Here is a 72089-nt window from a genome sequence, read left to right as displayed (position 1 = left end):
CCAGGTTTTACTTACACTCTATCACTCTACGACTCTTACTTGTGTATCACTCTCTATTTGTGCCACGTTCCTTTACTTTTTCAACGTACCACTTACCAGACGACATTCAGGTAAATTTATATGCGGCGATATTCACGTACATGAACTTCCCTTTTTGTTCTTTTTCTTGGTGGCCGGTTTACGGTACTACACGTTACCCATGGATCGGGCGATCGCTGTCAGACGTCACGATAATACGACTTCTTTTTTTTTTTACTTTTATTAACAAATAAAAAAAAAATTGAAAATACTTTCAAACATAAAGTAAACTGATTCATGTAAGTAAAAAAAAGTAGCATTTATTGCCTTTGCTAATAATTATTAATTGCTTATTTGTTTTGTTTTTCAACTTCTTTTCGACTAATCATTCTTAAATCTCACTATAAAATCGATTTTTCCAAGTACATATATATAACAAATAAATGTTATCAAAGCCAAGATAAGTTACTTTTCTGCCAAACTGGATATATTTTTCGTGTTTTTATTCAATGTAACATATTTAATCACCTCGAAAACTGATGGCGTCTCACACCCTCTTTAACACCGTAAGTATAGAAAAAGGTGTTATAAATACAAAATGAGCGAGTTCTTAACAGTATTTTTATTAGGTTTTTTATTTATAACATCTTTTCCCAAACTTACCGTGTTAAAGACAGAATCAGAGTTTTCGAGCTGAATAAACATGTTACATTGAATATAAACACGCAAAAATATATCAAGTTAGGTAGAAGAGTAACTTATCTTGCCTTTGATAACATTTATTTGTTATATATTTGTTTTTTGACAACTTTTTCGAATCTATGTGTACAGTAATACAAACCCATACTGAGAAAACACGGAACATTATGGAGTTTTTTTGGGGGGGAGAATTAGCGATTTTGGACAATTTCAGACGATTACTTAACAATCTAGCGATTATTTCTTTTTCGTTATAAACTTTTTTTTTATTTCTTTGTTTTATAAATATTTTGTGAGGTTTGTATTACTCTACACATAGATTCGAAACAGTTGTCCAAGTAGAAATATATAACAAATAACAAATAAATGTTATCAAAGGCAAGATAAGTTACTTTTCTACTAAACTGGATATATTTTTCGTGTTTTTATTCAATGTAACATGTTTATTCAGCTCGAAAACCATACAGTGTTCACCGATGTATTGGAACATTCAATGTGGCGTCTGATTCTCTCTTTAACACGGTAATGGGGAAAAGATGTTATAAATAAAAAACCGGATAAAACACTGTTAAAAAATCGCTCAATATATGTTACCGTGACATAGGTTGACATATATTCGGCGGGTTTTTAATAGTATTTTATATAGTTTTTTATTTATAACACCTTTTTCCATACTTACGGTGTTAAAGAGGGTGTGAGACGCCATCTTGAATTTTCGAATACATCGATAAACACTGTATGGTTTTCGAGCTGAATAAATATGTTACATTGAATAAAAACACGAAAAATATATATATCCAGTTTGGCAGAAAAGTAAATTATCTTGGCTTTGATAACATTTATTTGTTATATATTTGTTTTTTTTTTGGACAACTTTTTATAATCTATGTGTACAGTAATACATACACCCATTTTGTGTTTTAGATACATAAAGTACAATTGTTGAATGTTACTGTTTTGCTTATATTCGTTGGGGGGGACAATTAAAAAATTAAGAAAGATTAAAATGAAGCGAAATTTAAGTTTCCGTTCCATTTTTACAACAACCGTAAAACAGTGCATACTCAGCAAGTTTTATCGTAATTTATAAGCATATTGAAACACTAAATCAACATTTTATTTATTTTATTGCATAATTAATGATGGAAGTATTTTTCGGTTTATTTTCTTAACATCTGTTAAAAAAAATAAATAATTTGTACATTCTCTTGAAAAAAAGAATCAAACTTTTCTCTACTTTCACATGTGTTCCATTTTAACAAACTGAGCCACAGCAACGCGTGGCCGGGTACAGCTAGTATATATATATATTTAAATGCAGAGAAAAGGAGGAAAAATCCAAAAGAATTATCGAAAGGAAGATAACCTGGCTGAAGAATCTACCAGAAAAAAGAAGAAAAAACGAATAAGTACCGAACATGACCAGTAAAACCTACCAAAAACCGAATCATACCCGATTTCAACAGCTGGAGAGATTTCGAAACAAAGGTACGAAACGAGACACACATCACTCTCAAACATACCCACACAACAGACCCAAACACACACAACTAAGCGACCGGAACATATTCATACCATACACCCATCCCCACAAACAAACTCAACCAAAACTCCTATCTAGAACACCACACATCCACACAAGAACACAGGCACCATACAAACACAAATACTACTACCAAAATGCTACAAAAAACAACATATCACCAACCGACAACCCACTACCACATGACAATACTAAAAGATACAACAATACGAAAATAGTTACTACCAACCACGTCACCCAACTCAGTCAAGAACCCACTATCTCTTACCCCACCCCACCCACACAAACCACCAAAGAATCACCCTACTTAACAACCCCCACCGAAACAACCCCATGGAACAAAACCACCCTTATAGATATCACCCAACACAAAACAATCCTTACAACATCAACCCCCAGTACCACACAGTACAAAACTGACCCCAAAAATACCCCACACACAAACACAACCAAGGTACCATCATAACCCATACATCCCTACAAAATGACACAACCAACCTCCCAACCGGATCAACGAAACTAACGACACTCACAACCATTTATTAGGAATCCCTCACAAAATTACAACACCAGACTAGACAACAAAAAACCCAAAGTCATCAACCTATCTACAGAGACACTTACAAAGGACGAAATTGAAGTACTAAAACTAGGCATCAAATTTTGCCCAACTCCCAAAAATAACATAGCAGACTTAAAGAAAGACCTTAAAGAATTTGAACGCAAATTTAGACTCATAGATATACTTAATGACAGTGATAACACAACATACGACTCTCTAGTGAAAAACAAATCAACATACTTCCCTTACAAACATAACAACACAAAAGAACAACATACATTCTATGAAAGGCTCTGGAACCTCAACCCTCAACAAAAAGAAACCCCCACCAGCAATCTAACACGAAAACAAAATCCGACGCAATAAAAACTTAGTTATAAATGAAGCAGACAAAGGTAGTGCAGTGGTTATAATGAATAAGAACTTCTATAAAACAAAAATTTTAGAATCACTAGGGAACGAAAATTATTACAAACCAATTAGCTCTAACATAGACGACACAACCATATCTAAAATAACAAAACTCTGCACAACATACAATAGTACATTAACTAAAAAAGAAAAAGACTTCCTTACAAACTTCACAACAAAAACAAACATCTTCTATGGGCTACCCAAAATACACAAATCTAACCAGGTAAGACATGCCATCAACATACAAAAGTCGGAGTACATAAGCACCCCAAACCCCAACGACCTCACATTCAGACCATCATGTCCGACAAGCAGACTTAGCAACTTAATAGATATACTATTACAGCCCTTCACCAATCTAGTCAGAAGTTTTGTAAAAGATGACACACACTTCCTTAGCTCCCTACCACAAACAGTAGACGATGGGACTATACTAGCCACATTCGATGTTAGCAGCCTATATAGCAATATCCCACACAACCTAGGAAAAGAAGCTATCGCATATTGGATTGACAAACATACACAGTTTTTACACCACAGATTCAATAAACAATTCATGATTGATAGCATCGACATAATCCTCAATAACAACTCCTTCCAATTCAATAAAGAAAACTTACATCCATATACTAGGCACGGCAATGGGTACTAAAATGGCACCGACATATGCCACCCTTACACTCGCCTTCCTAGAAGAGACTCTTTATGAAAGGATAGAGCAAAAGTACGGGCACAATATAAAAACACTCTTCATAAAATCTTGGATAAGATACCTAGACGACTGCTTTATCCTTTGGAGAACCACATTGGGGGATATCAAAGAACTCCACACTTTGCTACAAAAATTAATTTACATTAGAACAAAGCCCCACAGAACTACCTTTCCTAGACATCCTAGTAACAATCAAAACCGACAACATAATCACAGACATCTACCACAAGCCTACAGACACTCAACAATACCTCCACTTCAAAAGCCACCATCCTAAAAACTCTCTAAAATCAATACCCTACTCCCTAGCACGTAGAGTCTGCACCATAGTAACAGGCCACCACCCCCGTTCGACTATACTGAATAAACTACAAATAACACTGCGGAAAAGAGGATATCCACTACCACTAATACAGAAAGGTATTGAACTGGCTGAAAAAATTCCAATAGACCAACTAAGAATCCCAAAAGAACACAACAAAGAGCAAATTTTAGCATACGTCTCTACACACAACACAAACAACCCAGAACTATTCACACAGATAACAAAAAACCTTATCCTCCTCAATCAGAACGACAAATTAAACAACATACTTAAAACAACAAAAATAATAAAAAGCAAACGCCAACCCAAAAACTTAAAACACACCCTAACTTCTCAAAACTCGTTCCACATTCTACAAAAGGGGTTACAAAATGCAACAAACCGCTATGTGGAGTATGTGACATTATAATAGAAGGAAACACATGCACATTCAAAAACCCAGCACAAACAGTCAAAATAAAAAAAAGGATCTAAATTGCACCTCCATAAATGTAGTATATGCACTAAGATGAACAGCATGCAAGAAATCCTACATAGGCGCCACCAAAAATTTCAGCAATAGAGTGGCCTTACATAAGAGCAACATCAAAATTGCAGATAATAGACACCTCTATGTTTAAAAACACGTAAACACATGCAGTGGAAACAGCTTCAAAATGATGGCAATCTTCCAAACAGACAATTATTTTTATTTACTTACACAGGAAAAAAACTTCATCACAAGATTCACTCCTGAACTGAACAGAGCCTACTATCAACACACAAAACACATGAAATGCAAGGCACACTCACGTGCATATTCATACACATATACACACCCACACATAAATCAGAACCGACACATTAAAACACACATGCGCGCATACAGCAACACAGACATAACACCCCTATCTCTAATACAACACACTGAACAATACCAACCCTACTTAACCTCGAAACCAACAACACTAGGAAAAACCTAGAACCATAGTATAATATCTGTTCCAGTCCGTGGAGGAGAAATCCCTCATGACTGAGACAACTATCATCCCTTCTATCATCCCCTCCCATATCTATACCCCTCCAATTGGCCCCTCCCCTCTGGGGAACAAGATCTTCCCCACACTAGGAACCGATCCTGGGTCTGGCCATACCCACATGGGGAGACAAATAAATAGAAACATTAAAAAAATCCCCTATACATGTTTTTAAATACACCCCTCTATCAAAACAAACATAATATAAAGAATACCCGAAAAGACTGAAACGAAAAATCACAATACTAAAATCCAAGAATCCAAAAAAAAATTTTTTTTTAATAAATAAATATCAAATTAGAATGAAAGCACCCCTACCCTTATTTCAGAAGAGCTGGTTCCCCCCCCCTCACACATACACATTATTAATGACCTTGGATCACAGTCACCTTCCTAGGGAAGTAAATAACCTCATAATACTATAAAACAGTACACACATCCTCAAACCAATAAAAGAAAACACACACACACACACGCACACACACGCACACTACCCTAAAGGAAAAGAAAAAACACAAGCAGAAAGAGAGAGTGAGAGAGAGAAACACAACACAGGAGTGACCACAGCCCAATAAAAGAGCAATAAAAAATGAACATTCCAATGAATAGTAGACACTTACACGCTTCAACTCCTTGGAGACACTTCAAATGAACTACGAAAATGCTATTTTTACATCTCCAACAGATTTGAAAATAATTTCTGACGAGGACGCTTCACAGAACGTCTGAAACGCGGTTAAAACGATTTCAATGATTTAAAAACATTATTACAATGATCTAAACATAATTCTCAATGTAAAACCAAGACACGAAATAATAAAATAATGTTAAAAAATACACGTTGTTGGTGACTACCCCCTTATTTAAATATACATCTTTCTTTCGTTGGAATTTCTTAACCCATTTTATATATATATATATATATATATATATATATATATATATATATATATATATATATACTAGCAGTTCAGTCCAGCGTTGCTCGGACCCTATGTTAATAACTTTATATATATATTAATTAATAAGTTAATACATATATATGCCTATGTATGTATAAATATATATATATATATATATTAAGTGTTTGTACTCATGTACAGGTAACCTACATTTAAAATTTCTAGTGTTTAGTCCAAAAATTGGCAGAGAATTTTGGTAAAGTTTTCAAGGCTCAAATCATTGAATTTTGACCCCTTGACAGCCAAATTTCTGGCCAAAACCGATTAAAAAAATTTCTCAAATCTCAATAACACTTTTTTTCAAATTTCGAGTCTGTAGATAAAGATTGGCAGAGTAGTTTGCTAGGGAAATGTACACACACGAACAAACAATATTACTTTTATAGTTATAATACATTGATGAATGTACTACTAATCTCAAACCCAAAATTATTTGCTACTAATTTACTATTATTCTGAAATCCTACCTTATTTACTATTAATTCACTAATAATTTCAACCCAAAATTAATCGCTATTAATTGACTATTGCTCTTAAATCCAAACCTATTTACTATTAATTCACTAATTATCTACAAACCCAAAATTATTTGCTACTAATTTACTATTTTCTCAAATCCGAACATTTTACTATTAATTCACTATTAATCTCAAACCCAAAATTATTTGTTATCAAGTTACTATTGTTCTCAACTGCACACTTATTTACTATTAATTCCCGATTAATCTCAAACCCAAAAATAATTTGCTATTTATTTATAGTTCTTAAGTCCATACTTATTTACTAATAATTCATTATTAATCTCAAACTAAAAATTATTTGCTAATAATTTACAATTACCCTTAACTCAAAACCAATTTACTATTAATTCACAAACCCCAAATTATTTGCTGCTTATTTACTATTGTTTTTAACTATTTACTATTGTTTTTAACTCCAAACTTATTTACACGTAATTCACTATTAATCTCAGACCCAAAATTATTTGCTATGAATTTACTATTACTCTGAACACTAAGCTTATTTACAACTTGCATTTCTGCCGTGCTTTGCTAGGGCCCATTGTACTGTTCATAACTTGCCCTACGTGTGAATACACTTTATGTAAGATTTTAAATGTTTAGACAAAAAATTGTCTGAGTAATTTCGTAAGGACCGCAAATCAATTTTTTAAAACTTTGACCCCAATTTTGATCACTTAACATTTATTATTTTGGCCTCAAATCAAAATAAAAAGTTTTATCCGTATCCAGGTATCCTACATCTAAAATTCCAAGTGTTTAGACCCAAAATTGGCGGAACGATTTGGTAGAATCTTCAAATGGCAACTCTTTCAACTTTGACCTTTTGGCAGCAAAATTTTCACCCCCCCAAACTGATTAAAATGCTTGCCGCATATCTGAATATTTATTTTGTATAAATTTCACGTGTTTAGATACAAAATTGGCTGAGTAGTTTGCTAGACATAAAAATGTGAAATTATTTGAACTTTGACCCCTTGGCAGCTCAAATTTTCGACCCAAACCGATTAAAAACTTGCCCTATCTCTGAATAACCTTTATGTAAAATTTCAAATGTTTAGACCAGAAGTTGTCTGAGTAATTTGGTAAAGACCGTAGAGATCAATTTTTTTTAACTTTGACCCCTATTATGATCCCTTAATATTTATTGTTTTGGGCTCAAATCAAGTTAATAAGTTAGATTCATATCGAAGTAACCTATACCTAAAATTTCAATTGTTTATACTCAAAATTGGCGGGGGAAATTGATAGAGCTCTCAAAGGTCAAATCGTTGAATGTTGACCACTTTGCAACCAAATTTCTGGCCGAAAATGGATTACAAAGATTTTCCCAAATCTCCATATCCTGTATATCAAATTTAACTGTCCATACCCTGTATATCAAATTTCGAGAATTTAGACTGAAAATTGACAGTTATTGTGTCGCGAAATGTACACAGACAGACAGACACTTTCACTTTATAGATATATAGATTATTATTATTATTATTATTATTATTATTATTATTATTATTATTACTATTTGATGTGTTTGTCTGTACTTTCTTATCAAAGTACATCTTATGTTATCTCTTTTCAATATTGTCCCTAATTTATGTAATTACCATTTGTCTCTATGTCAAAAAGGAGACGTTAGCGTAGGTTTTAGTGGATTAGCTTGTTCACCTAGTCGTTTTTGTTTTTGCTATCTTTAGTGACGAGTTTTCTACATTAATTGATTTTCTTCTTCATCATTTAGTTTCTTTGACCGAAAAGTCTACATTTATTGCTTTCCTAGCTTTTGTCTAGCTTTAACATAATACCTATAAATCGTGTTGTTTTGTGCAGCTCTTAAGAGATTCCATTTTTGAATATAAGTCTCCAATATATAAACTATATCGAGTGTTTTCGTATGGCTCATCTATGATCAGTTTAAAAATCAGTCAGCCTCATTTCTTTTCTTACCAATTTTGTTCCCAAGTTGGCCGTATTTTACATTTTTCATTGTAACAATTTCTCTTGGTAAAAATATCTTGCAATCAACACAGTTTTTTCTATACTTATTCATATTCTCCCTCTCCTTTTTACGCAAACTTAGTCAGCATCATTTTTATAGAGTGATAGATTATGTATGCCACTATTCTCCCAGTTGCCTGGTTAAGGAGTTTGAATTCTTTTTGGTCCAGCCTCTAAAGTCGATAGCTGCGCATCTATTTATCGTTTCTGCTGTATAGTTCGGTTATAAACAATTTAATACTATATATAAGTGATTTTTCCGAAATTTTTCTTTAATTTCTTTGAATTTGTAGGGCCTGCTTCCAAATTCACTAATATTTGGCAATAACATCATCTTTTTATTAGTTCCATGATATCAAGTTATCTCGAATTGTGTCTCTTCTTATTTATTTTTTTTGCACGATTTACATATTCCAATCGAATGTCTGAAAATTCCGGTTGCCTTAAAATTTTTCTATTTAACCGATCAGTTGTAGTGTCATAATCTTGTGTACCTTTTATAGTTTCATTTTCTTTAATTTTTGCTGGGTATGCAGGGTGGCTCACTTAAAAGTAGACCACTCTCTCTCATCTTTCTCTAATCAATGTAGTCGGCCCAATTTGTTTTTTAATCAATTGTGAACACTGGCGTTTATCTACACATCTTCGAACAGTTTAACGACCAATTGACACCACAAGATGAAATGCAATTCTTTTTCCGACAAGATAGCGCTACATGCCACACGTTTCATAGATCATTAACATGTTCACGAAGGAAAGAACAATAAGCAAAGGGTTATAGCCACCACGTTTACCGGACGTATCATCATGTGATTTTTTTTATCTTTAGGGGGTTTTAAAACAAAAACTTTATGAAAATAATACTCACAATCTAGATTAACTAGAAGAGAACTGTCAACGCTATCAGGAGAATCACCAGTGAAGATCTACAGGCAGCAACTGCAAACGTTATTAAACGTGCCCGGATATGCATATATTTCAACAGGGAGCACGTCCAACATCTTCTATAACATTATAAGTAATTTAAACAATGAAAGAGTCTTCTTCCTCTTTACTATATTTTCTGGGCTCCTTTTAAGTGGGACACCCAGTACAGATGCAGTGATATGCCTGAGTTTTTTTTTTATCTCGATCCGATAATTTCTTCCTTATACAATATTTTATGGTTTTATTCGCCGAAACCAAATTTATATCCATCCAAATGTCTTCGGTAATATTGCTGCATCATTTTTATTTTGGTATACAATAGAAGCTTCAGATAAGTTACTTTGATTTTAATTCACTCGGATGTCGTATGGTAGAAGCTGCACTAACCTATTTCTATAATATATTTTATTTCTGTCAGCAGGACATAATGATTATCACTATTTATACAAATTGTAATACAGTAAAACTCCTTTAATTTGAATGTCCTCTAAAGTTGGACTTCCTCTCATTTGGATTTCTTCTAAACCTGGAATTTCTATAAACTCGAACTGTCTTGTCATTGAAATTGTATTAGCATATTTGATGCGTAGTTGCAGTAAAACTGTTTACATGGTTTAGTCAGATATTGCGCAGAAATGTTAATATTGGTACTATGTAATTAATGTAGATTAGCTATTAATGATTAATTTACACTGACTGTAATTTTTTTTTTCAGATTGCTATATTTAAAATAGTGTAAAACAACACACCACAATGGCTTGCAACTCTAAAATCAGAGAAAACAAGTGACACTGACTTTACTCGAAAAACGTAAAATTATAGAAAAATTAGATGCTGGAGTTGAAAATAGCGTTTTATTGAGAGATTATAAGATTGAAAGAAGTACACTGTTTTACATCAAAAAGAAAAAAGAGGAAATATTGAAGGCTGCTACTTTTTCTCCAAATAAAAGACATGTCAAAAGAAGGACTCTTCGCAGACCAAAGCAAGTTGAATTCGATCGAATATTGCATGAGTGGTTTGTAGCAAAACGGAATGAAGGTGTAGCAATATCTGGGCCAATGTTAATTGCTAAAGCTAAATCTCTTAAGGAAGAGTTGAATATGGCAGAAGATATGAAATTCAGTGAAGGCTGGCTTATGATCTTTAAGAGTAGACATGGTATAAGACAATTAACAATGTTAGGCGAAAAACGGTCTGCTGATACACACGTAGCATCAAATTATTGTGACAAATTCCAGACGATAATTGCCGATTAAGGTTTAACACAAGAGGATGATTACAATGCTGATGAAAGTGGCGTAAATTGGAAATGCTTACCTACAAAAACATTAGCTGGATCTGAGGAGCAGAAAATAAAAGGATTCAAGTTAAATAAAGAAGGACTAACAGTGACTGTATTTTACATAAGTGTATGATGTCTGAAGATGATAACTTAGGTAATAAATACCTAACAAGTAAGAGTAGATTTAATTTATTTTCAATGTTTTTGTTCCTGATAATAATATTTAACAATTCTTACTTGCAATATATCGTAAACTTCACTTAATATATACTTGAAGTATCATATAGCAATGAATTTCATTTACTATTTCTTAATTCTACGAAAATTAAAGTTAACTGCAGCACATTTTTTATCACGAAACTTGAACAGCATCCTCTAATTTGGACGAAGCGGCTATTAAAATTATAGGAGTTATACTACACAAAAATTGTTGACAAAGTTTATTAATACATGATATATATGTTTTATTGATTACAAATAAACAACCATTACGAAAACAAAAATAAAGAGCGACGATAATGAAGAGATATTTTTTTTTTGTTTTTGGTTGCTGGATTAGTGTGTGAGATTATTAGTAACTGAGAGCCCAGTTATGTTTAGAATGTTATAAATGAAAAAAATTATCATTACTAGTAGTCAGTTTAATGTTTGCTTGCGTGTTCAGCAGTTTCTGTGTTCAGTAGTTAATTATTGAATGTACTCCATGCAACGATTATTAGTGACCAGTTTCAGTGCATTATAAACTGAAAAAAACTAAAAACTGGTGGACCGGAAGCTGATGTATTTTTGTTGTTATTTTTTTAATATTTTATTGCGCGTGAAATATTGTTATCCGTTGTACAATACTCAGAAGCGAATATTTCCACACATTTGATTGGCTGAAAAAATGTTAATAAATATTTTATATAATCGGGAGGTAATATGTTTAAATATCGTATGCGGATTTTGTTTCTATGAATATTGTTATTGTAAAATTCGATCATCTTCAAAAACAACAAAAACAACTTTTGACGTTTCTGAATTTTTGAGATGAAGATTGGTTATTCGCATTATTTGGATTCCTTGGACTACTGTTCTCATCTTGAGCGTGATTTTCACAACATTCTTGTCGATATAACCTCCTACCTTCTTTAGGTGTATATTCTCAAACTCGGGACCTGTGGCGCAGTTGTTAGAGTACTTAAAAAATCAATTGTAACAAATCAAAAAGAAATATAAAGACATATATATTCAACGAATATATAAATATATGTGTGTATGTGTGTGTGTGTGCATTTGTGTGTGAAAATAGACTAGAAAAGTGGCTGTTGCACATGACTTATGGACGAACCACAATTGGTTGAGATGTGACACAAAAGTCTTGGAATGAAAATCGTGGGCGACTATTTTAGTCTATGTCATCAGCAATATGTTCAACATTTTGATCTTTTTTTTTCTTGACGAGAGATGCAATTCAATGGCCACCATTTACGTTCTTTATGTGAAAGTAAGAATCGAAAATCAATATATTCCATTTTTGTGCGAAGGAAACTAAGGTTTTTATGGAAATTTAAAATCAGGTTTCTAATTCAAAGTGATAGGGTTAAGCGATTTGGAACAAAATACAATGATACGCTTGTGTTTGCCGTGTCTCAGATATTCCCCATGAAAATTATGTTCAAACGTCGCGAAAAGACGAAAAAGTTTTGCCTTGGTAAATATGTGGCGGGATATTCTACTCGGCATTGGAAATCTTGATTTCCTATATTAAACATAACAAACATGGCGGTTTTGCCAGAGAGAACATACGCTTATTTCGGGAAAAGAAAGTGACCGTTGTTGATCTGATAGTCAAATAGAATAATGTAAGAAAGACAGACAGTTTGAGGAAGACGATGCTTGAAAGACAAAAGAAGAAAAGAACAAACAGATTGAAATTGTCAAAACGCACGCAGCCTAAAAGTAAATTTATTCTATTTTTTATCGGAATTTTAAACTTAAAACCATTAGTTATGTCGCTACTCCCCACAAAAGATATTTAACCTAAAATTGTAAAATATTTTATGTTAAACCTTTGTGAATATTGAATTTTTATATGTGACCGTATATGTGCTTCAATAATCACGTATGCAATTGCCAATTTTTTTTGTAGGAAAGAGTAGGCTTAATTTTATCAAGAACTGATAATAATCAAAATTAAACCAAAATTTAGATATGGATATTTAATTTTATTAAGAAAAGAAGTATAGGGTAAATCTTTATATTAACTGGTAATAATAAATAGGAAAAACTATTAGTTGGAAAGCGAATAAAATAACAATAGTTTGAGTTTATGTTAGAAAATTGTTCTCGTTTTCTGTTGTATTAATTTGGTGGTTTCTATTTTTAGTCGCGTGCAAGCGACTCTATAAGTCACTTCGTCGGTCCGTCGATCGGTCGGTCGGTCGGTCTGTCGGTCTGTCGGTAACACTTTTGTGCTTGGCCTTTTTGGTTAAGATAAAAGGTATGTTATTAATAGATGCTGTTCTTACCTTTTTAAGTTTTTCTTGGCCTTTTGGCCAAGATCAAAGTGTAATATCTGTCCGGCAGATACTGCAAGCAAAGATCATATGTGGGAGTAACTCCACATATCAGACTTTGGTAAATGTAGGGGCAACCCTTCATACCAACAGTTACTATCCAGCTCCCATTTTCCCACCCATCGGGAGCTGGTCCCCCCATCCCCCCCTTCCCTCTCTCTCCACATTAAAAAACGGCCTTGTGCCTAATTTGCTCAGGGTTGAAGCAAATAAATACATACTACAAGCAAAGATCATGTGGGAGCAATCCCACATATAAGACCTTGGTCAATGTAGGGGCAACCCTTCATAGAAATTGTCACTATCCAGCTCCCCTACTCCCTGGGGAGTTGGTCCCCATTTCCCCTTCACTTCTCACATTAAAAGTCGGTCTTTTGCTCAGTGGGGGAGCAAATAAATACCTGGTCAATGTAGGGGCAACCCTTCATACCAATTGTCCCTATCCAGCTCCCATTTCCCACCCATCGGGAACTGGTCCCCATTTCCCTCCCCGTTCCCTCTCTCTCCACATTAAAAAACGGCATTGTGCCTAATTTGTTCAGTGGGGAAGCAAATAAATACCAACCCTTCATACCAATTGTCAGTATCCAGCTCCCCTACTCCCCGGGGAGTTGGTCCCCATTTCCCATTCACTCCTCACATTAAAAATCAGCCGCCTAATTTGCTCGGTGGGGGAGCAAATATATACTCTTTTCTTGACCTTTTGGCCAAGATCAAAGTGTAGCATCTGTTCTTACTACATGCTGTACTTATGTTTGTAACTTTTCCTTGGCCACATAGCTTATATAATGTTTCAAATTTCAAATTCCCTAAATCAAATAATTTTTGTGATATAAAGTAGGGGATCACTTTTCTATATTAATTCACCCCCTAACAACTAGTCAGTCTCAAAGCCATTCAAGTAATTCTCCAGATCATTTAAGTTGTTTTTGAAGGATTCCAGTAAATTTTAAGGATTCAAGTCATTCTTAAGGTCATTCAATTCATCGTTAGTTCATTAAAGTCATTCTAAGTCATTTACTTTTTATTTATTTAAGTCATTTCAGCCCATTTTTCGGTCATTTTAGTTTATCTTTAAGAATCTCATTCATTCATTACATGAGAGCACGCGACTGATGGTTATCGGCCTTGTTAATATAATTGTATCTAATTTATTGGTAATCCAAGAGTAGGTTTGATGCTTTTTATTTTTTAATTTTTTTGCTTTTCTGGAGCATTCTACATCGTACGTTTTTACTCACATTCACTCCCCTAACAAGGCATGTCGCTACTATTTAGGACACTGCCTAGGAAAGATTAACAAGATGTTAGTTTACGTTACATTTAAACTTCTACATATCAGTAACGACAGGGAAGCAGTTAGCAGGAAGAGAATTCCAAAGTATACCTGTTTGAGGGAAGAATCAGAATAGAAAGCTATCTGGCATTTAGGAACCTCAACATTGCTTGCTAAACGGGTTTGTCAGGGATATGTACAGCGAGGGGACACAAGTGCAACGAGTTCATAAGAGCACATTCCATTAAAATACTTGTAAAAGAGACACAGAAATGCAACAGTGTGGCGATGAGACAGGGTTTGAAGCCTAACTGACAAAATAGGACCTATTAGATTGGACACAATTTTTGGGATCCTATCATAAAAGGAGAGCCTACTTGTAGATGCACCAACCCAGATATGGAACAATATTCAATACATGGGGTAATAAGTGGCTTTGTAGAGGGACAGGATACTCTTAGGTGTGAGTACTTTTCTTAGCTCGATAGAGGGAACCCACCTTCATTGCAGCAGCATTTGCAATGTGCTCAATGTATTTGTTTCAGTTCGTATCGCCCTGAAAGAAGAATTTTTAGGTGGGGTGTTATTTTTTATGGATATAGATGGTTAGAGAGGCGTTTTGTAATTGATAAAGGGGGGACAGCTTAGTCTTAGAAGCATTAAATGTTAACATCTGTTTGTGGCTCCATTCCACTACATTAAATGTTACCCTCTGTTTGTGGCCCCATTCCACTACATTAAATGTTACCATCTGTTTGTGGCCCCATTCCACTACATTAAATGTTACCCTCTGTTTGTGGCCTCAGTTCACTACATTAAATGTTACCATCTGTTTGTGGTCCTATTCCACTACATTAAATGTTACCAGCTGTTTGTGGTCCCATTCTACTACATTAAATGTTACCATCTGTTTGTGGCCTCAGTCCACTACATTAAATGTTACCATCTGTTTGTAGCCCCATTCCACTACATTAAATGTTACCATCTGTTTGTGGCCTCATTCCACTACATTAAATGTTACCATCTGTTTGTGGCTTCATTCCACTACATTAAATGTTACCATCTGTTTGTGGCCTCATTCCACTACATTAAATGTTACCCTCTGTTTGTGGCTTCATTCCACTACATTAAATGTTACCATCTGTTTGTGGCCCCATTCCACTACATTAAATGTTACCATCTGTTTGTGGCCCCATTCCACTACATTAAATGTTACCCTCTGTTTGTGGCCCCATTCCACTACATCAGATGTTACCATCTGTTTGTGGCCCCATTCCACTTCATTAAATGTTACCATATGTTTGCGGCCCCATTCCACTACATTAAATGTTACCATCTGTTTGTGGCCTCATTCCACTACATTAAATGTTACAATCTCTTTGTGGCTTCATTCCACTACATTAAATGTTACCATCTGTTTGTGGCCTCATTCCACTACATTAAATGTTACCATCTGTTTGTGGCCTCATTCCAGTACATTAAATGTTACCATCTGTTTGTGGCCTCATTCCACTACATTAAATGTTACCATCTGTTTGTGGCCCCATTCCACTACATTAAATGTTACCATCTGTTTGTGGCCCCATTCCACTACACTGTGCAGGTCACATTCTAACTTGTTAGTAAGTAACAGATTTACCAACAATGTTCTAGACAATTGACACTTTAACTGGGCTGAACCACTTTAATAGTTTAAACTGTTCAAATGATCACCTCATTCCTCACAAGTAAGCATCTACACGGGACAGGTTCACAATATTGTTCATACTTCCCCAAGGATTAACTGAGTAATCTTTTAATATTTATGATTACTAGTTGTATATAATCACATGTATGTAGATCGATGTTCTTTAATGATAATGATAATTTTGATAGGTATATATCTACAGATTTCACTTACATAAAATGTGTTGTGTTGGCTTTTTTAAACTTTCATTTTTGTTTCGCGGTCGTAATATGACTAGTTTGAAAGCATCTTGCTTTTTTATTCTACCCTATATATATATATATATATATATATATATATATATATATATATATAAGGCAAAATGTGTATGTGCGCTTGTATATCTCGTAAAATCTTTCGACACATGCAAAGAACACTGACAAAATTGTTATCGTTAAAAAGATCAGTCTCTCAGACAACTAATATCGAAAAATTGGCCAAAATTTAATTGTTTGACCGTCAACTGAGCAATTTTTTGCAAGGTTCGTTTTTAGCGTCAACAGTGTTGCAAAGTAATTCACGCTTTGCGATCTCGACTTATAGTTATTTCGAATGGCACATTACGTCATAATGCGTTTGTTTTTTTCACCTCCTGTGCCACTATCGTGTTACAGGTTCGATCCGGGCTTCTGCGGCTATTTATTTATTTATTTTTGCGCTCGCATGGGTACTCAAGGATATTTAATTATTTTTATAGTGACTTTGGTTGCCCAATATCCTTATTATACAACCTCTCTATACCCGGCATCACCATGTACCCATGCAAATGTTTTCACCCAAAGGACGCCCCCTACCCCAGTTGTCTATTACGATCGGGCAACCTACCACCTCCCCACTTATTTTTACGACTGTGCAACGCCGGGCAACGCCGAGCCCCCTCAGCTTTTCAAATATAAAACACAGTTTGAATATGCGTGTCTCTATGTGTAAAGTCGACTTTATTACGTATCGATTCTAGAGGACGTTTTGCAACCGGAAGTGAGTTCATTATAATTGATTATATTAGGATTGTTATATATTTTTTAAAACATGATATAAGTAGTTTACGTTATTGCATTTTTTATTTCAATGAATATTTATATATAAAAATCATGTATGCATGTTTCGACACAAAAAGACACACTAAAAGAGTTGACGCAATTCTGTTAATATATAACAAGATTATTGATCTGAATGAATGCATGTCTAATTTCGAGTAAGTTGTCAATAAAAAGCGATTACTTGTTAATAAAACCAAATCTCGAGTTACAATGATTCTGCTGCAGGTAAATTAAACTTACTCGTTTACAAAAGCATCGTTACACATGCAAAAACTCTGGAATTACATTTGTATTTATGAGAAAACATCTAACAATAATCTCATTATGTTCGACATATTTATGTTTTTACAGTTAGTAATGTTTTTTATTGAATAAAAACGAGCTAATCACAGCTGTGTGTGTAAAATTACCTAAAATATCGATATGCATTTGTATAGACGTGTCTAATGTGTCAATCGTATTCAAACAACAAAAATGCATCATAAACGTAAATATATTCTCATTATATACTAACTGAATCTTAATGTGAAAACATCCACGGCATCAATTCAAAGGCTTTTTATTCACAACAATTAACATATAGCGATGATTAAATTGCACTGTAGTTTTTCATGCATATTATCACGCATCTCATCTCGTTTTATGCACGAACAATAGCAACGGACATTCTGAAAATAATCATTTCTTTCACACTCTTCTTGTCTCTCCTCTCTTTTCCTTCTTTCTCTCTCTCTCTCTCTCTTGTTCTCTCTCTCTCTATATATATATATATAAATATATATATATATATATACTAGCAAAATACCCGTCGTTGACTGGGTTCAAAAACAGCCTACAGAAAATGGACTCTGATTTATGAAAGTGTGATAGCTTATGAAAAGGAAAGGTTGTAAAGAGATAGCTTCGAATTTGGGGGTATCAAAACCAAAGCAAAATACGATGAAAGTAAAAATAAAATAGATAATCCCCACAATGTATTATACCATACCTGTTCACACTGAAACACTTATCACAATATTCTGTGGATCTATATTAAAAACCTTGTTAAACTTTGTGACATATTTTCATTCTATGGAGGTCAGGTGCGAACGAACCCCCCATAATCTTATTATACCATATTTCTTCAAACTGAAATATAATTATCAAAGTATACTTACGCAGATAGATGTGAAAGTTTTTATTAAATTTGTGCATAGTTCCATTGTATGGAGGCCAGGCGCGAACGCAGACCCCACAATTTTATTATACCATCCCTATTTAAGTTAAAACATACTTATTAAAGTAGTATTATGTACATCTATATCAAAAACACTTGTAAACTTTTTTTTTGTAATTTTTAATTTTTTTATTTCCATACTTTGTGGACCAGGTGCAAACGAAGACCCCACAATTTTAATGAACCACCGTTCTGCCAGATCAAACATACCCATTCCTGTGTCTCGATACATGTTCTATCATTATATGTAATCAGTTTTTTTAAATAGTCAACCATATAGGAGCCTATTCGTGACCATTTATTTATTTCCACTCCAAAAACGGGCTTTTCAAACAAGGTGAGTTAATTCAAGCTAGTGTCTGACCCAAAAAACTGTTTTATTAAATCAATCGTTAGCTTGAGTTGCCCACCTCGTTTGAAAACACCCTTTTGGGTTTTAAATAAATTTATAATGCGATTGGGTTGTTTGCATTGTATTTTTTCTTTTAAACATTATATATATATATATGTGTGTGTGTGTGTGTGTGTGTGTGCGTGTGTGTGTGTGTGTGTGTGCGTGCGTGTGTGTGGGTGTGAGTGTGTGCATATATATGCATATATATATAAATGCATATTTCATACATATGAATAAAATATAAATATAATTACAAAGATAAATATTTATATAAGAAGCTACTGAAGTAATAACAAGTACTTTGTATGTGTGTGAATCTGTTCGTGTTAACTTCTTCCCTATGGACTGTGAACCAGTCGGGCCGATTGTTTTGAAATGTCTGATAAATGCACTTTATTACCACTAAAAATATTTATCAAACTACTAAAAATATTTTTATCGGCATGAATCCGATAAGTATTGAAAATCTATAATGGAAAACATCTGTATAAAGAATCAACAGTCTGATTTTAAGCAAATTTAACACCCTTATATTGCTTAACATCGCAAGTGCATTTGAGAAGTATTATCACCGCACATACAGAAAGACAGAGCATATAAAATCAACAATAGGCTCTTTGATAAAACAGAGGCGTATTCAAAATATATACTTTTTTACATTTAGAGCACAATTTAATCATGACACTAAACTTTTATACTTTAGACTCTAATGTTGTCCATAATATAAAAATAATTTTATAAAATAAACAGTAAGTTCTCTACAGTGCAATGTAGACTACAACGTATCCTTAACTAAGTAATTGCGAAGGGTATGTGAAACTTCCACCCAGTACACCGCAGAAGTTTCCGAGCAAAACTATATATATATATATATATATATATATATATATATATATATATATATATATATATATATATATATAAACATTATAAGGAGCAAAATAATTCAGTGATATATATATATATATATATATATATATATATATATATATATATATATATATATATATATACGAAATTAAAAATGTGGAATAAAAATGACATAGCAATTTTTCCAAACATCCTGTCAATAACGAAAAGAAATAAAATGAAAATAGAAAAGAACCTCTTTAGGCCATGGCATTTCGAAGCTAAATTCTTCCCATCAGAAAGCGATAAAAACCGACATTATTATACAATAATAAAACAGGAATGTTTCAGAACATTTAGATAAGAAATGAAAAAGTAAATGTGATTAATTAATGGGGTCTTTTAAAAAAGAGTCGTGGAATAAAGACAAAGAGCGTTAGCAGGTATGGCGGTAGATTATGGTGAATAAAAGAAAAAAGAAGAAAAGGGAAGTAAAATAGGGAAACATATCATAAAGTGGGTGGAAAGAAAAAAAAGAAAAGAAAAGTTGATAAAAGAAAGAAAATAAAAAAAGCATTTAAACAAAATAAATAGTGCAATCAAAGTTCTTGGAAAAGTAATCCGATTGTGACGACAACAGTTCAATAAACGTAGTTTCAGTAAAAGAATCGATATAGTAGTCGAATAGGAATCGGTTAGAATATAAATTCCAATAAAAGAAAGCTTATCTAAGCAAATCCTCAATTGAACACCAGGGGTCATTAAATTGTTAGCAACGTTCGATGGTTTGACTGCAATGTCAAATTCCAGGCATATTCATCATGTTTGGAATTGATCGGGGAGGTTTCTAAAACTATGCCCTATGCAGTGTAACCGGGTGTATCGATCCCTCAAAAAACCGTTTATATTAGTAATCTGGTCTGCTTTAAGAGAAATCTAGTCACTAAAATAATTGAAAAATATAATTTAAGAAAGTGATCACTAGAAAAATGGGAAAATTCTATTCTAAAACTATGAATTCAAACTTCAGAAGATTTCGTATTTTTAGATTCATCGGACTACTGTCCTCATTTTGAGTGTGATTTTCACAACGTTTCTATCGATGTAACTTCCGGTCCTTTTCAGGTGTATCTTATCGAACTCGGGAATGTTTCTGTCGAACTTGTGAATTTGGACGGAATTTCGAGCGGAAATCTTTATTTACATCACGGGGGTAGCGTGCTCTTGTTTCGTCAGCCTTGACCGGATAGAGGTTCAAAGTAATTCGCAACTGCATTTTTCGGTCGCCCACCTTCAACCTTCAGGAGAATACTAGTTTTACAATTGATTTTTTCGAGCACTATAACCACTTCGCCACGGTTCTGCGGATAATTCTAGTACGAATTTTAGGAGCCTTAATTTTTTTTTATTTCTAGTTGTAAATATCACTGTTGTTACTAATTATTACTATATATTTACGTATATCTATCTCGATATATCTTCTCTCTCTCCTCTCTCCCTCCCTCCTCTCTCTCTCTCTTATATATATATATATATATATATATATATTATATATTATATATTTATTACTTGTATATATTATCTATTGTTTGTAATTACTGGTTCCCATATCGTAATAAATTCTATACTAGGTCTACTTTATAGTTGGTTATTCCCCAGCATATGTGCTGCTTCTTCAGTCATCTTACTCTCCACCGTCCCTCTCTGTCTATAATTTTTACTTCGTCCCATAATGGTAGATGGTTTCTTTTTTCTTTCCAGATATGGTCAGCTATACCTGACTTTTCAATCTCTCTTCTTTTCGATGTTCTTCTAACTATACTTTCAACGGATGACACGTTTCACCTTCGTATAGTTTTCCACATTTACATGGGAGATTATATACACAATGCTTAGTCATGATTTTTTTTCTGTAGGAGGCCTGGCTCTCAGAAGTTGTTTTCGGAGAGTTGAATCACTCCTAAATACTCTCCTGATGTCATATGGATTACATATTTGTTGAGGTTTTTCAGACAAGCCCTTCATATATGGTATACAAACTGTGGTGAATTTCTGAATAGTGTCCTTTTGTGTCTGGTCCAGATTTCTTGGAGCTGATGTTATGCTCTCTGAATATATGTTTCGGTGGAGGGTTTCTCTCAGACTGTCCATCTTCTCTTGATATGCACTGCTATTACTACATATTGCTTTTGCTCGGTGTTGTAGGCAACGGACAATTCCTTCTTTACATTATATGGATGGTGGGAGTAAAAGTTTTGGTACTGTCCAGTGAAAGTTGGCCGATATATATAGTTGGTATACAGATAACATAAACCCCTGACCAGTGCGGATTATTAGCATACCTAGGATCGATAATTGATTGATCTGTTTGTTTTCCATCGTGAACTGTATAGTTGGATGGATCGAGTTCATATGGTCTAATAACATTTGAACATCTCTCTGATGGGGCCAGAGTATGACTGTGTCATCTACATATCGCCACCACATTGCTGGCTTTAGTGGTCTTGATTCTAATGCATGTCCTCAAAGCATTCCATGTATGCATTGGCCACTACCGGGGGCAATGCTGATCCCGTCCCCAGATTTTCTTCCAGCTGATATATATTAAATCCCAACACGAAGTATGTAGTTTCTACACAGAAGGTCAACATCTCCATTATATTGTCAATTGCGATGCAAGTGCGTTCTTTCAGTGAGTCATCCGATGTCAGCTTATCCCGTACCACTGTCAGAATCTTATCAGTGGGTACTATCGTGAACGAACTCACTACAACTAGACTCACCATCTGGTTGGAAATAATGGGAGCATTGTTTATTTCCACGAAGTCAGCTGAGTTCTTGATGTATGTTAGAGATTTGCCCATAATTGGAGTTATTATAACCACCAGGAACCGGCTCAATGGATTGCATGCTGAAGCTCGGGCACTGACAATGGGTCTGAATAGAATACCATCGTTGTGAATTTTAGGGAAGCCGTATAGGTGTGGTAGTTTGCTGTAATGTTGTACTAGCTGTCAGTATTTTGCTGGTGGTATAAGTTCCTTATTCTTACTTTAACGTTTTATCTGTATGCATGTTTGACCTACTTGTGTATAATAAACAGAATGATTTATTGATGATGTTACATTGTTGGATAATGTTTATTTATCTCATATGTAGAAATAACAGTATATATTACACGCATTTTACGTGTTAGATGTATAAAATGACGAACATTGATCGGTATTTATTCATACTTGTTTTATGATGGGAATAGAACTAAAGGGAAGAAAAAAACGTTTTGTCGACTCCCTGGAAGACTCGCGACTATCTAATGACTACCGTAACTTTTCCACGAAACGAACTATGTTTTTGTCGTCTGGATAAGACTATTTACAAAAAAGCAAAAAAAGCAGAGTAAATAGATTGAAGGTCGACCGCGCGTATTCAGACAAGTCAAAGGAGCTTTGGCATACCGCAATTTGGTCAGATTAAAACAAAACTGAATTATTTGGAAGTAATTCAGCTTTTCATGTGTGTGAAGAAAATCGATGTGTTTATACCTCAGGGACGAAAATCTTCAGTATAAAATTCATGTTTTCATGGTAATTTTCTTGTGATTGCGTTAGAATATTTCACAGAATTAGAAACACTATAGGCGAAACGCTGTATTTCAGACGTAAATCTATTGGCCGTTTTCCAACAATACTAAAAGTATTAAAAAACTGAATCTGGTCAGGGTTCACACAGAACTATGTAATGACCCTGCAGTGACTTAGGCACTCTAATAATCTGAAACCTCATTAAAATATGAGACGAACACTTCACATTCGAATTATAAAGAAATCAGCGATATTTTCTATAAGAGAAAAAGCTCAAATATTGAGTAATCGATGTAAAATATTAGCAGTTAACTATGATATTTGTGTAGCAAATAAATACAACGAAATATTATCGTATTAAAACTTGTGGGCATCGAATACATTTATCACTCAATTAAACAAGTTTTTAAACATTCGGCAATTATATTAATTGTGTTCTTTATTATAACTCACTTAGAATTTTAAGTTTAATAATATCGTAAAGTTCATGGACGTCTTTATTTTTAGCTGCAAGAAAAGCTGCATGAATTAGCGAAGTAGAATTGGAATGTCTGTAAAAAAAAACTTTTTTGCCAGCTCTTTAGATGTAACTAAATTACAGAAGTTATGAGGCAACTAAATTCAACCCTTAACTCGGATAAGCCGGCATTTTTCTTTCCAAATTTCCCACAATCGATGCGAAAATTTCTCTTCGGATCGATAGTTCTGCAACGGGACATGCATATTCTGAGTTAAGATTAATGTCTTCACATGGCGCCAAAAAGTAGATTATTTGAGGAAAGAATTTATTTCATCTTGCTGGTGCTGATTGAGGAATTACACGTACCATTTGTCTAAAATCTCCTGTAATCAATATTACTGCATTTCTAAATGGCTTGACATTGTCACGTTGCAAGGATCGATCAAGAGCCTCCAGTGATAGTTTTGTGTGCTAATGTGCATTTATTCCAAACAATAAGTTTGCATTTCTGCAATATTTTCGCATGCTAAATGTTATGGAGATATTGAATATAGGAGTTTTGAAAAATTGAATGTTTAATAGTAATTTGAAAGCGGTGAGGCCGCAGCTATGTTCGCAAGAAGCAGGAGCTAAGGCTACGTGATTTTGTGATCGAATAACTATCAAAAAAACTTTATAAGAAAGGGGTTTTACCGGTTCTTCCTGATGTGTTCTAATTCGTAGAAGCTTCATTGCAGAATAGTAGTCCTTGTAAGTGAAATTAGCTTTTATTTAGACTTGTACTTCCTTGTTTAACTAAGTATATATATATATATATATATATATATATTTAAAAGATGGGATTGCCCCATCGTCGAAGACAAGATTCAAGCAAGTAGTAACGACCAGACGATCCACAGAGTTATGTAATCATATATATATATATATATATATATATATATATATATATATATATATAGTTATGGTTCTAGTTATAGTTATATGAATACATATATATTGATAGGAATATATATAAATATATACATATGCTTGCATATACACATTAATATATAGCTATATAACATCTATCTATATATACGGATTCGCATATATTATTGCTAAAATATGCAAAATAGGACTTATACATATACACATATATATATACATAGTCATCCACATACAGTGCTAATTCGCTTTATCACAGCTCATCAGTGCGGCTAGACAGGCAACTGCCTCAATATATATATATATATATATATATATATATATATATATGTATGTATAACGTGGTATGCGTTTAGTTTTCTATCTTATCCAAAATAATCGATGAATGAACAGAGTGTGTTTATAGTATGTGTATTTACGCAAACATCATTGACTACATATGTGCATGTATGTTTCTGTAGCTCCCCGATTCAGAGAGATAAGTTCTACAAGCCGAAAATCCATTGCTAACACCAAGGACAAGACTCGTTCATTTTATATAATATATACAGTTTTTAAAAATCTATCCTAACTTTTTAACTTCTTACTGCTCATTCTACCCCATCTATTCTACATTGTCTTCTTACTTGTTAGCGAATATATTTTAAAAACATCTTTTATATATATTATATTTTAGATTTAGAATTGACTTTTCACCGTGACGGATTGGTCTGTCTTAATAGAGAGATTACAGAAAAATGCATACACATATGTAGCCAGTATAAATTAACCTATTATATGCATAGAAATTTATATATGGATGTATATACGTACTTTTGTAATAAAAATGTATATGTGTATATATAAATACATGCATACAATATATCGCTGTGTATATACTGATAGGTTATACATAAACATATATGCACGCACACATTTGCACACACAAATATGTCTAGCTATATATATTTATGTATATATATATATATATATATATATATATATATATATATATATATACTCACATGAATATATATATACATGTCGTTTGTTGCCAATAAAGAAAAAGTATTTAGGCAAGATTCTAATTGAACAAAAAACACTTATTGGATTAACCGAGTTTCATCTCTTCCTGGCTGAATGAATGTGTGATCTGCTCAAACATTCGTCAACTTCGAATTCACAGCTTTGATCTAATAATAAACCTTCTTCGTTGTTGTACACACATGTGACTTTACTATTCTGCAGGACATTCAAATTACTGGTGCAACTATTTATTATGTATAAGTACAGAGTAACAGCGGCTATTTCTGGCGGTTGTGAAATGACACAAGACACTTACCTTTGATACTAGAACTTTAAACAAAATAACTGTGAACTGTTAAAAAAATAGGAGCTATATATATATATATATATATATATATATTATATGTATATACATATAAATATATACATACTAATATATATTTATCAAATATATTTATATATACTAATATATATATATCAAATATATACACACATATATCTATATAAATATATATGCATATATATATATAGCAATATATATATATGCACATATACATATATCAATATATATATACATATATACCAATATATATATATACATATATATATATATCAATATATATACATATATTCAAGCACGTCTGATTGACTACGACATGGTTCTTCTTTTTCCTATTTTGTTGGATATCTTTTCAATTAATGAGATGCTGCTAAAATATATAAATATATAATACTGACTTGCTACCAATATATATATATATATATATATGTATATATATATATATAAAAGAACAAATTGTTAATAAAACATGTTAAAAACACTTTGAAAAAAGTTAAGAACATATTTAATTTTAAAAAGGAAGCAAAAAATAAGTGGATAGTCCTTAATTCGCGGAGTTTCGAAGAAATACTGTCCCTCTCATCAGGGGGTAGGATTTAGCAAAATGCGGGATCGGATTATGCTTGCTAAAGCATTTAATGAAAAAACAGGTAAGTCATAGATATTACTTGGTAGCAAATAGTGAAGTAGAGGGAATATGGTGAAGAAAAAGGTGCTTATATATATATATATATATATATATATATATATATATATATATATGTGTGTGTGTGTGTGTGTGTGTGTGTGTGTGTGTGTGTGTGTGTGTTTCTTTTTTTAAATATTTTTATTTCAATGTATAGTGTTTTCGTTTAACGAATGGCGACTGTTATGGTAAAAAATGGATCACCATTAATTTCGAGTAAAGCTCAATGTATCTACTTATATGTGCAGAGCATATATGGTACAAAACTTGTTGAAATTCGAAGATTTTAAAATTTTTCTTTTTTGTAACTTTTGTTTATTTCGTGTTGGATTTCTTCATTACAGCCGTTTTATTAATAGGATGGCAATTTTATGATTTTATGTGTTCATAAAAGTCTCCTCTTCTCATCAATTCGTCAGATGTTATATCCATTCGATGTTACCAACAAAAAGTTAATTTTGTACATGATAAACTTGGTGTTTAGGAAAAAGAAATTCCATCCCAACGTTGTTAGAATGATAAAATAAACAAAAGTTATAAAAGAGAATAAATGTCTTTGAATTTCAACAAATTTTGTACTATATATATATATATGTATATATATGTATATATATATGTATATATACATATATATATATGTGTGTGTGTGCGTGCGTCTGTGTCTGTGTCGGTGTGTGTGTGTAGTTTTTTTTAGAATGAGAAATCAAGCAGAGTGTTCAATTATAAGGAAAATCCGAAAATAAGGGCGTGTTATTTATATTTTGTTTACATAAAGGTTTAGATGAGATAATCATTGGTACCGTCGGTTTCAAACTTGATAATTAGGGGCCGTTTTTGTTGTGTGTGTGTGTGTGTGTTGATTGGGGTCCTTTACCTTGGAGATTACACGTGTAGTAAGTTCGTCGAAGCATATTTCCGTGTAAGTACTTGTAAAACAAGCGAGGGATGTCCCATTACGTCGATTAGAAAAGAGTTGGAACTTGGTAAACAGAGCGGTACTATTAGGTTATATATTTTTAGACGCTGTTCCAGAGGCTAGTGGTTAGTGCTTAATGTTACATCTCCCTAAAGGTTTTAACAATCTACATGCATGGGCGAACAATATCTTTTATAAAGATGTAATATACTAACAGTTGTAAGTACGTTTTCTAGAAAACTTTTGTAAGACGTGTGTAAGATATATGTAAGACGTTCAGTCAGAGAGTGCTCACTTGACAGTAACTTATATGTATTTATCCCAATTCGAGATATAAGCTTTGGGTCGAGTTGATTGAACGTTAGTTCCTCGGAAAGAGGACTACCAACCATGGCAATCGGTAATTGAAAAAGTTCTATATAATTGTTTCAAAAAATTAGCTCTTTCTTGATAGCATTGAATGTAACCATTTATTTTTTAACCTTTTCAAAGATTATTTTTGAAGAATTCGGCTATTATTTTGGATTTGTGAGCGTTCGATTTGCTCGCAGATCAAGAATAGATTGTAGAAGGTAGATAATTAAATTTTACCAAATAAATTATCTATTTCATCAGTAAATACTTGCTATAGTACTTATACTATTTTGAATCATTGAGTATAGCAGCCATTAAAAGATAATAAATAACTTTGTTCCAATGTACAAGAAAACAACTTAATCAAATCACTTTACGTTTAGTTCACTGACTGAGACGTAATTAAATAATAAATGTCATACCAGCATTTATTTGTTAAAATAAAACTATTTTATTCATGTATGCGCTAAAGAATTATATTGTTTCCTCAGCTCAATTTATAAATGGTAGAGCTGTTTTATCATTTTAAACTATCGGTCACAAAATATAAAATATCGAGTAAATTAAATGGCGATTACAGACATCCGTAAATGCATTGTATAGAAAATGCTCCTTCTTACTCACAGAATATACGTTGCGAGCCCGTCTCTTCTCAATCGTTATTTTCGCGGCATGTGCTCGACTTCATTGTATCCCCTTCCCCGTAAAACATTTACGGTAGACATTTGCCTTGCTACAACATTATCAGTAAATTCCTACCTTCTCTATCTAAAAAAAATAAATAAATAATCGAAAATTCGATGAAGAAACTTTTTCCCATAGTTTCTCGTCTGACAAACAATATCATGGAACTGTTTCAAATCTGACTATAACATGGTCGTTTTCAAGTCCAACGTAAATAGTTTCTTGATGAAACGCTCTCTTAAATTACTTTCTATTCAATTTCCACCATCACTGATCAACAGTGTTCTCTCACCTGGCACTCATAAACCGTTATCCATGAGTGGCTTCCGGACCTTAATAAGCAATAAAGCAGTGCGTATCGTAAATAAACCAGTAATAAAAGAAGAAACGAATAAAAAAACATGAAAAAAAAGTAAAGGAGACTTCTTCCTATTTACTTGCCTCCCCATGAGAGTAATGTAAGTCACACGGTTAGTTTTTAATGAGGGAAAGTCCTCAGTCTGGACCGAGAACAGAACAGAATATGTGTAGCATCAGATCAGACACTACACTTTGTTTCTAACTAAAAAGCCAAGCAAATGAGAATGTTACTACTGGGGTACACCTACATGTCTTTTTTTTATGTTCCCAGAAAAAAATGTGTGATATTCATAAATGCAGCGCAAATTCATTCGCATGGGAATTATTTTCTATGATTTCTTTTAAAGAAAAAACAAGAAAAACTTGTGACGTTTTCCAAAAATGTTTAATAATACTGTTAGTCACGACTTTTTTACGTTACAGCAAAATATATAGCAATTCTTGGCCTTCGGGCCGAGATCAAAGTGTAGTATCTGTTCCGGCAGATGCTGCACTTAAGATGGTTTGTACCAGTCAATGGAGGGGAAGCCCTCTATACTGGGACAATTATTATTTTTGGTAACCAGAGTGACCCCTTTTAGGGGAGCTGGTTTTTACCTCACATTAAAAACGGCCTTGTGCCTAATTTGCTCAGTGGGGGAGCAAATAAATACCATCTGTTCCGGCAGATACTGCAAGCAAAGACCATATGTGTGGGCAACCTCACATATAAGACCTTGGTCAATGTAGGGGCAACCCTTCATACCAATTGTCACTATCCAACTCCCCTACTCCCCGGGGAGTTGGTCCCCATTTCCCCTTCACTCCTCACATTAAAAATCGGCCTTGTGCCTAATTTGCTCGGTGGGGGAGCAAATAAATACCATCTGTTCCGGCAGATGCTGCAAGCTATGACTAGCTATGACTAGCAAAGACCAGATGTGGGGGCAACCCCACATGCCTGACCATTAACCAGCTCCCATTTCCCACCTCTCGGGAGCTGGTCCCCTTTTTCCCTTCCCCCTCCCGTCACTCCTCACATTAAAAATCGGCCTTGTGCCTAATTTGCTCGGTGGGGGAGCAAATAAACACCATCTGTTCCGGCAGATACTGCAAGCTATGACTAGCTAGGACTAGCTATGACTAGCAAAGACCAGATGTGGGGGCAACCCCACATGCCTGACCTTTAACCAGCTCCCATTTCCCACCTCTCGGGAGCTGGTCCCCCCTTTCCCTTCCCCCTCCCTTCACTCCTCACATTAAAAATTGGCCTTGTGCCTAATTTGCTCGGTGGGGGAGCAAATAAATACCATCTGTTCCGGCAGATACTGCACTTAAGATGGTTTGTACCAGTCAGTGGAGGGGAAACCCTCTATACTGGGACAATTATTATTTTTGGTAACCAGAGTGCCCCCTTTTTGCCTACTTTTAGGGGAGCTGGTTTTTACCTCACATTAAAAACGGCCTTGTGCCTAATTTGCTCAGTGGGGGAGCAAATAAACACCATCTGTTCCGGCAGATGCTGCACTTAAGATAATTTGTACCAGTCAATGGAGGGGAAACCCTCTATACTGGGACAATTATTATTTTTGGTAACCAGAGTGCCCCCCCTTTTGCCTACTTTTAGGGGAGCTGGTTTTTACCTCACATTAAAAACGGCCTTGTGCCTAATTTGCTCAGTGGGGGAGCAAATAAACACCATCTGTTCCGGCAGATGCTGCAAGCTATGACTAGCTATGACTAGCAAAGACCAGATGTGGGGGCAACCCCACATGCCTGACCTTTAACCAGCTCCCATTTCCCACCTGTCGGGAGCTGGTCTCCCCCTTTCCCTTCCCCCTCCCTTCACTCCTCACATTAAAAATTGGCCTTGTGCCTAATTTGCTCGGTGGGGGAGCAAATAAATACCATCTGTTCCGGCAGATGCTGCACTTAAGATAATTTGTACCAGTCAATGGAGGGGAAACCCTCTATACTGGGACAATTATTATTTTTGGTAACCAGAGTGCCCCCTTTTTGCCTACTTTTAGGGGAGCTGGTTTTTACCTCATATTAAAAACGGCCTTGTGCCTAATTTGCTCAGTGGGGGAGCAAATAAATACCATCTGTTCCGGCAGATACTGCAAGCTATGACTAGCTATGACTAGCTATGACTAGCAAAGACCAGATGTGGGGGCAACCTCACATGCCTGACCTTTAACCAGCTCCCATTTCTCACCTCTCGGGAGCTGGTCCCCTTTTTCCCTTCCCCCTCCCTTCACTCCTCACATTAAAAATTGGTCTTGTGCCTAATTTGCTCGGTGGGGGAGCAAATAAATACCATCTGTTCCGGCAGATACTGCAAGCTATGACTAGCTATGACTAGCAAAGACCAGATGTCGGGGCAACCCCACATGCCTGACCTTTAACCAGCTCCCATTTCCCACCTCTCGGGAGCTGGTCCCCTTTTCCCTTCCCTTCCCTTCACTCCTCACATTAAAAATTGGGCTTGTGCCTAATTTGCTCGGTGGGGGAGCAAATAAATACCATCTGTTCCGGCAGATACTGCAAGCTATGACTAACTATGACTAGCAAAGACCAGATGTGGGGGCAACCCCACATGTCTGACCTTTAACCAGCTCCCATTTCCCACCTCTCGGGAGCTGGTCCCCTTTTCCCCTCCCCCCTCCCTTCACTCCTCACATTAAAAATCGGCCTTGTGCCTAATTTGCTCGGTGGGGGAGCAAATAAATACCATCTGTTCCGGCAGATGCTGCAAGCTATGACTAGCTATGACTAGCAAAGACCAGATGTGGGGGCAACCCCACATGCCTGACCTTTAACCAGCTCCCATTTCCCACCTCTCGGGAGCTGGTCCCCCCTTTCCCTTCCCCCTCCCTTCACTCCTCACATTAAAAATTGGCCTTGTGCCTAATTTGCTCGGTGGGGGAGCAAATAAATACCATCTGTTCCGGCAGATACTGCACTTAAGATGGTTTGTACCAGTCAGTGGAGGGGAAACCCTCTATACTGGGACAATTATTATTTTTGGTAACCAGAGTGCCCCCTTTTTGCCTACTTTTAGGGGAGCTGGTTTTTACCTCACATTAAAAACGGCCTTGTGCCTAATTTGCTCAGTGGGGGAGCAAATAAACACCATCTGTTCCGGCAGATGCTGCACTTAAGATAATTTGTACCAGTCAATGGAGGGGAAACCCTCTATACTGGGACAATTATTATTTTTGGTAACCAGAGTGCCCCCCTTTTGCCTACTTTTAGGGGAGCTGGTTTTTACCTCACATTAAAAACGGCCTTGTGCCTAATTTGCTCAGTGGGGGAGCAAATAAACACCATCTGTTCCGGCAGATGCTGCAAGCTATGACTAGCTATGACTAGCAAAGACCAGATGTGGGGGCAACCCCACATGCCTGACCTTTAACCAGCTCCCATTTCCCACCTGTCGGGAGCTGGTCTCCCCCTTTCCCTTCCCCCTCCCTTCACTCCTCACATTAAAAATTGGCCTTGTGCCTAATTTGCTCGGTGGGGGAGCAAATAAATACCATCTGTTCCGGCAGATGCTGCACTTAAGATAATTTGTACCAGTCAATGGAGGGGAAACCCTCTATACTGGGACAATTATTATTTTTGGTAACCAGAGTGCCCCCTTTTTGCCTACTTTTAGGGGAGCTGGTTTTTACCTCATATTAAAAACGGCCTTGTGCCTAATTTGCTCAGTGGGGGAGCAAATAAATACCATCTGTTCCGGCAGATACTGCAAGCTATGACTAGCTATGACTAGCTATGACTAGCAAAGACCAGATGTGGGGGCAACCTCACATGCCTGACCTTTAACCAGCTCCCATTTCTCACCTCTCGGGAGCTGGTCCCCTTTTTCCCTTCCCCCTCCCTTCACTCCTCACATTAAAAATTGGCCTTGTGCCTAATTTGCTCGGTGGGGGAGCAAATAAATACCATCTGTTCCGGCAGATACTGCAAGCTATGACTAGCTATGACTAGCAAAGACCAGATGTCGGGGCAACCCCACATGCCTGACCTTTAACCAGCTCCCATTTCCCACCTCTCGGGAGCTGGTCCCCTTTTCCCTTCCCCTCCCTTCACTCCTCACATTAAAAATTGGGCTTGTGCCTAATTTGCTCGGTGGGGGAGCAAATAAATACCATCTGTTCCGGCAGATACTGCAAGCTATGACTAGCTATGACTAGCAAAGACCAGATGTGGGGGCAACCCTACATGTCTGACCTTTAACCAGCTCCCATTTCCCACCTCTCGGGAGCTGGTCCCCTTTTCCCCTCCCCCCTCCCTTCACTCCTCACATTAAAAATCGGCCTTGTGCCTAATTTGCTCGGTGGGGGAGCAAATAAATACCATCTGTTCCGGCAGATGCTGCAAGCTATGACTAGCTATGACTAGCAAAGACCAGATGTGGGGGCAACCCCACATGCCTGACCTTTAACCAGCTCCCATTTCCCACCTCTCGGGAGCTGGTCCCCCCTTTCCCTTCCCCCTCCCTTCACTCCTCACATTAAAAATTGGCCTTGTGCCTAATTTGCTCGGTGGGGGAGCAAATAAATACCATCTGTTCCGGCAGATACTGCACTTAAGATGGTTTGTACCAGTCAGTGGAGGGGAAACCCTCTATACTGGGACAATTATTATTTTTGGTAACCAGAGTGCCCCCTTTTTGCCTACTTTTAGGGGAGCTGGTTTTTACCTCACATTAAAAACGGCCTTGTGCCTAATTTGCTCAGTGGGGGAGCAAATAAACACCATCTGTTCCGGCAGATGCTGCACTTAAGATAATTTGTACCAGTCAATGGAGGGGAAACCCTCTATACTGGGACAATTATTATTTTTGGTAACCAGAGTGCCCCCCTTTTGCCTACTTTTAGGGGAGCTGGTTTTTACCTCACATTAAAAACGGCCTTGTGCCTAATTTGCTCAGTGGGGGAGCAAATAAACACCATCTGTTCCGGCAGATGCTGCAAGCTATGACTAGCTATGACTAGCAAAGACCAGATGTGGGGGCAACCCCACATGCCTGACCTTTAACCAGCTCCCATTTCCCACCTGTCGGGAGCTGGTCTCCCCCTTTCCCTTCCCCCTCCCTTCACTCCTCACATTAAAAATTGGCCTTGTGCCTAATTTGCTCGGTGGGGGAGCAAATAAATACCATCTGTTCCGGCAGATGCTGCACTTAAGATAATTTGTACCAGTCAATGGAGGGGAAACCCTCTATACTGGGACAATTATTATTTTTGGTAACCAGAGTGCCCCCTTTTTGCCTACTTTTAGGGGAGCTGGTTTTTACCTCATATTAAAAACGGCCTTGTGCCTAATTTGCTCAGTGGGGGAGCAAATAAATACCATCTGTTCCGGCAGATACTGCAAGCTATGACTAGCTATGACTAGCTATGACTAGCAAAGACCAGATGTGGGGGCAACCTCACATGCCTGACCTTTAACCAGCTCCCATTTCTCACCTCTCGGGAGCTGGTCCCCTTTTTCCCTTCCCCCTCCCTTCACTCCTCACATTAAAAATTGGCCTTGTGCCTAATTTGCTCGGTGGGGGAGCAAATAAATACCATCTGTTCCGGCAGATACTGCAAGCTATGACTAGCTATGACTAGCAAAGACCAGATGTCGGGGCAACCCCACATGCCTGACCTTTAACCAGCTTCCATTTCCCACCTCTCGGGAGCTGGTCCCCTTTTCCCTTCCCCTCCCTTCACTCCTCACATTAAAAATTGGGCTTGTGCCTAATTTGCTCGGTGGGGGAGCAAATAAATACCATCTGTTCCGGCAGATACTGCAAGCTATGACTAGCTATGACTAGCAAAGACCAGATGTGGGGGCAACCCCACATGTCTGACCTTTAACCAGCTCCCATTTCCCACCTCTCGGGAGCTGGTCCCCTTTTCCCCTCCCCCCTCCCTTCACTCCTCACATTAAAAATCGGCCTTGTGCCTAATTTGCTCGGTGGGGGAGCAAATAAATACCATCTGTTCCGGCAGATGCTGCAAGCTATGACTAGCTATGACTAGCAAAGACCAGATGGGGGAGCAACCCCACATGCCTGACCTTTAACCAGCTCCCATTTCCCACCTCTCGGGAGCTGGTCCCCTTTTTCCCTTCCCTCTCCCTTCACTCCTCACATTAAAAATTGGGCTTGTGCCTAATTTGCTCGGTGGGGGAGCAAATAAATACCATCTGTTCCGGCAGATGCTGCAAGCTATGACTAGCTATGACTAGCAAAGACCAGATGGGGGAGCAACCCCACATGCCTGACCTTTAACCAGCTCCCATTTCCCACCTCTCGGGAGCTGGTCCCCTTTTTCCCTCCCCTCTCCCTTCACTCCTCACATTAAAAATTGGCCTTGTGCCTTATTTTCTCGGTGGGGGAGCAAATAAATACCATCTGTTCCGGCAGATACTGCAAGCTATGACTAGCTATGACTAGCAAAGACCAGATGTGGGGGCAACCCCACATGCCTGACCTTTAACCAGCTCCCATTTCCCACCTCTCGGGAGCTGGTCCTCTTTTTCCGTTCCCCCTCCCTTCACTCCTAACATTAAAAATCGGCCTTGTGCCTAATTTGCTCGGTGGGGGAGTAAATAAATACCATCTGTTCCGGCAGATGCTGCAAGCTATGACCAGCTATGACTAGCTATGACTAGCAAAGACCAGATGTGGGGGCAACCCCACATGCCTGACCTTTAACCAGCTCCCATTTCCCACCTCTCGGGAGTTGGTCCCCTTTTTCCCTTTCCCCTTCCTTCACTTCTCACATTAAAAATCGGCCTTGTACCTAATTTGCTCGGTGGGGGAGCAAATAAATACCATCTGTTCCGGCAGATACTGCAAGCTATGACTAGCAAAGACCAGATGTGGGGGCAACCCCACATGCCTGACCTTTAACCAGCTCCCATTTCCCACCTCTCGGGAGCTGGTCCCCTTTTTCCCTTCCCCCTCCCTTCACTTCTCACATTAAAAATCGGCCTTGTGCCTAATTTGCTCGGTGGGGGAGCAAATAAATACCATCTGTTCCGGCAGATACTGCGAGCAAAGACCATATGTGTGGGCAACCTCACATATAAGACCTTGGTCAATGTAGGGGCAACCCTTCATACCAATTGTAACTATCCAACTCCCCTACTCCCCGGGGAGTTGGTCCACATTTCCCCTTCACTCCTAACATTAAAAATCGGCCTTGTGCCTAATTTGCTCGGTGGGGGAGCAAATAAATACCATCTGTTCCGGCAGATACTGCGAGCAAAGACCAGATGTGGGGGCAACCCCACATAGCTGACCTTTAACCAGCTCCCATTTCCCACCTCTCGGGAGCTGGTCCCCTTCTTCCCTTCCCCCTCCCTTCACTCCTCACATTAAACATCGGCCTTGTGCCTAATTTGCTCGGTGGGGGAGCAAATAAATACCATCTGTTCCGGCAGATACTGCAAGCTATGACTAGCTATGACTAGCTATGACTAGCAAAGACCAGATGTGGGGGCAACCCCACATGTCTGACCATTAACCAGCTCCCATTTCCCACCTCTCGGGAGCTGGTCCCCTTTTTCCCTTCCCCCTCCCTTCACTCCTCACATTAAAAATCGGCCTTGTGTCTAATCTGCTCGGTGGGGGAGCAAATAAATACCATCTGTTCCGGCAGATACTGCAAGCTATGACTAGCTATGACTAGCAAAGACCAGATGTGGGGCAACCCCACATGCCTGACCTTTAACCAGCTCCCATTTCCCACCTCTCGGGAGCTGGTCCCCTTTTTCCCTCCCCCCTCCCTTCACTCCTCACATTAAAAATCGGCCTTGTGCCTAATTTGCTCGGTGGGGGAGCAAATAAATACCATCTGTTCCGGCAGATACTTCAAGCAAAGACCATATGTGGGGGAAACTCCACATATAAGACCTTGGTCAATGTAGGGGAAACCCTTTATACCAATTGTCACTATCCAGCTCCCCTTCTCCCCGGGGAGTTGGTTCCCATTTCCCCTTCACTCCTCACTTTAAAAATCGGCCTTGTACCTAATTTGCTCAATGGGGGAGCAAATAAATACCTCAAAGTTTAGTATCTGTTCTTCAAATGCTGCATTTCCATTTCTTGTTCTCTTTCGGTGGAGGATCAGTCCTTCACGACTGAGACATTTTTTTTTATTTTTGTACCTTTTCTCCACGTTAAAAAACGACCCTAGTGTCTAACTCTGTCCCGAGGGGAGGCATTGTAAATAGGTACAACAAAATATATCGTTTGTACATCGATGCCTCCGTTCAGTCTCGAAAAACAAAGGATACCTCCCGTAGGGGCAGCGGCGCGTGTAATTATGTGACAAGGATTGCGCAGTCTCCAACCTCACATCTCCTGAATCAGTACTGTTTGAGTCCAATGGCAAGAAGAAGTCCAGAACACCTTGAAACAATGCCGAGATAAGCGGAAAGCACATACAGTACCTGGAAGTCCTAAATGGTCACCCATTTAGTACTAACCAGGTTACACGTTGCTTAACTTAGGTGATCCAGCGGGAACCGGTGTGTCAACCTGATTCTGCTGTGTGTCGTTTGTGTATATAAATAAAAAAAAAATATATAGCGTGTGTGTATATAAATAATATATATGTATAGCGTGTGTGTATATAAATAAAAAAATATATAGCGTGTGTGTATATAAATAAAAATATATATATATAGCGTGTGTGTATATAAATAAAAAATATATAGCGTGTGTGTATATAAATAATATATATATATATATATAGCTTGTGTGTATATAAATAAAAAATATATATAGCGTGGGTGTATATAAATAAAAATATATATATAGCGTGTGTGTATATAAATAAAAAATATATACAGCGTGTTTGTATATAAATAAAAATATATCGTTTGGATATATATATGAAATAAATCGTTTATGCATATAAATTAGAAAATATTGTTGTGTATATACATTAAAAAATATCGTTTTATATGTAAATTTTAAAAATTATCGTTGTGTATATGAATTAAATAAATATAGTTTGTGTATATAATTTCAAAAGACTATATCGGTTGTGTATATAAACAATATGAATATAAAGATATCGGCTGTGTATATAAATAAAAAAGATATATTTTGTGTATATAAACGAATGATACTGTTTTCGTATATAAACAAATAAGATATGGTATCTGTGTATAAATAAAATAAATATCGTCTGTGTATATAAAAAAGGAAATATCGTTCGTGTATATAAATAAAAAAATATCGCTTACGCATATAAATAAAAAGATATCGTTTGTGTATATAAATAATTCTGATTTTCCCCATTTAAAATAAATTGTTCCATGATCTAATTCTATCATTCCATCGAAATAACGAGTTTTCAAAACATATTCTTTACACGTTTTCTTATTTTAAGTAGTAATAAGTTCGGTCGCCTTTTTTCTACAATATATAATACAAGTACTGCGTTTGCTGAAAAACGTCTGCTTCTGAACATTTCTTGTTAAGGCACGCTAATTCTCAAAGGATGCAACAATACTTGAAAGGATGGTTTTATGACAACTGAATAGATATTGCCCTATTCGAATAAAAACAAAGGATAAAATGCCTGAGATGTTGGTATGATGAAAACATGTTGTGTAGTCGAGGGTTCATATCGGTGACACATGAATATATGAATGAAAGGAAGTGTTAAGTAGTAACGTTTGACCAATCTATTAAATCTATGTTAATAAAAAAGCAAATATGCGTCTATTTACAAACAATACTGACAAAATAGTTTTAAGTGGCGGCAAATATGATTTCGATTAATAATATGATGTATGCGCTAGCAGTATCAGAATTTTTGTAGGAATTTTTGACACCCCTAACACGAAACTGCGAATACAATATAAAAATCTCGTAATTTCTCTGTTAAAAGTGAGTTATTTATTTTCTTTATGGATTATACTTCCAAAATAAACTATTACAGTTGTTTTAAAAGTAATAAAAATATTTTTTTTTTTTAAAAACAGTAATGAATTTTCCGAACTCAATATTTTTCAATTTTTAAACTCAATATTTTTCAATTTTTAAATTTTAAAAATCTATCAAAATTTTTCTATTGATTCTATTTTTACGATATTTTCAGGGTCAATGTGAAATTTTATGTTCTTTCCAATAAACCGAATATAATATTTTAGACAAACGTTTTTTTTTTAATTCACGCCCCCCCCCCAAGTGTCACCCATTTTCAACTTTCTCTTAAAAAGTAAATAATTAATTTATGTCGTGGAGTTTTATATATCACAAATTGAATAGAAAAGGTCAATAAATAATATATTCAAATTTAAAACAAAAATAAATCGCTTTTTTAGAAATTTACCTGTAAAGTCCGAAGTTTAAAACCTTATTTTATAAGAACACATTGTTTCTTTTTGTCTTTTTTTTTTTAATGAAACCTTGGTCCTTGCTCCTTTAATTGAAAAAAAATTAGGGCTTGAATTACATTTTTCGAGGAGTTATAAGCTTAGAAAGATAGGGGGTCGAATAATTCACGCCTCTCATTTTGAAATGTCTATTAAAAAGTAAATAATTAATTTATGTCGTGGAGTTTTATATATCACAAATTGAAGAGAAAAGGTCAATAAATAATATATTCAAATTTAAAACAAACAAAAATCGCTTTTTTAGAAATTTACCTGTAAAGTCCGAAGTTTAAAACCTTTAAAAAAAAAAAAAACACATTGTTTTGTTTTGTTTTGTTTTTTAATAAAACCTTGGTCCTTGCTCCTTTAATTGAAAAAAAAATTACGGCTTGAATTACATTTTTCGAGTTATAAGCTTGGAAAGATGGGGTGGAATTATTCACTATTTTCACGAAATTTCTGACACTGCTATGTATGCGCTTAATACTAAAGTTACTTTTATTTTGATGGCCTTCATCATTTCAACCGCGGTCGCAACGTAAAAAGATTAGGATTTTGTACAGATCAACCAACAGAAGTAACTTCCATTTTAACATCTAATAGATTGACAAGTGATTAATTTTACATTTAGCTATAGAGTATAAAATATAAACGGGTTGCGTTTCTTATGCTCTCATGATGCATGGATAGATGAACGTTTTATTCATTGCTGCCTTTAGTGCACGTATTAGAAATGGTTTACGCTTTTTGGTGCAATGAGATTCATCATTTTTACTTTTCTGTTATGTAGTCGAAGGTTAATATCGGAGACACATAATACAAAATATCATAATGACATTTATATAATGTTTACATCACGACGACGACTGTGATGATTCCTGGAGACTTCGTATTATTATTAATACAGAGCTGAGACATTTATACAACAGTTCTTGTTAACACAGATGGAGGTGAGATACATTATTGAAGATGGCGACGGGGACAGACCGTTCTTTTAAGATGGTAGACAGAACACAGGTACCTTTTCTTTTTAGTGGAATGACGACAGATGAAGACAACATTTTACAAATAAAGATGATTCTTTATTCAGAACAACTGGATGATTGATGATGAACAGGGATTCAAGCCTTTACGACTACATGGTATAATCCCCCCTTCGCCTCCTAAGGGTATCAGCTCTCACTAAGTTACTCTCCAACGCTCGTCTGCTGTCTCTCTACTCTCTCTAACTTCGAACCCTGTCTCAATATATTAGGAATCTCCTTTCTCGATGACGTCAAAGCATGTCTCGCCACGTGGAATTCATTCACGTGGGTTTTACATATGTATATCTAATCTTTGGCAAACAAAGAAATTCCTCAATTGAATTGTATCATTTAACCTATTTCTTAATCATTATTTCTAAACTGCATTGTTCATATCAACCTCTGACATAAATAATATTTAGTTATTTCCAAGAACAATGACAATCGTTCTACATTCCTAGGATTTCAATGTGTATTATTTTTTTTAACTTTTCTTACTGGGTTGGATTCTCACCTTATCCAAGTATCCTTTTCAACTTATCTAGTTTCCTCTTTTACTTACTGGGGTCGGTCCCTTAATAACAAAAAGAGAACAAGTAATCCCCATGGGAGATGGAATTATGATTACAGAACAGATATCACCAAAAAAAGAAGGTAGTAATGACTAAAAGGATTATACTCTGACGAACGAATATATATATATATATGTATATATATATATATATATGTATATATATATATATATATATATATATATACTATTTCCTGGAGCTCATTCTTGAAGGTTTTGAGGGCATCCACATACCGCTCCTTGGTGACTGTCACTGCTGCGCCAGATTCTTCGATGAAGATTGGCCCGATAATGTCTCTGGCCTAGATTGCAGCCCACACCGTTAACTTAGGCGAGTGCAGGGGTTTGGTGGCTACTTCATTGGGTGTGGAGGACCCCCAGAAGACATTTGTCTTGGAGTACGCCTTTCTATCAAGATGGAAGTGGGCTTCATCTGAGGGCCAAAGGAGGTTAAGGAAACTTGGTGTCTCCTCGACCTTCTCGAGCTTCTTGACTGCCATAGCTCTCCTCTAGTTCTTGTCTGAGACTGTAAGGGTTTGCAGCGTCTGTGCTCTGTATGGGTAAGCCCTGACGTCGTTCACTAGCACTCTCCTGCAAGTCTCACGGGACATACCGAGAGAGTTACTTCGCTTACGCACAGAGCGTTTCGGACCCTGCTGGAGAGACTCTCATAATCTTTCGACAAGCTAGGCTGTTCGCTTCTTGGGACGTCCCGAGTGGCTTGGACGGTTCTATCTGGCAGCTTGAGGTTCTCCACGGTCCCATACTTCTCGAAGTGGTCTACCCTGTTCTGAATTCTGCTTTTGGATGGAGCCTTTTCACATTCTATCTGATGCATGAAACTGTCCTGAGTTTTTTTAAACAAGCCTTCTTGTAGGAAAATTTAACACAGTGTATGGTTTGTCCCAGCTCCCATTGGGGTCTTGGTGTACTCACGGTCATTGATTCTACCATGTCCTGTAAGATAAGGGCAATCGGTGTGTAAATAAAGGAGATCTCACATAACGTGTACATGGGGCCCGTTTTTTTGGTGTCACCCTGTATCTACAAAAACAACGCAGTTAACCTTATAAATGTATATTTGCGTATACGTAAAATTAATACGTTTAATCAAAGTGTGACAGTGCTTTGCCTCCAGCCGAAACAGCTTAGTGTTACTTTACTGGTAAATTCTTACGATTCATTGTGATTAATGAGAAAAGAATTAGCAGAATTTTTAATTCCCAGAAGAATACGCTGAAAAAACATGCTGCCTTGGCTAACAAAATGAAATGTTAGGTACACATGAAGTAAGATGTTGCTGAAAATTATTGATAGATGTTTTTGCTGCGAAGATATCATTCTGGAAAAGTATTTTGTTAAAGAAAATACTAAAGAGAGAGTGAAAAGAGGGCGATATAGTATGAGTATTAATGGGAAAGACAAATTTGCTACGTAAAGAAAGAGAGAAGAAATAAAATTTTATTAAAAAAACAAATTAAGATGCAATGATGAAACAGAAAAAAGAGACACGATAAAAGCGAAGTGTTTTAGACAATCAAGAGATTATTGTAGCGGTTCCTGACGACTCCACGACAGTGTCAAACACAAGAGACCGTGAACCAACCAATTCCGCCAAGATAAATTAGAACTAATGTTAAGTTGAACGAAAACTTCAGTCATCCGCAACGTACCTTTTGATCAGAAAAAATACAACCTATCCATTCTAACTTTCTTTTCATAGGACTATATATATATATATATATATATATATATATATATATATATATGTACATATATATGTATATATATATACATATATATATGTATATATATACTAGCTGTACCCGCCCACGCGTTGCTGTGGCTCAGTTTGTTAAAATGGAACACATGTGAAAGTAGAGAAAAGTTTGATTCTTTTTTACAAGAGAATGCACACATTATTTATTTTTTTAAATAGATGTTAAGAAAATAAACAGAAAAATACTTCCATCATTAATTATGCAGAAAAATAAATAAAATGTTTAGTGTTTCAATATTATGCTTATAAATTACGATAAAACTTGTTGTGTATGCGCTGTTTTACGGTTGTTGTAATAATGGAACGAAAACTTAAATTTCGCTTCGTTTTAATCTGTCTTAATTTTTTAATTGTGCCCCCCAAACGAAGATAATCAAAACAGTAACATTCAACAATTGTACTTTATGTATATAAAACACAAAATATGTATTAAATTTTTTTTTTTTTAAGTTAATAACAAAAGGGAAATAATGCCATTTTTAAACGAAAAAGTCAGTTTGGTATATCTTTTTGTTATTTTTTACATAAGTCCAGCTTACCATTTACATTCGAAATGTCGACATTTATAGGTTGCCGAGTACGTTTACAACGAATAAACCCTCCAATCTAGTAGATGTATCAGAATTTTTGTAGGAATTTTTTACACCCCTATCACGAAACTGCAAATAAAATATAAAAAACTCGTAATTTCTCTTTTAAAAGTGGGTTGTTTATTTTCTTTATTGATTATACTTCCAAAATAAACTATTAAAGTTGTTTTAAATGTAATAGAAATATTTTTGTTTATTTTAAAAAAAAAACAATAATGAATTTCACGAACTCAATATTTTTCAATTTTTAAACTTTAAAAATCTATAAAAAATTTTCACTTGATTCTATTCTTACGATATTTTCAAGGTCAATGTAAAATGTTATGCTCTTTCCAATAGACTGAATATAATATTTTAGACAAGCGTTTATTTTAATTAACCCCCCATTTTCAAGTGTCTAGTAAAAAGTAAATAATTAATTTACTCACAAAAGTTTTATATATCACAAATTGAAGAGGAAAGGTCAATAAGTAATATATTCAAATTTAAAACAAAAAAGTAGTGTTTTTTAGAAATTTACCTGTAAAGTCCGAAGTTAAAACATGTTGTTTCTTTTTTTTTTTTTTTTTTTAATGAAACCTTGGTCTTTGCTCCTTTAATTGGAAAAACATTAGGGCTTGAGTTACATTTTTCGATGAGTTATAAGCTTGGAAAGACGGGGTGGAATTATTCACTATTTTTCACGAAATTTCTGACACACTTACCAATTTACCCATGTTAAGAACGGCTTTCGGAATAGACACCCCTAACCTTGCCAGAATACCCGAAAAGCTATAAAAGTTGACGTGTCGAATGTGAACGAGTAGTTGGACGTAATGTAGAAATGTACCGAATTTAAAAGGGAACGAAATTCAAATTATCGTTCCATTTTTACAACAACCGTAAAGCAGAGCATTCTATGCAAATTTTACCTTACTTACTGTATTAATGCTATTTTTTAAGCAAAAAAAATATTTAGGTTTGGCTATAAATTCCTAAACTCATTTCACCCTAAATAACTTAGGTGACTGAAATAGGAATCTAATTGAATCTTTAATTTCCTGAATAGTATGCGAGAATTCATTTTTCCTCGAGTTATATCGAATTCATCAATACGGACTTTAGGGGCTTTTTTCGTAATGTTACTGTAAAAATTATGTTTTATTGTTACAAATTACGATGCTTTATTTATATAAAAAAAGCAAAAATAAATTCTTGCGTTTTGTATTTACTACTGAAAACCATAACTTTAGTAAAGGTATTTTTTGTTTAAACAAAATAAAACATTTTCACTAAGAGTCAAGTAAAATAATTAGTTCATTATATTCTGCGATCATTATTTGAAAAATACTGCAATTTTCATTAAAATTGGTTAATTTCCTGATTTTTGGTGAATTTTTAAGTAAAGGGAGGAGTCAAAATGTTTATACACTTTGAGCGTCGGCATTCATTTTGTGTGTACCTACCATTTTACGGTTAATATTTCATAGGAAAGCGACCATATGTGGTTAATTTAAATTAAATTTCAATCACATGGTTACTTTATCAATAGTCATGTGATTAAACCCATTGAAAATTTACCGATATTGTAAACACATTCTGTTTACATTAAGCCTGTAGTGTGTTTTAGTGATGCAATGTTGGCAACTGAGATTAAAAAAAACCGCGAGATCAGGAGAAAGAAATGTCCAGAAAATCGCTAGATTTTTAACTTTTATCGTCTGAAATTTTCAAAAATCGCTAATTCCCCCCCCCAAACTCCATATTTTAACTTCCTACCTTAAAAAATTATAAATATAGTATATTCAATATATAAAATGTTTCGTGTTTTCTCACTATATGTTTGTGGAATTATATTGAAGCGGTTAGCTCCCCATATATTATCAGCATGTTTTGCCTGTTTTTTTTCAGAGAGGGTATTTTTTTGCAGGAAACAAATCATAAACTCAAACCTTTTATAATAAAAGTTAAATTGAAATATACTGCAAATTAAACATCACAATAATGGTGCAACATATTTTGAAATTAGAAAAATAAAAAACAAAAAAACTTTGTTTTAGCATGTTAAAAGTATTAAGGTTGGTAGATAATTAAATTCTACTGTATTGGTATAAGTTTTGTTTTTTGTTTTTTTTTTTGCTGTTGTTTCTTACTTTTTACAATTTTCGACTAAATACTTCTAAATAAAGCAGGGTTGCTTAGATCGTATTTTAAACTAAACTTCGGAGATTTGAATGCCCCCCACCTAAAATGTACTTGGAAAAATCGATTTTATAGCGAGATTTAAGAATGGTTAGCCGAAAAAAGGTGAAAAAAACAAATAATCAATAAATAATTGTTACCAAAGGCAATAAATGCTACTTTTTTTTACTTACATGAATGAGTTTATTTTATGTTTTAAAGTATTTTCAAGCGCTTTTATTTATTTTTTTCCCGCTAGATTGCAAACGAAATCTCCAGATCTAGCAGGAAAACCGCTAAATTGTAACCCTGGTCACGTGACAGGAAGCGGTAATATATTTATTACCGCTTCCTGTCCCTAAATAAAAAAATGGCCTATCGGTACAAAAAAAAACATCTATTTATCATAGAAAAATTAAGTATAATGTTATAATTAAAAAGAAATATATAAAAACACACATGGATATAGTAAACATATTATACCAAAACGTGGAAGCCATCCGTACAGTGGTTTTTAGTCTATTAATTGCGAACGGACCAAGAGTTTCATTTATATATATATATATATATATATATATATATATATATATATATATATATATATATATATATATATATATATACGTAGTTTTTGTTGTCGATTTTTTAAACGATATTAAGATAAGCGTCTTCACCCTTGAAGATCGGATGTTTTTTTTTAGAAATTTCCATTTTTTATTTTGGACATAAACAAATAATATTTTTATTCATTTATTTATTTATTTATTCATTTTTTTGGTAAACCGTTTTTTTTCAATTACATTTCCCTTTAATTACCTTTTGTTTAGAAGCTGAATGCATATTAAATATAACAACAGAATATATATAATAGAATAGCATTCCAAGATCCAAATAATTATTTTTCATGCAAAACATATATATAATATATATGAATGTGTGTATGTATGTATATATATATCTATGTATATAAAATATATATACATATATGTATATATATATATATCTATATATATAATATATATACATATATGTATATATATATATATATATTTATTTATTTATATATATGCATACGAAGTTGTTTTGGTAAAATGTTTTTCCCATTATATTTCACTTTTTCACATTTGTGCATAAGAACCCTTTTGTTTAGAAACTCAATATGTATTAAAACTAACAGAGCGTATATAACAACAGAATATATATAATAGAATAAGATTCCAAGATCCAAATAATTTTTTTCATGCAAAACATATATATAATATAAATGCATGTGTGTGTGTCTATATATATATATGTGTGTGTGTGTGTGTGTGTGTGTGTGTAAAAAATATTTAGAAGGCTGTCACAATGCGAGGAATGAATTATAGTCGCTGTTGGTAAGAGGAGACGAGAACAAGTGGCGATTTACAAATCAATAAGTACATACATATATATATTTTGTTTATATATATATTTATTCAGTTGTATGGCAAAATGTCTTACTTGTAAGTCTATTCGACGTATTCCATTATTAATTTCGGAAAAAATTTCCCTTTTCAAATGGTGTGCGTAACAGGTCGATTCAAAGCATGCTGGATGAAGGGCTTGAAGTTGTGTAGCTATGTGAGGCCCCGGGGCAAATGTGAGTAGGGGATTTATGTATGGTATGATTAGGTAATTAACATGTTTATAGATTTGCTATTTTTATTTATTTGTCTTTATTTTTTTTGTTTATAACTTGTTTTAGCGTGAGCTTTTTTTATTGTTCTCTGTTATGTTGTCTTTATCATTATTACTATTATTTATTTATTTGTTTATTTTTTTCTGCTGATGTGTGGGTGTCTCTGCTTTTCTGGGTCGCTTGAGTCGCTACTGGGCTGCGTCCGGTCGACTACTGTAGGGGCGGGATGTGAGAGAGGAGGAGAGGTCGGGGTCGGCAGCTGGGTGTTTAGGTTAGTGTTGCTGGGGGTAGGAAGATAAGCGAGGGGGAGGGAAGGGGAATAGGGGTGACATTCCTTGGGAGTTGTTAATTTATTTATTTTCATGAGTTGTAGTAGATTTTTATATTTATTTATTTATTTGTTTGTTTTGTATTTTAATTGGTTTGTATTACTTCAGCAAACTTTTATTTTTAGTTGGTTTGTATTAACTTTAGATTTTAGTTGGTTTGTATTACTTCAGTAACTTTTAATTTTAATTCAATTTTATTTATTTATTTATTTATTTTTTTAAATATATACTGCTGTTTTGTTTATTACGTTTCTTTTAGTATATTATTGTTATTTTTTTCTATTATTTATATGGGTGGAGGTAGTGGTAATGTCCTGTTTGGAATGTGAGGTGGGCTGTGAGCTGTGTGCAGTGGTGTATCTGTTCTAATGGGCTATGGTTGTAATGGTAAGTGTTGGGTGGGAGCCGTGTGTAGAGTTATATAATGAATGAAGATCCGAGCTCCAGTCTGTTACCAACAGCGACTATAATTCATTCCTCGCATTGTGACAGCCTTCTAAATCTATTTTACACACCTATCCCACACAATGCTTCAAGCAAACTACATATCAATCCTATACATATGTATATATATATATATATATATATATATATAATATACATATATGTATATATATGTTGCAATATTTTGGAGTTGTAATGGGGGTATGATCCCACACAGTCGGACGATTCTATTTATAAACGATGCTGCTAAGAACTGGCGAATCAAATTAATTCACGTTCCGCTACCAACCAATCAGAAACCAGAATTGCTTCATAAATATTAAATCTTTTCTGGAGCAATTTCACATGTTCTTTCCCGGGTTTCGACACGGTAAGAATATTTTGTTCTGTGGAACTATCTACTACAAACAAGTCACCTCCCAGGACTTGTGTGTAACAGCGAACCATCTGAAACTGTTCTGAAACTCAAAATGGCTTGCACTTCTAGAATATATATATATATATATATATATATATATATATATATATAATATATATATATATTTTTTTTTTTTTTTTTTTTTTTTACACAGTGATCACCACTTATCAAGGCCCGGAAGCCACTCAGGGATAAGGGTTATTGTGAGTACATCACGTTAGTGAGGAGATTTTATGAAGTGTTTAATTAGGGGGGCAGTTCATTAGGAATTTGTTAACATTAGACTTGAAGACATCCAAGTTGTAGTCCGGAGGGAAGCAGGCAGACGGAACAGAGTTCCACAGGCGTGCAGTTCTAAGAAAGAAGCTTTGTTCATGAAATCCGCGTTTTGATTTAGGCACAGATATAGAGTGGGGGAAATTTTTCACAGTGGATTCAGCTAGACGGGTGTTTTTCGTGAAAGATTGGCGAGGGGGGACCAGGGATTGGAGTTCAGACGAGCACCTGCCATGAAAATAACGATAAAACAAGGATAGGCTCGCAACGTCTCTTCTGTGGGAGAGGGGTTGCAGGGTAGAGAAAAGGGCATCCCCCACTAAACCACGAAGTCTATTTTGTACTCTGTCAAGGCATGATAGGCTGTTTTTGGCAGCTCCTGCCCAGATATGGCAACAGTATTCCATCCTTGGCCGTACTTGGCTTTTATAGAGATAGAGAATTGCATCAGTAGTGAGATATCTTCTGGAGCGGTAGAAGGATCCCACCATCTTTCCTGCGACCTTGGCAACAGACTTGATGTACGTATTCCATTTCAAATCAGGAGTAAAGGTCAAGCCCAGAAGCTTGTCAAAACACGGGGCCTCACCCAGATGAGAGCCATCCATCACAATTGATGCCAGCTGGGGATCAGAGCGTTGATGATGTAAGGATAGGAGTTTGGTTTTGGATGCATTAAAGGTAACTAGCCACATCTTCCCCCACTGAACCACGCGCTCGAGATCAGAGGAGAGAGAATCCGAGAGAACTTCGTCATTTACAGCCTTTGATGTGTTGCCGTAGATGGTCGTGTCATCAGCATAGATGTCAACGAATGATTTAAGTATGTGTTTAGGGAGGTCATTGATGTAGATCAGGAAGAGAGTTGGGCCCAGGATTGACCCCTGAGGGACTCCAGCATTTATATTGCAGGCCTCCGATGTTTGTCCATCTACCACTACTCTTATGAGCCTATCAGAGAGAAATGATTTAATGATTGAGAAAACATTTCCAGTTATACCGTAGCTGGAAATCTTGTGAAGTAGACCCTTATGCCATACTTAGTCAAAGGCCTTTGATATGTCGAGAGCAATTGCCCTAGAAAGGAAGCCTTTGTCAAGAGATTCACTAATCCTGTGGGATATAACTGTCAGCACATCTGCGGTAGATCTTGCAGAGCGGAAACCATATTGTGTGTCACTAAGAAGGTTATTCCTGCTGAGGTGGTTGACTATTTCTCTATTTAATATTGATTCCAGTAACTTACTCATAACACAGAGAAGACTTATTGGTCTGTATTGAGAGGGAGATGATTTATCACCTGAATTCTTAAATACAGGGCAAACTGAGGAGGTCTTCCAGGGGGTCGGAAAGCACTTCTCCTTACATATATATATATATATATATACGAAGTTGTTTTGGTAAAAAAATTTTCCCATTATATTTCACTTTTTCACATTTGTGCTTATGAACCCTTTTGTTTAGAAACTCAATGTATATTAAAAGTAACAGAGGGTATATAACAACAGAATATATATAATAGAATAGCATTCCAAGATCCAAATAATTATTGTTAATGCAACGTATAAAACATATATAAAACATATATATATGCATACATATATATATATATATATGTGTGTGTGTGTGTGTGTGTGTGTGTGTGTGTGTGTGTGTGTGTGTGTGTGTGTGTGTGTGCGACTGTGTGCGTGTTTGTGTCTTCGTGTGTGTGTGTATGTGTATATTTGTATGGGCGGAGTTTATATGTATGAATATATTTGAGTTAACAATGGGCTTTCAAACAACAGTCACTCTCCCTTGAAACGTAAGAGTTGTACCACATAATAAACATATCTTTAACATACTAACACAAATACTAACGCGGAATGATGTAACAGTTTGAATTCCATAAAGTACATTTGTAAATATGTGAATAAAGGCAGTGGTAAAGCTGACTTCACAACTAGAAAATAATGTTCCTGATGATGATATGTGATATGAAACTGACCGTTACATTAAAACTAATGAAGCCATTAAGAAATTACTAAACTTTCAAAGACATGTACATCATCCTCCAGTTATTCACCTGTATGTCCATCTGGAAAATCAGCATCGCTTATATTTTATTGAAAGCAAGTGTTACTTTTACTCATTTAGAACTGCTTTAATACTTCACCGCTCACTCATTTTACGACCAAATTTCAAAGAATTTTTACAGTTCATAGGTCACATATTTTCAATTTTCTTCATTAAAACGAAAGTTATTATAAAATTACTGATGTTCAAAAGTCCTCAGAGTAAAATACGCGAGAGACGATTTCTTCTGATTGACTGTTTGTTACCAAAGCAACTTTTTGAACATTGATGCTTTAGAGACGATTTCTTCTGATTGCCTGTTGGTTACCATAGCAATTTTTTTATCATGTCATTGCATGTTGAGTGCAATTTGTGTTTATAGGGGGTTTCCACCCCACACCACACCTAAATATATAAGGAAGAGAAACACGTAGTTATTCAGGTAATCAGAATCAGAACGAGAGAGTATTGCAGTCCAGATGAGGAAACAGAAAAGAAAAAATGATCAGAAGCGATTCAGCGATGCAAGCTCCTCTCAGAAATCCTGAATAAAAAATGTCCATAACTAAAGATATACAAGTCGTGTTTTAGAAGCATGCATTGTTTGACTTCCAGATCGAATGCAACCGTCGTGAAGAAAGGAGAAAAGGTACGTGTCATAAAACTCTTTTAAGACTGTATACATGTGACACACACACACACACACCCATAACCGTATACAGACATGTGCACACACACACACCCATAACCGTATACACACATGTGCACACATACACACATAACCTTATAAACACCTGTGCACACACAAAGACAGTAGATCAACGGCCATGTTCATCTTGTAAAACTAAACAGTTTTTATTCAGCGAATATTAACTTTTACGAATTAAAGAGTTTGATTATTTATTATACAAGCAATTGCTATTATTATTACATTTACTTCATTAATGTAATATTTATTTTTGTCATTTGTTATCTACGCTTTTATTTATTAATATTTTTTGCTATACACACCAAACAAATTATATAGACCGGTACACAACAATACTGTAGAAGATCAGCAAGGCAGTTTTGTATTACTTGATGAACCTAGATGTAGAGAAAGAGTATTTGTAAATAAGCTAATTGTTGTAAAAGTTAGACCAGAAAGAAAAAAATGTTGCTGTGACGTCATCTGGTATTGCAGACACTCTTCTTTTTGATGGGAGAACAGCTCACTCGATATTTGAATTGTCATTAACAATAGATTCTGATCCAATTTTCCAAATAGAACGAGGATCAGATTCAGCTAAAGTTTTCAGAATGGCTCCATGGGGTAAATATACAATGGCACATAAAAGGCATTTGAAGTTCTGAATAAAACATTGCATGATCTCAAGAGATGGTTTACTTATCGCGTGACTTCGGAAATCCACACCATATTGTTCCTCGCAAAAGTCTTGTGTATTGGCTTAATTTTTACATTAAATTGTTATATATGAAAATACATGAACACTGTAATATTATTTATAAATATGTGACATCTTTATAGTAATCTAATAACTGCTGAATTTGTTTCCATACTTCAAATAAATAATGATGTTAAGATTTCAACAACCAGACATGACAATATTCTTATTGTTGTGAGACCGAATCTTACTTGCACCATAGACTCTTCCATTACTATATTACGATGTGAGATCACACCGTAGAATCAGCAGGAGCACTAGTGGTACGCCGCGCGTACGACTACCCATATTTGTCACCACTGGATAGTAAGTTCTGTTTAACCTTTATCCTATCCTTTGTAACATTTTAATTAATATATATTTCTTAAACATAATCCGTGTTCCGTGTTTTCTCCGTAGTCCAAATCTTTGGTCCACATCAGTTATTAATCCAGGTGTTTGGGTCAATTGTTTCATCACTCACTGAATTTAGTAACAAAGCTTTTCCAGATATTACTCAGAACTATGAGCATCCTCAATGGCTAAAGAAGAGAGAAACTCTAGCTCCTAAAAATAGCATGGTACATGTAGTGGTCTAACTACTGCTTAACAAAATTGCATGTGTGGAACAAACATTAAGTTCTCTAAGTTCCACAATCTATTATGACCATGCTTTGTAATACTTTATAGAATTTAAGCTGATAACTGGATGCCTAATTATATTACTCCGGAATTTTGATGCACCCCCTTCTATGCAATGGGATAATATAGCGTGGTGAACACATGCAACGTCATGTGGTAGAAACTTCTATATTCACTGGTGTGGTCAACAGCGAATTGATATTCATTCGAAGAATAGCTATTTTCCTATCAGATTCTGCAATTCAATTTAAATGGAATTATATTTTGCCATAATAAAAGAGTCTAAAGTGGTAGTGGTTAGTCTTAACTTAGCTTTACTTTCCTTTAATCATAGCCACTTTTATGTAGGATATTCACACGTAGTGTCCCCACAATGGCTATATAAATAAGCACCAGAAAGTACATCAAATACTTCATACAAATCACAAACTAATGCTACATTCAATAAGCACACTAATTTACATAAAATCATTAAACTTGTGTTACTTCATATTAGTGTGCACTTCATATGCCATATTCCAGAATGCATCCTCAACCAAAAAATCCTATTACGTCTAATAATGTCAGATTATCTTATTTTATAAGTATCTGAATACTTTTCATTAATGATAGTTTTAAGGCAGTTTAACATTAAAAATCATATTTCAATCGCGCAAACCTTTACTTCTATACATATTACATTTTTGGTCATAAAATAGCAACTATCCATCATTGATATTTTTTTAAAAATCTTATTTCGGCCACTTCAAAAACGATTTTTCTGATTAGAATAGTTTTCAAGAATACATAGCTTTGTTTAACCATATTTTCGTTTGTTTTCAGGTGTTTCAGTAAAACAATTAACTTTCATTTATTTTTCGAAGATTACATGAGCTGATTAATAAATACTTCAGAAACCATTTATTTATTTCTGCATTCAATTAGTTAATACATAACAGTCCGTCTCTATGTTAAACATCTCTGTGTTAAATTTGTGAGGATTTTATCCACAGTCACTAATTTACGTGAGTCCCACATCATAATCCATTTTTGTGTGAGATTCTCTCACCGAATATGTTCTAGTTTTGTGGAATATTTCCAGTGGGGAACATTGAATTAGAGGTAGTTAATAATTCAGAAAAAAATATTTTATAATATTTTCTTTTCCATCCCCTCTGAGAACGACAGAAAAACGGCTCCTGCTAGTTTAAAAATATATAATTTTGCATGAAGAATAAATAGGGATATATATTTGAAAAGATTGAAATAAATAAATTAAAAGTTTTAAAAAATTTAATTTATTTTAAATGTATTTAGCTGATATTTCTTTTACGACGAATTAAATTATAGTTTAAAATACTTCCATTTTATTACTTTTAATAAATAAATAAAAGACAAAATAGTTTTATCTAGATAATTTCAGTTTCCCGCCAATTATTTTTGCGAAAGAAAAGAGAAAAAATCTTCCTATGTATTTTATAAACTTACATCCATATAAATAGTCAATTATACAAATATAAAAAATATATTAAATGTCCATAGGATCAACTTGTACTATGAAAATATTACAAATAAATTTTATTCGTATTATTTTGATTTTTCGAGCTACTGTTCTCGGCTTGATTGTTATTTTCACAACGTTCTAGTCGATATAATAGCTGACTTTCTTCAGATATGAGGAATTTTTGTGTCAAACTCGGAAATCTACACAAAATTTCGAACCCACTAAGAATTAAAAACCTCCACAAGAGCAGAATGTTTCAACTGAATTTTTACCAAGTACTTTATCTTCTATGTCAAGGGTTCTTGCTAGTTTTGAGTTTGACGGAAGAATATTTGTGCTTGACAAAATACATTTCGAGAGGTTAGGAGGATATATCGATCAAAACGTACTTAAAAAACAAGTGAGGCATACATAGTACCCCGTAAGTGCACAGTGAACGATGCATAAAAAATGACTAAGTTCAGCATGTGCCCCCCCCATTTAGCCCCCAAAGTCCCCAGGAGATGTCAAATCCTGGTGAAAATGAACAAACGGTACAGTTTTAGGCCTTAACATATGTAAGTTTGAGTTGTGCCCCATGCAAAAAAAAGTCCATCATTCCCCCCTCCTCTATTTAGCCCCGAAAGTCCCCAAGGCCTTAACATATTTAATTTGAGTTCAGCACCATGCAAAGCTGTTAGATAGACAGTCACAGAAAATTTTGGACAAAATATGGAAAAATAGTCCCAAAAATGGAGTATTTTTATTAGCTCTATAAGAGCCCTAGGGCACACCCAAGAGCTATCGCAAAGTATAGACAAATTATATAGAAATCAGTTAGTTACAACTTTTCAAAAAGTTTTATAAAAATCCAAGGCATCAGTTTTTTTTTAATAAGCACAAAAGTGTCAATTTTACCCATTTTAAACCCGAAAGGCACTCCTAAGAAAGGGGGGGAGTAACTGGAGTTTTCCCCGGAAAATCCGTTCTGTTACTTTTTTACTCATATCATGTTTGTGCAAAATTTGAAAAGATTCCAAGGCGTAGTTATTGAGAAAAGTGCGAACAGACGAACAGATAGACGGACAAGGGATAATGTACATGTTCACCCTCCTTTTGCCGGGAGACCAAAAAAAAAACATTCGATTTGAGAACAGTAGTCCCAAGAATCTAAATACTACGAATCATGAATCCTCATTTTAAAAATTGGGAAACGTAAATGTAAAAATAATTGAAAAATGATGTAATATATTTTAGAAGTATGATGTACTTTCAGTTTCAGCCAGAAACAGAACTTTTATTATAACATCATAGCCCAACAATTGTTATTTATTAACGTGTTCTCACGATTTGTTCGCGTATGTGAAAATAACACTGAAAATACGAACAGTAGTCCGAAGAACCTAAGTAATAGAAAAAATGAAACCTCATTTAAATGATTGCGAAACATGAATGCTGTTCGTTCAGAACAGCTTTCTTCTTCCATCTCTCAAAAGTCTGACTTAGTTTTTGAAGAACCTAATAAGATTTTTTTCTCTTCACAGGAGAATCCCACGAGTGTATGTACACTTTCTTTTAAGCTTGAGATGGAGAAATCATTTTTATGTCTTTCGTGTATTGTCCAAATAAATGCACCACAAATACGCACATATTTTTTATATTTATCCGTCATCGTTATGACTACCTCCATCGGCTGCTTGAAACATTGAATATCGATTAGTCATCTTAAAGTGCCGTCTACCAGTTTTATACGCATTGTTTATATTGATTGCTCTTACTATTGGACAACGTTTCTTTGCTTCGCTTCTGTTTTAACATTGCCACAGATATAAGGTATTAAATTTACCAAATGTTCATTACTAATGATTACTATATTGACCAATTTCTACTGTACACTCTTTAACCCTTATCCTTTAGTGGCCTCTGGGCCTTGATAATGTGGTGATGCCTTTGTAAAAAAAAAAAAAAAAAAGTATGGCTTGGAATTTAGAGTACACGGGAAATGCTTCAGGCAGTTGGCACATTTCATGTTAAACTTTAATTTACTATAATTTGTACTTCTATATATTGAATTAGATTTTAATGACTTTTGTAAGAATTATGTAAGAAAGATAAACTAAAATTCTGATTGAAACATAAATAGAAAGAAAACAAAAAAACACGGTGTTATATCGGAGCAAATACAATAGCACATATAAACATATACACACACATACATGGACATGGGCATTTTGATGAGGGATATAAAACGTATATATATATATATATATATATATATATATATATATATATATATATATATATATAGACCCGTTAAACGAAAACGGTATACACTGAAAGTAACTATATTTCAAAAATAAACTTTAAAAATATATATGTACACACACACACACACACACACATATATATATATATATATATATATATATATATATATATATAAATGAAAGTTTTGTTGAAGAGCAGAGACAACTCGTTTGTTTCTCTTACAATCCATTTTTGTTTCTTTTTGACAGACTAGTTTCCGAACATTCTGTTTAAAGTGTATAAAGAATTTGTCGTATTCGCGAACGTTTTCGATCCCCATAGGCGAATGATGAAAAACAATAAAAAATAAAAAATGAAATAGTGAGTTTATTGGAAAGACGATTAAAATTGTTTATAATACTTAAAACACTTAAAAGCATTTAAGCGTACCATCCGTTTCGTAGCAGCCTGGTTAGTTTTTAGGAATTTTTAGAGGTATCGGAAACCAATTCCCGACAAAGTCGAGATTTCAATTTTATGCATCTGTCCCTGCAGTTTTCAAGTTTTCACTCGCAGGGTCGAGGGACACTTCGGTATCCGGATTTTTACTGTTTTACAATATTTATCTCCTCGATCCGAGAGACAAAGAGATTGATAGAAAAAAGGGAAAAAGAAGATACAGAGATAAAGATACATAGTTATTAAAAACAAAGAGACTGAAATGTTTTTGTTTATTTTTTAATCCTAGCACCGGCAAAGCAGATTAACCTTTGTACATATGCACCATAATTGCGCTTAGATTAATCCACTTCTGTCGATCTCCGGTTAAATATGCGCTGGCATTTCGAGCTGAAAATAGCACCGACTGGATTTTATGTGAGTTCTTTTAAAGACAGGAAAATACGGGTAGAAGGGTTATTACATGCCCGGAACTGAAATGCTACCTCAAAAGCTTCTTTTTTACTGGGCGACAACCAACTCAAAATAACTGATGGCCCAGAAAACATTGTTGCCCTATAAATTAAAATGTCGATCATTGAATGTGTTGACTAAATTAAAAAAAAACGACTCCACAACTCACGTTACACCCTATTTATTACTTTCTTGTAAAAATAATTTTTAGTTTTATATTTAAAGTATGAGGAGTTACTTACCACATCTACTTATTATATATATATACATATATATATATATGTATATATATATATATATATATATCAACAATTCCCCCACTAACCAACAATCACGAGGTTGTTTGCTCAGCAACCGACAAAGCTAATATGCTTGCCAGCCGATTTGCCTCGAACTCAACACTGGACCCTTCCAACCACCCCCTGCCTGACTTTCCTTTGAGGACAGACGCCACGCTAGACGATCTAAAAACCACCCCTGCTCAGGTACATGCTATCATAAAAAACCTTGACACTTCAAAAGCATGTGGACCTGATCTCATCCCAGCTGTGCTATTAAAAAAGTGCTCAGTCGAAGTAGCTCCAGTTCTCTCCAAACTCTACAACAAATGCCTTAATGAATCATGCTTTCGGGGCTGTTGGAAAACCGCTTCTGTGGTACCAATATTTAAGAATTCTGGCGAAAGAACTGACCCATCAAATTATCGCCCCATTAGCCTCCTCCCACTTTTCGCCAAAATATTTGAGACCATAATAAACCATGCTATAGTCCGGCACCTCACAGATGCTAAACTTCTGACTGACAAACAATATGGATTTAGACAAGCCCGTTCCACAGCTGACATCCTCACTGTAATCTCTGAACGTATATACCATTCACTGGACAAAGCGGGGGAGAGCAGAGCGGTAGCTCTAGATATATCTAAGGCTTTTGACAGGGTATGGCACAAGGGGCTCCCCAGGAAAATTAAATCATACGGTATCACTAGTAGAATACTTAGCATAATTAAATCCTTCTTAGATAAGAGAAAAATCCAGGTTGTCCTCGACGGTCGAACATCTAAACAGTGTGATATACATGCGGGAGTGCCTCAGGGGTCTATTCTTGGACCTCTATTGTTCCTGATATTTATCAATGACCTCCCCGACAAAACTGCCTCTGAGATGGGTATATATGCTGATGACACTACACTCTATAACAGGTATGACAGGAAAACAAATGAACACATAACCAAAGAAAAAAACACTAGAGGATGACCTCCAATCTGTAGTGGAATGGGGATATAAATGGATGGTCACATTCAATGCTGCCAAGACTAAACTGGTTTCCTTCAATAACTACAAGAAACCTTCTCTGCCACTAATAGCAATGGCCAGTGATTCCCTGTCTGAGAGTACATCTTTCAAACTGCTCTGCCTGCCTAACGTCCACAGGAAACATGAGCTGGAACAATTATATTGAAAACATTGCCAAGGCCGCTGCAAAAAGGGTAGGCTCTCTCTACCGTGCTAGAAAACTACTGACACACGAAAGTATCCTGTATCTCTATAAGGCCACCATTCGCCCATGTATGGAGTATTGTTGTCACATATGGACTGGTGCGTCTACTACTAGTCTCTCGCTCCTAGACAAGGTTCAAAAAAGAGTCACCAATCTGATAGGCTCTGAACTGGCATCTAAGCTTCAGTCTCTGTCCCATCGACGAACTGTTGCACCCCTCTGCTTGTTCTACAAGTATTTTAATGGTGAATGCTCTGACGAACTGCAGACACTTGTGCCCCCACGACGCAGACACCCTCGACAAACCCGACAGGCAGCTAAATCCCTCCCCCACACAGTAGAGATCCCTAGATGTTAAAGATCTTTCTACTCCCCAGAACCGCTAGACTCTGGAATTCCATTCCAGGATCCTGCTTCCCTAACGGTACTGACATGCAGAAGTTCAAGTGCAACGTGAACCGACATCTTGCTGCCATAGTCCCTACATAGTGCCCCAGTAGTTGCTGACCCTGATAGTAGCCCCCTACACCTGAGTGGCAATGTGCCTTGTTTGGGGTGAAAATGTAATTAAAAAAAAAAAAATATATATATATATATAATTTAAAGGAGATTAGAACAACAGTCTAAAGAGCTGAGTGTATTTTAATGTAATAGTGAAATTACTAGTTTAATTAAAATACAGGAAAGAAAAAGTGGTCGTTGTAATTTAGATATATAATAAGCTCGATAGGTAAATATCCTAGAGCTAATTCAATATTAAGTAATGGGAATGTATAATTTAAAATTTAAAAATCAAATTATAATTAAATTAAAATTAAAAATCCGTTTCATAAGAAGGAACAACAACAAAAATTGTTGTTGTTCCTTCTTATGAAACGGATTTTTAATTTTAATTTAATTATAATTTGATTTTTTAATTTTAAATTATCAATCACATTACTTAATATATATATATATATATATATATATATATATATATATATATATATATATATATATACCGAAAACGTTTGTGTGCCAGGTCCAACTTGATAGTGTCTAAATTTAAACGGAGATTCTATGAACAAATCTACTTTTCTAAAACTGCACGCCTTTAGAATGTATTTCCTCTGACCTTCCTTCCATTTGACTACAATATGGTCTTCTTCAAATTTAATATGAGCATATTCCTGCCAGTCTATCGTCCTGAATAATCAAATTATACACAAATTTCCATCACTAACGATTACTATGCTGCTGTCCCGATGACAACCGTAACTATACTTTTATTAACCCTTATAATCAAGTGGCCTTCGGCTTTTATAAGTCGTGACATATCTGTCAAAAACCATTCGAATCCAATTGGTTCCATGGAAACACTTTCACTTAGGATGTTGACAACCTTTAAGTAGTTCCTCCTATAAGTACGAGATACTCTTCTCAATAGTATTCTTACTTCAAAGATATCAGGTAAACTAATTCGAACAAAAGAGCCATCTGATTTATACGGAAGTACTGGTTGACTGGCATTTACATTTTATCGAATATATGCTACAGAACCGATATGCTCACTGATGCACGCACGAATCGTCTAATAAATGCAATTCCTGAAGCTTATCTAATAATCCAATATAATTCTGAATACGCTACTTTTATAGAACAAATTGAATAAAAAAAAATAGAACTTCCAAAACGAAAGATTTCCATTGGAAAATAAGAGTTTTAATAATATTGGTTGACGTGTTCATTAGAACCACTTGAAATTGTCGAGATTTGTTAATATCATAATCAATATCATATACCCTAACTTTACTACAGCTTTAATCAAACTAGAGTCAGGGATAAAAATGTCAGTTTTGAATGCATAGTATTTTTTGTATATTTACATTTTAGTCTATTATACTCACGATTGCAATCTTTGTGAAAAATTACTTAAATGTTAAATTGATTCAATAGGATTCTGTGTAGCCACATTTATTTCTATGACAAAACAAACTCAGTCTCTTATATTTATACATATATGCATAAAAGAGATATTGACGAATTGCATACATGGTTAAGTAACATTTTTAAAAATAATAATCGAGTCGATCTGGCTTTATGAATCAAACTTCGTATTGTGTGATAAACTTTGTTATTTTTGTAAAACACTAAATATAATAGGAGTTTTTTTTTCGATTCATATTAGCCAGACTGATGCTTCCACTGTGATTTTAATTAATTAATGAACCTATCTGTGCAATTGTTTTCTGAATTGCTGATCACGAACCATCTGCTGTTTAATAGAGAAACTCACAGTACATTATTGAACTTATTTTGATAATTTACTGTTAATAATATTTCTCTTGAAATAACTGCATGAATGGTTGAAGAATATTAAGAATAGATTGTCTCTTATTCTTGCGGAAAAATAATTGTCAGATAAACAGTATATAATGGATAAAAATGTCTAATTATTTATTGAGATTTAACGTAATTTCAAAATTTTAAAACAATATTTGCGACGTTTTCAGTACAGATAAATGTTCTGTAAATATTTTTTTTAAATAAATGAAGCAAATTTAATGTTTTATTAAATTATTTATTACAAACTGCGAAATGTTCAATAACTACATTACTTTTTGGTCATCTGAACCTCGTATAATTTCACTATTGGCTTTTTGATTCATATAAGTTCTTTCTCTGCCTGATCTGTTTATTTTTACGTTTTTTTAATCTGTTTTGTTTCCAAGATCTTTCTAACCATCTTATTTTCCATTATTATTTTCGATTTAGATACAATTACTCGTTACTTTTGTATTATTGATATACAATACGACATTACCCTTTAACTATCAATTGAAGTAATTAAATATATATTAATCATTGCCAAAATACAATAGATTATTTTTCGTATATTTCCATTATTTTCCGTTTAATTTTAATTAATTTGAACTGATCATTATGTATCTGTATAATAAGCGTATGTGATTCCTCTCCCAATTTATTGAGGATCTCTCAAATTTGAAAAAATGTTTACGATACCAATCAGGATATGTTTCAGAGAAATTAAATTTTTACGGCTTTTTTAACTTTTGGCGTTGTGGCAACTGCATTGGCGATATGCTTACTTTTTTATATTTTACCCTGGGGTAAGTGTTAATGACAGGGTTACTTTTCCTTCACATTAACTATTACCATCTTCCAGTGTTTGTGTAATTACACACTTGCTCCTCCAAACAAAAATAAATCTATGCACAATTTTTATAGTTACAAAACACAAGAATTAATATTTATAACTATTAAAAATTTGACTGAAATATTTATACGAATTTTAAACGTAGAGGCTTAAGATTTTGAACAGTTCCTATGATTACACCCCAGCTTACTTTGAATTACCTCAGAACTCTTGGATTTCCTTTGCATCCGGGTAGCAAAAAGCCTTTCCAAGCTCCCACTACGTTCTACACTCTTTGTTTTTTTCCGATTTCTATGAGTTTTTTTTTTATAATTATTAAATGCGATATCATCCGAATATGATGTCCTTTTTTCATATGACAAAGGAAGAATTTTTAGCATTTCAGTTTTTAAGTTCCTTCGGTTTTATGTGGTGTTCATCCCATGGTTTTGTTTAATTTCCAATTTTCATGTGACTCGTTAGTGTGTGTAGTTTATGCGAGTTGGTGTCCGCAGTCGATGATCTTCCTTTAGGTTTCAGCTCTTTTCGTCATTGTTGTCGAATATATAGCAGCAGTCTTCTCTTTAGTTCAAATTTTTGTAGTCCTTTTATTTTTACGGGACTTTTCTTCGTCTTCTTCTTCTTCTTCTTCTTAGTAGTAGTAGTAGTAGTAGTTGTTGTTGTTGTTGTTGTTGCTGTTGCTGCCGCCGCTGCTGCTGCTGGTGCTGCTGCGACATACACACCTTTATAACCGCTAAGATGGACTTGCCCATTAGGCATATAACCAGCAAGTCAATGAGAGACGACTCCCCACGGACTTACTAACCTTTTCTGTACCACTAACCTTTGCTTGATATAAATGTTCTTATTCTCACCAAGTCGTCGTGTTCCTACTTTCACCCTTTCCGGCTCCACTACAGTAGTAGTAGCAGTAATAGTAGTATTAGTAGTAGCTCTTTAACTAGTTTTTTGGCTTTTATTTCTGTTGGACTTTTTCGCTGCGTTTGACATTTTATGTCAAACGATTTGAAATCTTTTATCGTTTATGCTCTAGGTACTATTCTTAATTTCCTGTGTATACCCCATCAGTGGACTTCTGATGAAGGGCCCGCGCAGTAAATAGCTTGTATTACCCACACTTCTCTAGAAAGATGTAAAAGTTTTTGTTCCAAAATTATTATAAACGCATACAATGGCATCACCTTAAATTTAATATTAGTCTTACTAATTAAAACTGACGATCATAAAACAACTCCAATCAATCAATGGTTTACTATTTAATGTTCCAGAAAATCCTGAAGCTTATTTCTGGTTTCAAAAGGAAAACCTCCAGAGATTATTTAAAATCTTCAGATTATGAATGATTCTGAAAATTGATTACCGTTCAATTCTAAATTTTAAGGGAATTATTGTGAGAAGCTTAGCAGTGCAACGTAGCTTTTTTCTACAATTTTTTGCTTAATCGATGAAAAATAAATTTGGAAAAATTTATTCTGAAATATATGGAAAAATTATCATTTTTGGCAAGCTTCATATGTGAATAAAAGTATCTATGAAAGCAGTTCATCTATGGTGACGTATATGCAACAATTTTGTTCAAAGAATATTGCTTTAATTAAAAAAAAGGCCCTGTCGGTGGGGCATTAGTTACGCCGACTGCCCCCCCTGCAGAGGGTAAAAGTCCCTCAATGGGGGCCCTGGATATGACCTTAAACTATATGGGCTTTAGGAAGTGTGGAGCCACCCTTTAATTACCATTGCTCCCAGGTCCACTCTGATCTGGAGTGGTAGTACCTGTTAGGGTCCCAACTATGGGTTAAATAGAAACCGACCTGAAAACAACAAATATATTCTATTAAAAAAAAAATTCTTCAAAATCTTTGGATTCGGCATTTAATAACCCGAAAAGGGTCGATATGCCGTAAAACAAAAACAACCAACCAACCAATTAATTAAAAGAAAACATCTTTTATTATTTCGATTATTATGAATACTATTCTCAGTTTTCCAGAAGTTGAAGGTTCAATCCTCGTTACGAAGTTTTATAACTAATAATAATAACTAAAAATAAAATAAAAGGAAATACTTAATACTTTCCGAATCAAATTTTAAACATCCATGATTGTGTGTTTCTGTGTGTTATCGGCGTGTGTGTGTGGGCGTGACGAATACAAAATTGTTTGATTAACAAGCCAGTAGTTTGGATAAAGTCATAAGTGTACGTTACTCTAGACTCGAATCATACACGTTTCTTATTTTTCACTTTGTGTTTTTCATCAATTATTTCATCACTGCAGACTAAATCCATATTTTGTTTAGTGATATTGCTCACAAAAACCATTAGCATGAAACAAAAAGTAGCATAACACATAACTTAGTGTCGGTAATAATTACACACACACACGCCCGGACACACACACACGCCCGCACACACACACATACATACATATATATATATATATATATATATATATATATATATACGTTTTATTTTTTATTACCGTATTTTTCTGTTAAGTTACATTATTGTTTCGGCTACACGGCCGTTTTTTTGGCCGTCTATAGCGTCCTCAGACTTTTACAGAAACCTGTAAAAGTCTGAGGACACTACAGACGGCCAAAAAAACGGACGTGTAGCCGAAACAATAATGTAACTTAACAGAAAAATACGGTAATAAAAAATAAAACGCATATTTGCTCTACAACAGTATTGAGCACTTTCTTCAGTTTTTATTGATTACAATCTCCACCCCCCCAAAAAAAACTATATATATATATATATATATATATATATATATATATATATATATATATATATATATATATATATATATATATATACTTCTGAGAGTGAAGCAAAAATCTTTTTCGACAAGCTCAGTTCGATCCATAAAGCATTATTATTTACTATAGAGAAAGAGTATGGGGATTGCTTGCCTTTCCTGAATGTTTTGATCGAACCTTGTAATAGTTCTTTTTTATTACAGTTTATCGCAAACTGACTATTGCTATTCTTTATATGGATAGACGATTATTTATGGCTACTTTCAGGAAAATTGGTCTGATTCAGATATTAGTGTATAGAGCCCTTAGAAGTTGTTCTTAGAACAAACTGGAACACACATTGAACGCTGTCAAAGACATTTTCATTCGTAGTGCTTATCGAGAGAATTTAATTGATTGATTATACTCTTAATAATCGAGTAAAAAAAAATTAAAATTCTCCAATAGACCTAGGTACCTTCAAGTGTCCCGTTTATTAAAAACTTTCTTGTATTAGAGATACTAGTCAGTGTTTGTGCAGACGAATCATTAAGTCTGTATCAAATTGTTTCCCGTCTGTTGGCTTACGTTTGGGTTTTGGTGTAAAATATGAATTCTGCTTTGTTACAAAGGAGAGTTTGCACTACATCAAACAAAGCAATGTCAGTTATGAATTCAATGTCTATGTAGGTCGAACTTTAAAGATTTTGGAGTCAGTCTTGATTATTTCACGTAGGTCGATAGAAGAAATTTATTAAAGCATTGGACTTGCTCGGGAACATATTTCAATTGTTCCCCTACTTCCCATCTTATTTGTATATACATTTTATATTATTGTATATATATTATTTTACACAATTTTCCATTCACTTTTTCTTCTTGTATATCCCTGAGTATTTGCTCTTTCGCGATACTTTAAATTTAGTTTGAATTTAAAGCCCTGGGTTTGTACCCCTACACCGTGAACCTGTCGGCGAACAAGTCAGTCGAGCGATGAAAACATGTAAAGAGGGGTTAAATAAACACCTGTACCGGCAATTATATAGAGGTGTTTAAAAATAAAATATGAAATTAATACTGTGACCAAACATAACATACCTTATAGGAGTCTATTTCCTCTTTGTCGATATGTGTTTAACTTTTGTTGTTAGAAAACAATAGTCGAGGTAATGAACACCGCAAATATATTGAACAATGTTAAAATTAATGTTGGCAATATGAATAAAATCCGTGACACATCAATATAAATTAATATCACATTATTCGCCATTTAATAGATGTTTGTTGAAATTTACGAACAAAAATATTTTAATCATATAGATCATATGAAATTTGATTTGAAAAGTTAGCTTCAATTGACAGAACACAATGTTAAATGATGAATTTTGTAATGTTTATTGTCAGATTAAAACGCATGTTTGCTATGATAAAGTGAATCATAAAACGTGTGTAGATTATATAAATGATTAATCAAAAGTATAAAAAAATGTTTCAAGAGAAATTTAAAAATTTACATTGAAATAGAATTTTAAAATGGCGTAAATTATCATTTAGAACATAATTGTTCTAAATTCAATCCTTCGCAATTGATAATAATTTACTAAAACAAATACTAAATAAGAGAGAGGAAATCTCGTCAGATACATATTATCATAAATGTATTTAGCTTCCTTATTGTCTAGATGGGAAATCTGTTATAGAATTTTTTTATTACTTCATGTAAAAAGTGAACTACACGCTTAAATAATCACACTGGTAATTTTATCTACTTACACACAAGATTCGTTTCAGACTGCATTCATTTACAAGTATTGGCGATATCGCATCACATACTTTATCAGATCCTTTACCAGATATCGCCCTTTCCGCATAGTGATACGTTTTTCTTCAAGCAATTCTATTGGAAATGCAAAGCAAAGGAAAACCATTGCATTTATATAGAAACTAATCCAAACTGGAATATGTTTCTACAACTATAACGCTAGTTTACATGTTAGTCTTTTTGCTCGTTTTCTCAAAAGAGTCGCATTGATGTTTTGTTGCAATTAAATCCATTATATATTGTTAATGTGTTGATTCCATTAACGTTATCCATTGTTGGAACAACACCCTAGTTTGTCAAGACAGAGGTCAATTCTTTCGCATGTTTTTACTGGTCTGTGTTTTCGACAAATCTAATTATAACTTTTGTTACAATAATAGACACTCAACGTCTTCCGGAGTCCCCTTTCAATGTTTAAATATACCGAGAAACACCCGTCTGGCTGAAACTTCTGTCAATAATTTTCCTTTATCTGTGCCTAAATCCAAACGTAGATTCCATGAGCAAAGCTTCTTTCTCAGAAGTGCACGAGCGTGGAACTCTCTTCCGTTTGCCTGTTTCCCACCTGACTACAACTTGGATGTCTTCAAGTCCAACATAAACAAATTCCTGACAAACCACCCTCTTAAGTAAGACACTCTATCAAAACCCCCAATACTAATGATTACTACAATACTATCTCATTGATTACTGTACACGCAATAACCCTTATCCCTGAGTTGCCTCCGGGCCTTGATAAGTGGTGACCCCCATGTAAAATAAATAAATAAATATCCATAGAAAAGGTGCCTGCGCGTTTAATAGTGAAGCAAAGCTTGCATTATCTAAAACCACAACTCTCCAGAATATACTGGGAAGGATAAAACTGAGGATAAATAGAAACAATTCCGAGATAGGGGGAGTTTACATACAGCACCTGGTCAGCCAACATCGCTTAACTTAGATGATCTAATGGGGGCCGGGATGTCAATGTTATTTTGTCGTATGTGTCAACGTCTTAAAATAAACGATAATTCTGCTATCAAATCTCGTTTAGCGCTTAATATTCGCACGGATTGTATTGCTAATTACAATTCCTCATATGAAACTTGATTCCCTCAAATAAAGATTTATTTTTTATTATTTTCAGTGACAAAAGTGATCATATGTGCGGATCAATCATGCCATTAATCAGGTTTGTTTCAAATCGTAAATTACAATTTCTAAAACGGAATCTATCAATTTCATAGTTTTAATATTTAAATTTAGCATTTAAGGCATATTTGCTTCAGCTTATTATACCAAATCAACGATCACCGAGTGAGATCGAGATATGTTTCCAGGATAGAGAAGAAAGTTTAAATCAGTGATCATTATTCATATTGGTTTCTGCGGATTTCAATTCTAACAAATAATTCACTTCTATTTTAATTATTATTTTCTCTTATTATTTTAAAGTACCACTCGTCACATAGTGTTATATGTTCCATGCGTACAGAAATGACAAACATCTTTTAACCAGGCATAGAAAATGACAATAAGTTCTATCAGCGAAATTCATTTATTGGATAAAAATGTTAAAATTATGAATACTATTAGAATGCTGAAAATTTTAAATCAAACTAAAAATTAAAAATGACCCTAATTATTTCTTGAATCTACAATTATAATAGCATTTAGTCTATCATTTTCTTATCGGTTAATCCTGTTCTCGTCAATGTAACATTTATTTATTTAATTTATATTTTTATAATTATTTAATAATGAATATGAAAACAAGTATATATATATATAGTTATATGTATACACACACGCATACGCATACACACCCACACACACACACACACACACATATATATATATATATATATATATATATATATATAACAAATGATTAATAAAACATATTAAAAGACATCTTGAAAAAGAGTTAAAAACATTTAATTTTAAAAAAAGGAAGCACAAGATAAGTGGATAGTCCTTAATCCGCTGGGTTTCGAAGAAATACTCTCCTTCTCATCAGAGGGCAGGAATTAGCAAAATGCGGGATCGGATTTTGCATATAAAAGTATTTAATGAAACTACAAATAAGTCACAGATCTTACTTGGTTAAAAAGAGGGTGAGGTAAGGGGAATAGAAGGTAAAAGAAAAATGATAAAAAGATTTCACATGAGTCGATAGTCCGGTGAAGGGTAAAAAATCCAACAATGGTAAAATCCAAAACGGTCGAATTTTTGGACCATTTGGAATTTACCTATTGGATTGGGCATTTTTAATTCGACCGTTTTATAAACAAAGCGGTTAGAGCACTGTATGTGATAACGTTGTAAACGCAATATATGTCTTCATCCTCGATGTTTGACATAGTGCCCCAGATCGGATAGATCCAATAATTATTTCGATTTTTAAATGAAAGGTGTTATAATCTAAGTGTAAATATATCAGTTGGGAAGGTTCTGTCAAACTTCATATTGAATTCATATTGAATCGTCTCTTGTGCTATTATTTACGCTACAACAATATTTTTCATGTTATTTATTTTCGTTTTTTTTTTCAAGATCAAAATATTTACTTAGTTTTTCGCCCTTTTACAACTTTATCTCATGCACTGCTGAGATGGTGCTATTTACTATGCAACAGGGTTTCCTCTTTTCTTTCCTATTATTTTGCGAAGGCTTCTTTCTTTTTATCTCTTTTCTGTTGCAGTATTATATTTGTTTTATTTGCATTAAATTTTATGTGATTAAAGCATTTGCTTTTTGAAATAAAATTCATTGTGTTTTAGTTTTAGTTTTACGTTTGACATAATCGCAAAATTATATGGAAATTTAAAAAATAATTTTTTCATTGCGCCTTCAACAATCATTTTACAAAATATTAGAATGTATTAATACAGTATGAATCTGAACTTGATTTACTTTATTATGTAGTAGTAGTAGTAGTAGTAGTAGTAGTAGTAGTAGTAGTAGTAGTAGTAGTAAGAAGACGTATTGGTCGTGCCGGGGAGATATGCTTTTAGATGTAATTTTTTAAAACATTCTGACAAAAATTATATAACAAGAAATGATTATCTTGCGTGATGCAAAATATGAATCAATAATGATAACGGTTGACCAAAAATGGTCTTTGAAACTGTGGAGCACATTTTCCTCATTTTCAATGAATACTCACATTAGTTTTGAAAGAAAACAATTTTAATTTATTCAATTATTTAAAACGTTTTAATTAACGCAATTTATTTTTTAACGCAATTATTTCAGGCATTTCGGCACATTGAGAATTATTTTGATTTAAATGCGTGCAAACGTCAAATTTTGCCCAAACTTTTACAAATGTAAACGCATTCCGAGTTTGCCGAATAATTAGCATTATGTAGTCTTGAAACTCGCATCGATGATTTTTTATAATTGAAAATTTTTTATAATTGAAAATTTTTTATGATTGAAAATTTTTAATAATTGAACATTTTTTTATGATTGAAAATATAATATATGTAAATGTAAAAATTGTAAAAAGAAATCAATTCTTTTATAATTGAATAAAGCAATTTATTTGTTGAAACGTATTTTAATTAAAATGTCCATCGAATCCAAATGTTTAATTTAATAAAGGTATAAAATATATAATCTAATGAAAGTATTTTTCAAAGAAAGACATCTCCTTATTTATTTCTTTATGTTATATTTTTGCATTTAAAAACGAAGCTCAATACCAAGGAAAATGATATAGTTCATTTCTTGTAAGTAAAAAATAAAATACTCGAGTTGAGATCGAAACCAAAACCTAAAGACACTGAGTCAAGTACGATGACCATTAGATCAGCTTGATACGTTCGTTACAAAGTGACTTACACCTATTATTCTTAACATAAAAGAGGTTGTCATGTTTCACGGCCACGCATGCGCATTCGTAAAACAGTTGACAAACAGATAAACTCCGATAGCTCCCGAGTACATTTTCTTCAATTTTGACGTATTAGCGGCCCTTTTTCCGAATGAAAACCGATTTACAAGTTTTCCACGCGTCTGAATATGCTATATACCGACTTTCAAGTCTGTAATTGAAAAATTCGTTATATATATATATATATATATATATATATATATATGTGTGTGTGTGTGTGTGTGTGTGTGTGTGTGTGTGTGTGTGTGTGTGGAGAAGTGTCCTGACGTACAAACACATTCTCAATTTTATATATATATATATATATATATGTGTGTGTGTGTGTGTGTGTTTTATTTTTTTATTGCCTTTTATCTGTTTGGTTACATATGCTTCGGATGTTGGACCATGTTTACGATTCAACAGCCTAGTCAGACCTTACAGATAACCAACTGTAACCAAACAGATAAAAGGGTAATAAAAAAATAAAACACATATTTGCTCTGCAATATTATTGAGCACTCTCTTCAGGTTTTGACTAATTACCAGTTTTACTATATATATATATATATACCAACAGTTTTACCTGGCGTTGCCCAGTATTATACGTAATGTTAAATTCCTTTAAAAAAGGAAGTAAAAAAAAAACGAAAATAAACTGTGACATGTGCATGCCAGCATTATGTTTTTTTTTTCTAAGCAGTTCATTTCTTGTAAGTAACTGGGCTGAAATCAAAAATAAAACCTAAAGACAGTGAGTCAAGTACGAAACCCTTTAGGCTAGCTTGCCACGTTCCTTTAAACGTATTTTCAAACCTACTTATTCGTTACATAAGGACGCTGTAATGTGAACGATTCGCGCATGAGACGTGAGACAGTCGGAAAAACAGATAAAAATCCGATGACTCACGTACCATTTTTTTATTTGACTCATTAGCAACCTTTAATCCGGATGAAAACCGATTAAAAAGTGTGCACATAACTGAATATCATACATAACAAATATCAAATCTGCAGATTTAAAATTCGTTGAGGATATAAGCTGAAAGTTGTCCACACACACACACACACACACACACACTATATATATATATGTATATTTATATATAGAGAGAGAGATATATACATATATAAATACATATATAAATATATACTTATAACTATATATATATATATAATATATATATATTTATTTATAAATATAAATATATATGTTTATATAACTACTTCATTTAATCACATGAATTTATATAGGAATGTATTAATTTATGCGTAAACTTTAAGTAT

The sequence above is a fragment of the Euprymna scolopes genome, chromosome 8 (assembly GCF_053919585.1).
Source record: "Euprymna scolopes isolate OS-2025 chromosome 8, ASM5391958v1, whole genome shotgun sequence".
Lineage (NCBI taxonomy): Eukaryota > Metazoa > Mollusca > Cephalopoda > Sepiida > Sepiolidae > Euprymna > Euprymna scolopes.
The sequence above is the reverse complement of the archived record's forward strand: the minus strand, read 5'-3'. Positions refer to the sequence as shown.